The sequence below is a fragment of the Telopea speciosissima genome, chromosome 7 (assembly GCF_018873765.1).
Source record: "Telopea speciosissima isolate NSW1024214 ecotype Mountain lineage chromosome 7, Tspe_v1, whole genome shotgun sequence".
In the NCBI taxonomy this organism is placed as follows: domain Eukaryota; kingdom Viridiplantae; phylum Streptophyta; class Magnoliopsida; order Proteales; family Proteaceae; genus Telopea; species Telopea speciosissima.
Window position 1 is genome coordinate 59998878 of NC_057922.1, and position 71641 is coordinate 60070518.

At 39.1% G+C, this 71641-nt stretch overlaps 4 protein-coding genes, 1 long non-coding RNA gene and 1 other non-coding gene across 6 annotated transcripts; 5 read left to right on the forward strand and 1 right to left on the reverse strand.

Moving 5' to 3' along the window:
• The first annotated feature begins 2397 nt into the window (after nt 1-2397).
• On the forward strand, nt 2398-7616 carry LOC122667787 (CXXC motif containing zinc binding protein-like). The gene is made up of 4 exons (XM_043864215.1): nt 2398-2516; nt 2753-2860; nt 3365-3532; nt 7209-7616. The coding sequence occupies exons 1-4, from the start codon at nt 2415-2417 to the stop codon at nt 7329-7331; spliced, it is 501 nt and encodes a 166-aa protein (XP_043720150.1). The 5' UTR covers nt 2398-2414; the 3' UTR covers nt 7332-7616.
• A 229-nt stretch (nt 7617-7845) lies between these two features.
• On the forward strand, nt 7846-40382 carry LOC122667789. The gene is made up of 3 exons (XR_006333856.1): nt 7846-7892; nt 14628-14637; nt 40227-40382. It is a non-coding gene; the product is annotated as an uncharacterized LOC122667789 (long non-coding RNA).
• On the reverse strand, nt 8743-26363 carry LOC122667786 (uncharacterized RNA methyltransferase CT0009). Its single transcript, XM_043864214.1, has 10 exons — nt 25927-26363; nt 25541-25783; nt 23670-23831; nt 22141-22250; nt 12300-12408; nt 10897-11052; nt 10592-10707; nt 10331-10497; nt 9150-9280; nt 8743-9053 (listed from the first exon to the last, which is right to left on the reverse strand). Exons 1-10 carry the CDS (start codon nt 26308-26310, stop codon nt 8946-8948), a joined length of 1686 nt encoding a protein of 561 aa, XP_043720149.1. The 5' UTR covers nt 26311-26363; the 3' UTR covers nt 8743-8945.
• LOC122667788 (40S ribosomal protein S30) lies at nt 38755-39768 on the forward strand. Its single transcript, XM_043864216.1, has 3 exons — nt 38755-38848; nt 38957-39094; nt 39601-39768. Exons 1-3 carry the CDS (start codon nt 38845-38847, stop codon nt 39645-39647), a joined length of 189 nt encoding a protein of 62 aa, XP_043720151.1. The 5' UTR covers nt 38755-38844; the 3' UTR covers nt 39648-39768.
• On the forward strand, nt 40266-40379 carry LOC122670164. Its single transcript, XR_006334141.1, has one exon. It is a non-coding gene; the product is annotated as a small nucleolar RNA snoR100 (small nucleolar RNA).
• Nucleotides 40383-48479: 8097 nt separating the features above from the next.
• Nucleotides 48480-58616, forward strand: LOC122669714 (glycosyltransferase BC10-like). The gene is made up of 2 exons (XM_043866552.1): nt 48480-49137; nt 57444-58616. The coding sequence occupies exons 1-2, from the start codon at nt 48613-48615 to the stop codon at nt 58080-58082; spliced, it is 1164 nt and encodes a 387-aa protein (XP_043722487.1). The 5' UTR covers nt 48480-48612; the 3' UTR covers nt 58083-58616.
• Nucleotides 58617-71641: the final 13025 nt, after the last annotated feature.

The following is a 71641-nucleotide window of genomic DNA, read 5'->3' on the forward strand; positions in this document are numbered from 1 at the left end:
TTCCTCTTACTTTCTTTTCTCTTTTCACGCTTCTCATCTCTTTTGTCTTCTTTTTTTCGTTCCTCTTACTTTCAGTTAGTTTTTCCTACTTTGTATTGCAAGGAACCATGTAGCCGACCCCATTCAGTGGGGATACGGCTAATTTTGAGTTTTGGCTATTAGCTACATTAGCACACCACTCTCTTTCAGTTAGTTGTTCACCAACCCTTGATTGAGTTAGAGCCCCCAACAATCATCTGATTTGGCAATGGAAATAGTTTACTTCATTTTCTTCACTTAGAAGCATCAAGATGGGTGGAATTTTCACCTTTCATAAGGGGCGGTGCAGTCATTTTGCCGCCAGTGTCTAGACTTGGGCAGTTCACTCCCCTTTCTCTTCAAAAAAATGATTTTTTTTTTTAAAAGAGGTCTACATGACCAAAAGTACAATCAACAAACTCATGAGGAGAACACAACCAACTCACGAAGGAACATACCCCTAAAGACACCCTCTAAAAAAGTCTCAAAAGATATACCTTTTTGAAAACACATTTATATCCTGTATCATTTTTATACCTCGGATGTTTTAAAAATTTTATTATCGTCTAATGCGTTTTAATTGTCATAGAAACCATCACCTGTTTTATTAGGATCAGATCCCTCTACGGCGCAGGCAGGCTGCCTCAACGGCCCTGCTGCGCAGACAGGCCACACACAATGACTGCCTTATCCCTGCCCAAGGGCCTTGCCCGAGTGGGGGTAAGTCAGCCATTGCGTGCAGCCCTGTGTCTACGTAGCACAGCGCAGTTGGGGCAGCGAGCAGTAGAGGATTCGGATCTGGATCCGTTTTATTACCGTTTCTTATAGGGGTGTCAATTGGTCCGGTTCTATAGCGGTTTCGGCTCTAAGATATCAAGACCAGATCCGGACAAATAAGCTCACCGGTTCCAAATCTGAGATCCAGGACCATTAAGTAATGGGTGGTCCGGTTCCGGTTCCTAAACGGGTCCAAACATTATTATAATGTAAAACCCAAAACAAGGACAATAGGAGTTGCTCTAGAAAAACGATAGACGTTCCAATGTGTCAATGTATATATTATCATCTCATGCAGCCAGATATGTTAGACTTGAACTAATTTTAATGTCTAAAACTTTCACATAATTCCTCATATTTAGACTTAGTTTATGTAGAGAAAGAGAGAGAGAGAGAGTTTCGAAATAGAAAACTATTATAATAATTCGTCATCTGTCATCACCAATTTGGTGGTTCGCGAATAAAGATTTTTATTGAAATAATAATCTATATTGCAGTTGTTAGGTATGAGTGAAGATAATACCAAAAACACAGCTTTTGAAGTTATTTTTCTTTTGTATAATATCCTTCGTCAAATTTTATTTGATGATAATCCAGTCTTGGTCATTTCTTCCGGTTCTAACGGTTCTTGGGACTAGACCAGATCCGGACCAATAAGCTATTGGGTGGATAGGTTCTGATTCCTAGCGGAACGGTTCCGATCCAAAATTGACACCCCTAGTTTCCCAAACTTACCAACTATGATGATGCTCTAGAGTAGGGGTGCAAGTTTGGCCATGTCGGCCTGACCCCGTCTTGGCCTACCCTGAGCCTGAACAGGGTCTAGGCTGAGATATTTGGCCTTGAAGGCGGGTCAGGGCTGAAATTTCTGACCCTGAGCCAAGGTCGGGTCAGGTCAGGGTTGAGGCCTCGGTCTTGGCCTGGCCTAGCCCGGCCCGGTCCAACCCGACCCTATTTTAAGTTATACTATAAAATATATATTGATGTAATATATATAAACTTTAAAAGTCACCCACATTTTGTTATATAATATATTATATATGAAGATAAAAAGTGATATAATACGTTTTATTATAGTGTTATTTTATGTAAAATTAATAATTTTTTTTCCAACTCGTGAATTTCCTTCCCCTCCCCATGATCAAGGCCAATTAGAGTCAGCTCGACCAGACCCTCAGGGTGGGTCAAGGTTGGATTTTTCAGGTCCTGAGTCAAGGTCAGGTCGGGCTTGGGCCGAGCTAACGGGACTTAGGGTTGGGCTAGGATCGGATGCATTTTGTATTCCATTTTCAGTGGGACCCATTAAATAGATGCCCCGTTACTCCAAGGAAGACACTTGGAAATGTAATATCTACTTGTACAGGACTTTTTTCCTTTTTTTTTGAGAGAGAAGGTACAGGTTTTATTCGTCTGTACTCGTTAATAAAACAAAAAACCGCAGCAGAGATTCCAGACTTTCTCAGAGAAGCGACGGACGGAGAGAGAAAAGGGGTAATATATCACATAGGTGCCAAAGGCATTGGCGATCGATACCATCCGATCGTCTGCTAAGACCAGAGGAATAAATATTGAGTTTTTAAATCTGAAATCAGCTCCGGAAAGGAAAAAAGGAAACGAAAATGGTGAACTACATGTTGATGATAACTGCTGAGCTCGATAATCTCACCAATCTTCAGCCACAGGGTGGCTGCGATGATCCCAACTTCACTTACTACTTCAAGGTCTTCTTGCAATCCCTCAACCCTTCCTTATTCAGAATCGGATCACAATTCACAATTTGTGTTCTTAATATATCTAGGTTTTACTGATTTTACTATAATCTTGTCTACTTTTTTTTTTTTTGGTTGAATTCCTCCGTGTGTTCGTTCTTTCGATTTGTTCTGTCTCCGTACTTGAAACTTTTCTTTTCCTGATCTGGTCGTGACTACTGAAATGTTGTTTTTTGTTTTCCCTATAGATGAAATGCAATAACTGTGGAGAGCTTAGTAAGAAGGAAACTTGTGTGAGTTTGGATGAAACTGTTCCTTCCCCCCATGGCAGGGGTACCCTTAATCTCATTCAGAAGGTCTCTCTCTCTCTCTCTCTCTCTCTCTCTCTTTCTCTCTCTCTCTCTCTATTTGTTAGAAATATTGTAATCGTGACATTCCTGCTTTCTTCCTGCGACCGATAATCATTACCCTCATGGATAGTTTGAGCCTTAGTGGAACATTTTAATCTGTCATTCCTCATTATAAACTCAGAATATCGATACATGTGTCATATGTCCTTAGAAGGATAGAAAGATAGATGCAATCGGTAGTTAGGTAAATAGATAGACAAACATGCTAATAGATACATATGAAAACTGGAGAACACTATAGTATGCTTAACAACTTTAAGATTTTATCCTGTAGGTACTCCCTTTTTTCCTCCTAACATAGAACAAGAAGGTTAAGTTTTAGTTGATATTTAAGTTACCGTTCCTGTAGGAAAAACTGACACTTGGAGTATATGGATTCCAGTTTCCTGAGTCAGATTATTAACTATACTCAGACATTCAGATTTACATTCATGTTTGTCCTTTTTACAGTGCAAGCTTTGTGGGAGGGAAGGAACTGTGCAGATGATCCCTAGCCGTGGTCTCCCACTGACCTTCGAAACTAGTCAATCTGGAAAATACACTCCGTTGATGGTATTTGATTGCAGGGGCCTTGAGCCTGTGGGTTTTGTTTTTGGAGATGGATGGAAAGCGGAATCTGTAAGTTCCTATTTTTTCCTTTTCTAATCCCCATTACTCCTGACACATACTTGTGTGCACCAATTGCTATTCATTTGCATTATTTTCAACTAGGAAATTAGCAGTCATGCATTTCAATTTGTTGTGTTTCCAAGAATGCAAGTACTTAATTCTTCTCTCTTAGCATCGTCACATGGTAAATTGTGATTTATCTTCCATTTGGCCGCTTTCTTGATTTATGAAGCGACAATATAAGTTGACTTTTCTGCATTTATCCTGAGTTTGAGAAAGGTGTAGTGATTACTTTTAGCAATTTCTTAAGTGGGTTTCCCTCCTGTGCTTGTTTCCTCTATTTTTGTTGGGAATGCTTTACCCTTTATATTATTTCCTGACAATTTACATTATCATATCACTTTTGGTGTAATTTTCTGAATATTACTGTGTCCAAATTATGGAAATCATTGGGGACTATCAGTTCTTGTAATTTCTATACGTAGATCAAACATTTGTTCACAAGACTCTTATATAAATTGTGCAAAATAAAGAAGCCACATCTATAACATTGGTCTCATAAATTACCTTTTAGCCGGAACTATGTTGGATACCTTGAAAATCTTAGATTTCAATGTCATCGAACCAGGTGTTCTTCAAGTTATGATATCACTCTTGGTGTTATTTTCTTACTTTTTTGAGTCTAAACTATAGAAATCATCGAAAACCATCACTTCTTGTATTTTCTGCACCAAAATCAAATACTTGTTCTTGTCATAAACATATGACTCATGAGGTAAACATATCAACATCGGTTCTCACACAATATTTGTAAAATTGAAATTTGTAAGATACCTTGAAATCATATGTTTCAATGCACTCCAATCTGATGTAGTTCTGTGTAGAACCCATTAGATTTCGATATTCTAGCCTTTTAAGAAAATTAAGGATGATAGTTTGCTTCAAAATGCCAACCCCTGCTTTTTGTTTGTAAGTAAAATGTGATTGTTAATTGTTATTGTTAAAGTTTATAATTGGAAGTGTCTTTATGTGTAGTCTACTGGAGGGTAGTTAAGGTCTATAGTCTTTTCTTAATAGAGAAGTCTTGTGTTAGTGGAATTCTTTTTGTATGGTGTAACTGTCCTATTTTATCAATATAAATAAAGGGAGAGGGATAGGCACACTGCCCACATGCGGTAAGCTAGCGGGCGGCACCAATGGGAACGTAGGACAGGGCATCATACAGGGGACAGGGGGTCATTTCAAAGGGGGAGAGAGAGAGAGAGAGAGAATAGGCGCTAGCTCGGGGTACACGAGTGGTGTGCCCGGCCTTTTGCCATAAATAAATATTGTGGCTGATGGTAAGGTGATTTTAATTCCCAACTGTAAGCCGCCTTCTCCCTACTCGACCTCTCTCTTTTCCTTTCTCTCGGTTCTCTTCTTCTTCTTCATTGATTCTGATTGTTTTATCTGATTTTGTCACGTGGAATCAGATCTATGATGAAGAAGAAGAAGATAAAAAAATTTATACCCTAGTTTATCCAATATAAGCCTCGTGCACTGGGTACACCCTTTTTAGTTAATTCAATATGAAAAAGAACTGGGTTTCTACTGTTTTGATGGTGCCTTACTGTTCTGCTCTGTGATATATAAGCTGCTGCCTTTTGAAGAATGTGTTGTTTTTAACTACACATGAAGTGTTCTTGGTGGATATAATATTTCCTCACACTGCACGAGGAGTTCTCTACTGATATGAAGATTTCTGTTGATATGAAGCTTCACATGCATGGAGTTTCAATTGCTGCTCTTCATATGAATCTGTTTTGATCCCTTTTTGGCATTATATCGAACCTTACACACTTGCGGCATCTCTGTTTTCTGGTTTTTTTTTCTTTTCTAGTAATGTTATCTCTGGTAATACAATAAGCTGGTGGAGATTAACAATTATTAATACGTTCACTATCCTGTATAGTGTCCATAATTTCAACACACACTTAATTCCGAGGATTTGTCATTCTACTAATTGTTTTAGGAGGCATTTGGGGCTTGTATGGAAGGGGAACACATCACTGCATGGAATGGCATAAACACACTTTGATTCCACCTGGCATTACAGCATGCCTTAAGATTTTCCCTGGCCCGGAAATAATATTAGGCAGCATAACCAAGTGTCTGTCCTCTTGTCTGCATCTCTCCCTTCTTCTTGCTTTAGCATTACCATAGGTTCATGGCGAGTTTGTTTCTGGAGACTCTACTATGATGCATTGGTTATTTTCATTTTTTGTATACTAGTTGGGGATGAGTTCAGAAGATATGAATTGCTTTTTGGCAGATTATGGAAGAACTTTCCATCTTGGTTGAAAGAAATCCTTTTTTGACCTGGAAATCATTAGATCGTAGTTTGTCTTGCATGGAAATGTGTGCACATGGTTATAGTTGCTATATTGACTACCTTTCTTATAGGAAAAAGAAAAAGAAGTTCAAGATGTGATCAAACGCATGGTCCAAAGGGGGAAAGAAGAATTTGAATGGCTGAGATTAGTCTATAGTTAAGTCAGCTTAGCATAGGAACATCGACACCCAAAATGAGAGCAGGCTGAGCAGCACATCTGAAGTTGTTGGAATTTCCTTTACTGGGACATTTTTTTTAGAAAAAAAAAAAGACTGAAAGCCAGAGATTTTTTAACTGGTTATAGATCATCATTTGTGCCTTGGCAAATAAAAGGATAGGAACTATCTTACTATCTGACCTTAGACATGAACATAGAAATTGGTTGTTTGTTGGGTTATATGAATAGAACCTGGATGATTCAAAGTGTAAAATGGGAGGTTAAAGATCTCTGTTTGACGTTGTCTATTATTAACTCTCTTCAGCTGAATCCAGCAAAATGACAAGTAGAGATGAGGAACAACTTTGGACTTTGTCTTGTGTCAGAAAATTGATAACACATTTATCTTACATTCTTACCTCAAGTTCGAAGAATAAGACCTCTCTGTCTTAAGATATCTTTTTTTAAAAACAAAGAGCATCTCAATGCACGAGGCTCCCACTACTGCAGGGTCTGGGAGGGGCAAATGTACGCAGCCTTACCCCCCTGCTTTGCAGGAGAGGCTGTTTCCAAGTTTTGAACCTGCGACCAACAGGTTGCAACTTGCAATACCGCAACTTAACCATTGCGCCAAGGCTCACCCACCATATGTCTTGAGATATCTTGTGATAGAAAAACCTGTATTGATAGGAGAGTTCGGCTCCCATTCTCGTATGAGAATGGGTCTCGTACGCTCAGAGGCGCACACATGGAATCCACTCAAGTGGATCCCACATGGTGGATTCCATATGTGCACCTCTGAAGTGGCCCACCTCTTGATAAGAGGGGCTACTATCAAAAATATTTTTCATTTTAATTTTGGTAAAATTGACTTTGCAATTGATGAGTTCCATGGGCCATGGGTAAGTTTTATTATTAGAACAAGCTGAGTCTTCCTCAATTCCTACTGCTGCTGTGTCTACTGCTTCTACTCATACTATTGTTAGTACAATAAAAGTGGTGGGTGTTACATTTTTAACCTCATGGTGGGTCTTACATTTTTAACCTCAGTTTGAATGATTTTTCTATTGCATGTTGAGCAAGTGGTGCTTATTATGTTTTAATTTCATGTTAAAGTTGTCTCAATATACACTTACACATGAATCTCATTTCCTTAGACAAATGGGACTAAATTCAACGAGATTGACTTGTCACAAGGGGAGTATGCAGACTATGATGAGGATGGACAGTGCCCAGTTATGGTATCCAACCTGCAGGCTAATTTTGTTGTGGTGAAGTAGAATGCAGTACTCTCATATAAACATAAGGGACACAGAAAGGATGGGGGTGAATTACATCTAGACTTTCTAGGAAGGATATATGTGTTGTGAATGTGAAGGCTAATCTTTTCTTACCATGCAGAAACATTCTGACTGTATTTTAACAAATTTGAACTAAAGTAAATAGACATACTATGTCTAGGAGTTGTTTGCTACGTGTTTGACAAGAGATACTCTTTCTTGACTGGCAAGTGACAGCCTTACAGCAGATAATGCAATACAAAGCATAGTTTAACTTTGTGTGAATTTATTTTTCTCAAGTGTTTTCTCATGTTCAGGTTATTTCCAGTTTGAATTAAGAAATGCCTTCGCCTTGTTACTTAAGGTCTTACAGTGATGGGGTTGTGTTCCTCTACAGGTTCTACAGGTTCTTAATGAGCTGAAATATGCTAACATACACAACCCCTCGCCCCCCCCCCCCAACTCCCCCACAACACACACACACAAAAACATATGGAAAGCATGCCCATTGGCTATGCACTAGGAGTTTACCTTTTTATAGGTATTAAATGAATGAGAAAAGTTTCTGTTAGCAATGGCATAGGATTTGCCAACGTTCTCTATCTCTCTCTTCCTGACACTCTTCTCCCCCTCCCCCTCCCCCTCCCCCTCCATTGACGAGCCATGTCTTGCGCTCCCCAATGCCTAGCTCCCCCCACCGATGTGCACACAGAACCTTTGTTCTCACGAGATACCCTATTGGTGATTTGGTGTGGCCATGTTGGGGCTTTGCCCTCTTCTGCCTTACTGTTGTTTGATCATGCATTACTTTCGTACATCTTGGTTCATGTAAATCTCTCAAAACTTGGAAATCCAAAATATTGTCGTTAATATACCCCAAGGGGTACCTCAGTTGGAAAGACCAACACCTCATAATTAAGACCAACTTCTCCCATGATTTCAAAAATCAGAATCAGATTGATTTGTATTGGAATCGGCACTGACTGGACGATTCACACCGATTCCTGATAGTTTCGGGAATTGGCACTGGACGATTGGATTATCGATTATGGGATTTGAAACCCTGTGCCCACCTCGTCTGTGCATTTTTTGTACCTTGCAAGTTGGTGATCAGGAGACATTACCAACGCTGATCAAGTTTGACAAGCCAACTCCACCCAAAAAAATTGAAATAAAAAAAAAGATTCTCTTTAATCTCTTATAAAACAGATCCATCATATGATATGGAGAGTATGTACTAGTGACAAATGAATCTTAATGGACAATTAGGTACAAAGGATACATTAATCGGGGCAAAGATATCACACCTCCCACCTGACATCTCTATTATTTAGCCCCAAAAGAATTAAATCTCTCTGTTAATACACAGGCGGGACAGCAGTTACAACTCACACCTTCTATCAGGAATTGATTCAGGCTGGATGTATCAAGTTCTTTTATAATGAAAAATTAAGGCACAAGCTCCGAATGTTACTCCTATGTTTTCTTCCCATGGATAATGTATCGGTCTATCTCTCACCCTCTTGAAGAACTTGATATTCTCCCAAGCTCTGATGCTACAGAGTGGAAACTGAAGTTTTCAAACTTGTGCATCAGAAAAGATAACAAACAAGTTCAATCAAGCTCTAGCAAGCAAACACACTCAATATGAGGGGTGTGAGGAAACATGTCCACTGGATGTAATCTTTTTAACCGGTAGCACCCTTCTATATTTTGCTCCACCTGCACAGAATTTTAGTTGGGTCAAATACCTAAAAGACAGTTTAGGTTCTTACCAAAAAGACATTAATAATGACCTCTAACAATGCTGATACATACCACACCATGACATAGGTAATCAAGGTCACGTGCACAGGTAGCAGGATTGCAAGAGACATAAATAACACGTCGTGCTCGCAGCTTCAGTAGAAACTTAATCAACTTCATGTGCATACCTGGACGATTAGGATCTGCAGGAAATTTAAATTTAAGCAATGCCAATTATGGGGTGGGGGGGGGGAACAATTCATCCAGCTGTATCCAGCCGCTTTTTCAAGCGAAGGATCAAAGATAAGACTGATTTTTCATTTAAATGCATAAAATGGGAATATACTAATTTAGGTTAATTTCAAGAGACTTTTGTAGTGGAAGTACTTTTTCTACATGCCAATGAATATCCCAGTAACATGACAAAATGTAGCCAGTCAAGATAAAAGGGATACGGCAAAACGTTAATTCGCAATATTCAACATCCGTGATTTTCTTTCCAGATGCCCGTACAGATGAGAATATTCCAGTTCATTTCAAGAAATATCCAAATATTTGAAACTACAATATATAAGAAGGGAGAACGAGAGAGTAGAGAAAGAACTATATCAAAACCATAAATAAAAAGAGTCCATGAACTGCAGTCAAATAAATAAGGCAAACAATCATTTTCCAAAGCAGAAATGGAATGCTTTGTCCAGCCTAGTCTTTGACAGGTCCTTGGGGCCTGACGATTTAATTGGACTGAGAAATCCTGTCTTGACCAAGACTGGGTTTATCTCATATCAGCTAACTATATATGTCTTGTAAATAATGGGAGAACCTGGAGGGTGGGCCGGTGCGGGCATGTTTCAATCATAAAATTGTAGATAAAAAAATGGTAGTTTTGACCCAGCCAAGTCTGAGAACCTTTACAACCGAAGTCCCTCCCCTCACCACCCCCCCCCCCACCCCCACCCCCACCCCCACCCCCACCCCCATTTTTTGGTTTTTTCTTTATTTTGAGTTTTTAATTTCCCTTCCTGTATAAGCACTCCCCCAGAAAGGAAGGTCCTATTCAATCTCTTTTCATTCATTTTGATGGTCTATTCAATCTCTTTTCCTTCATTTTGATTCCGTTTTTTGTCCCAATAGCGTAAAGCAACTAGTCTAGTAAATGCCTTTTCAGATGACACCACAGAAGGAAGCTATATCACATAAATGAAAAGATGAAGATGATTCATGAGGAAAAGCACATCCAGAAGTAAGGCTACCTGAAATGACAATGCAAGGCTTAGGAAACGCATCACCAAAACTATGATCAATTTTATTGAGATCCCCTTGGACAAATGTAGCATTATGGATATCATTCAGTTCAGCATTTCGGCGAGCATCTGATATTGCTTGAGCAACTACTTCATACCCATAAACATGTTTGACTCTGATAAGAAGAAAACAACATAGGTATGACTCATGATGTACATATTGGTAGACTATGTGCTTCAAAACTGACATGGAGAGGGAGAGAGAGAGACCTTTTAGCAAGTGTAAGACCAATTGTGCCAGTTCCACAAAAGAGGTCCAGGACAATTTCTGAGCCATCCCCTCGTATACCAGCACAATCTTCTATAAGCTTATAAAGAACCTCTGCCTGAAATAAGCATGCATCTACGTTTTACAAACTTGAAACATATGGTTAAGCATATATGGTTGGACTTGGGACACATTGTTTTTTATATTGCATAAAGATGAAATATGTGGACATGGATGGATCAAACTATATAAAACATACAAGCCAACAAACGAGAGTAACTGGTTCAATTCAGTTTGCATCACATACCTGATGTGTATTTGTCTGGAAAAAAGAGTTTGCTGAAATTTGAAATGTAAGTCCTCTTAAAATCTCTGTGATGGTGGATTTCCCATAGAGGGTATATTCCTCCTCTCCAACAGATGTGTTGCCCACAGAGGTATTCACGTTATTTATGATGCTAACCTATATAAATCATCAAAATAAAATTTAGGGGAAATCCAATTATGGTTCTAAGACCATTCAACAACTGAATACATTTAACAGAGATATCTAACAGAAGATGAATGTATGATTCGCCATTAAGTTAACCCATGCGAGTTAAATTATCAGAATCAATCATATAGTCATCATCATATATTCCATATCACAACTATGTAGGGTAGCGTATATGAATTCAATTCCACAATTCAAGACTGTCCAGGACTCTATGTTTTACAGATGCAGAAGCTTTCGTTCTGTTAGAATTGAGCATAGGTGACAATATTACAAAGTTGATAAAATCCTATATTTCTCCCCCCCCCCCAAAAAAACAAAACACAAAAGCATATGCAACACTTTCAAATCTATTCGAGTTAAGTGCAATCCATAGTAAAGAAATTCCAAAACTAAGCCCTTTATTGATATTTGTTATTGTCTAATCAAAGGATGTTATATGATGGAAGACAAGGGTGTCAAAAGGACAAGGTAAAAAAAGATGGGTTAAACTAGTGAGTAAAGACACAAGTACTTGTGAATCGACAAAGATATGGCACTAATACAGTAGAATGAAAGAACAGGACTGGTGTAGCTAACCAAGTGACTGGGATAAGGCCTATTCACATACTGACACAACACAGACGCAAACAGTGAGCTGTGAATGTTAAACTCTCAGAAAAATTTGACATTATGTCTATGTATACTTGTCATGGTGATTTGTGTAATCAATTTTGAATTAGAAAATTCCATTAATGTCTACAAAAGAAACTTCACTATATTTGTCCAGTTCAACATCTTCAAAGTTTTCGTTTTTTAATAGAGGACTATTAAGGATTCAACTGCTTACCACCACAAAGCTAAAAAGTCCATAGAGAAAAAAATTATGTCTTTGACAGGAAGACTCTAGAATCTAACAGCCAATGCTGAGCTGTTCAACTTTCTGTGAATGAGGGGGAAAAAATCAATTTTTAGCAACAGTCTACCTATTATACATCAAGACTAGTAGAATAGAGGTGCCAATAAAGATTGTAGATTGTTTCACATTCAGTTATTTCCTTTATGAGATAACACTGGTTGAGTGGTTGCTGTACTCACAAGAAGAAATTGACAATTGTGTATGAAAACCCAAAAAAGATGCCACTAATATTGATATTGAATGTGAGTTGCTGGAGATTGGGAAGCCAGGGAGAAGAATTCCAGACATTAAATTAAAATATAGGACACAGGATACAAACCACTTCAGGGATAGCTGAGATCTTCTCAATGAGAGGCTCAAGTAGCTCTGGCTTGTAGGAAGAAGTCACAAAATTAACCATAAGCTCACGTGAACCAGTCTTTGCATCTCTGAAACAGAGATAATTCACTGTAAAGGTCAATAAAATTTTCAAAATCCCGCGGAGCAGAATATCAATTTAAGAAGCTCCAGTATTAGAAAGAAATCAGAAATTCTCCCTGAAAATATTAGAAACTGAAAACCAACCAAAGGAATAACAGAAGTGAAGATATCCACTAGAAAGACAAGAGAGATGCAGAAAACATGAAAAAGAATGATGGACGCCTCATGGAAGCATGCACGCAAACACTAATGATGACATAAAAGACAATGAATTCAAGAAGACATCACTGTTAACCACATCAAGGAATGGCAATGGGGCAGTTAAAACAGGTAACTGACCTGCTCCAAACCTTATGGTTTGGGACTCTGGGTAAGGGTTGGAAGTGGTATTTGAAAATCCTGGGTTACACACCCTGGCTACCCTATAACTTTAGGAGACCAATTCACATCTGTCGAGGCAGGTCAGGTATGGTGTTGGAATATTTTAAGAGGGTTGGGTATCATAGTGGTGATGACCGTCCGAAACCCTCCTTGTTGACATCCCTAAGCACATCAGTATGCTATGAAATGGAAGCTCATCAGAAGTCTCTTTCATTTTGTTGTAAATATTCAAGTTTTCCATCTAAAACAAAAACGATAGAAGCAGCTATCTAACATTAATAACACCAAGAGGAAAATTTGACAAAATTGCTCGCTTGATTGCAAGGAAGAGGGTCCAAGAATGTTCTGCAAGGACAAACAGCTTTGAATCAGTTTTCATCATTCCCAATTCACATTTTCCTGCCCATATTCTAAGGGAGTGCGTTATGTGCCTAATGGGGCCCACTCTAGTGTATGGGCACTAGATTGGGCTAGCCTAGTATGGGATAGGTTAAAGGGCTTGATTTAACGTGTTCCATCAGCTCTAGAGCTTTTGGTGCATCGGTCAAGTACCTAACATTCAAACTCACGTTCCTGATGGCGGTTGTCAAACTCTTATTCATTCGCTTCTGAGTCTCCATCAGAATGCTGCCTAACTCCTCGAGTTTTTTATCCCTATCCATGAGTTGCTGCTCCTAGGCCGCTACCAAAGCTGAAACCGGCACATAGGTAAGTAGTGTTGGTGGAGGTTGGCCATATACCACTTCAAAAGGTGTGGTTTTAATGGCAGAATGCCAGCTGGTATTATAGCAATACTCAGCCCACGCCAACCACTTTCCTCACTCCTTGGGGTGAGAACTTGTAAAACACCTGAGATACATTTCCATAATTCGATTAACCACCTCGTTTGTCCATCGGTTTGAGGATGGTAGGCATGAACTGACATTGAAGCTGATCCAATTGAGTTGGACAAGCTCCTTCCAAAACTTGCTGGTGAAGGTGGGATCACGGTCACTCACTATTGATTTAGGCAGGCCATGAAGTTTGAATATATTGTCAAAGAAGAGCTCTGCGACTCCTGCAGCTGTGTACTGGTGGGATCAGTGGAAAATGGGAATATTTGGAAAGCCTATCTACTACCACGAAAATAACTGTCTTCCCCTTAGAATTAGGAAGCCCCTCCACAAAATCCATAGAGATATCCTCCCAAACCCGTTCAGGAATTGATTGAGGTTGCAACAACCCGGCTGGAGTCTGTAACTCTGCCTTGTGACATTGACAAGTGTTACACTACACAATTTTTTTTCAAAATAGATCTTCTCATACCTGGCTAATAAAATGTAGCTGTTATCCTCTGGAATGTCTTCTGGTAACCCTCGTGTGTGCTGTTATGGTATTGCTCCATGATGGAATCAATTAAGGGAGAATTTGTAGGGATATAAATTCTCTCCTTAAAGAAAATAACCCCATTCCTCTCTTCCCACGGTCCCAAAGCTTCACCTTCCCTAATTTTGTGGATGAGTTGTTGCATTTCCATATTAGACCCATTCTCATCCTGATACGTGCATGCGCTTGCATGCTATCGTATGAGTCTTATTGTGTGTGGGTAGTTATATAGTTATCATATTTCTGTTTTGTGTTAGTGCTGTGTCTTAGCTATTCCCATAATCACATGTGTGAACGTCTTATTGGGAGGATATTGTTTATGGGAAGTTACTTATAAGTGGTGTATGTTGTTGGGTAGGGATAAGTAAGAGAGATTATAGGTGAGTAGTGGGGTGTAACTGTCGTTGTATTGTTGGATAAGTATCCTTGTGCGAGTTAATGAAGTTATGAAGAATCCTAGCTAATCTGCTCTACTGAGTAGGGAGACAGTGGTTTCCTCAATCGAACCACAACCCATAACAAACTCTTTCGTTTTCACCATTATTTGAATCCTCACCCTTCCCAAACTCTATCTTACCAGCGTAGGTAAGGAAGGCTCTGCCACGTACATACCAGCCTGGTATCAGGGCCTGGTGATGGATCAGCGTGTCGAACGATTGGAGGGAGAAGTAAATTCACTTAATGAAGGACAACAACAGATATAATCTAAGCTGGAGAGTCAACAGCAACTGTTGGCAAAGATTGGCAAGATGTTCGAACGGCTGTCTCCGCACCAACCGATCCAGACCGAAGGGGAAATGGGGGGAAATTCCCGAGCTCCAACTCAGAATCTCGGAATACCGAGAACCCTTTCGCAACCCCCCCCCCTCCTCACATGTCACTAATCTCAACAGTCCTACCTTCCAAAAATGGTCAAGCTGGACTTTCCATGTTACAATGGAGAGGAAGATACGTCAAGCTGGGCATGTAGAGTCGAGCAATTTTTCGAGTTCCACCAGACACCCGATGATAAGCGGGTTACCTTGGCATCCTTCCACCTGGAAGGAGATGCACAAATGTGGTACCAGCTGTACAAGCAAAGTGGAGGAGACGGTACTTGGAGGGCTTTTTACAACGGACTTCATGCTCGGTTTGGTCCTACACCATTCCAAGACTTTTTCGGTGAATTGTCCAAATTGCAGCAAACCAGTTCGGTGCGGAAGTATCAAGCTAAGTTTGAAGGAATATTGTCTAAGGTGAGATACATTCCTCCGAATCAACAGATTAGTTGTTTTGTTAGCGGCCTTCAAGACACTATCAAGGTGGATGTATTGGCCGCACAACCAGCAACTCTTGCTAATGCAATTGGGTTAGCAAGACTGTTTGAGGCTAAAAATATGTCACAGTGGCATTCCGCCCCACCCATCGAGCAGCGTAAGTTCACACCAACCAACAAAGATTCCTCAAGTGGAGTTTCATCTTTGCCTATTAAATGTTTGACGCCATCGAAATGCAAGAGCGAAGGGCCAAGGGCCTCTGTTATAATTGCAACGAACGCTGTGTACCCGGTCACCGGTGTAAGAAGCTGTTCTTGATCGAGGGATGAGATGCAGATGAGGAAAAAGAACCCACTCCAGAGGACGAAGCTGATGTGGTCGAGGATATGGGAAACATACCTGAAATTTCCCTACATGCAATGTGTGGAATTAGGGCGCCGGAGACAATGTGTGTCGCAGGGAGATTGGGACATGTGGCAGTCACGGTTTTGATAGACTCGGGCAGCACCCATAATTTCCTGAGTTTGAAGTTGGCAAAGAAGGTGGGGCTCTCTCCTACAAACAAGCAGCCATTCGAGGTCATGGTTGCCTCGGGTGAAAGAATATCCAGCCCAGGTATGTGTACTAACGTGTGTTTAGTTAGTCAAGAAGTTTCTATTGTTCAAGATCTCGTCTTGCCTCGCCATTTTGGGCAGGTCGAGATTTCCGAAATTTACCGAAATTTCGCCGAAATATGGTATTTTTTCTGCCATATTTCGGCAGTCCATCTCGGTGGGTTTTTGGCCATATTAAGGCCTGATACTACATATACACCCTTATTTAAGCAGCTAAATAAACACATGTAAACCTTCACATTGCAAAAAAATGAACTCAAAGTGGTGTTTTGGGTTTGCACCCTTGATTGACAATATACGGTCGGACCTTGATGTATAAATAGTTAAATACACATTGTTTAAGTAATATACCGATATTTCACGAAATATACCGAAATTTGAACTTTTTTCATTTCGTATGGTCATCTCGTCTCGGCAGTGTCGAGATATCCGAAATATACCAAAATATCGGCGATATATCGTGAGATTTTGAACCATGGTTGGCATTGGGCGGTTATGAGGTAATATTAGGCGCCCACTGGTTGCGAACTTTGGGACCTATTACTTGGGACTTCACCAACCTCATTATGACGTATGAATTAAATTGCAACCCAATCACCCTCAAAGGGAAAACCGTTGCAGAAGATAAGGTGGTGGCTGATCCTAGGCGTGAAACAAGGAAGAGCAAGCAGAGGCTTCTACTACAGCTTTGCTCCATCACACCTTCCATGCAACAAGTAGAGGGACCCACTTCTGGGCCGCTCCAACAGCTCCTTAACAACTTCAATGACGTGTTCGCTAAATCACAAGGCTTACCTCCCCACCGGCCGCATGATCACTGAATACCTCTCAAAGCAGGTTCTCAGCTGGTTTGTGCCAAGGTGTACCGTCACAGCGTCACCCCTATTTTCAGAAGAGGGAGATCAAAAGGTTGGTGTCTGAAATGCTTTCTACCGGCATCATACGACCTAGTATCAACCCTTATTCCTTCCCAGTCATATTGGTGAAGAAGCATGACAACTCTTGGCGCATGTGCGTGGACTGCAGGGCCTTGAATAAAATTACTATCAAGGATAAATTTCCAATTACTTTGATAGATGAGTTACTCAACGAACTCCATGGAGCACGATTCTTCTCCAAGCTTGACCTTTGATCAGGGTATCACCAAATTAAAGTGGTGCCAGAAGATACCGAGAAAACAGCTTTCAAAACCCATCATGGTCATTACGAATTCCTTGTAATGCCCTTCGGCCTCACCAACGCACCTTCCACATTTCAAGCATTGATGAATCAGGTATTCAGAGAACACTTAAGAAAATTTATCTTAGTGTTTTTTGACAACATTTTGATATATAGCCCAACCTGGGAAGAGCACTTGAAGCATTTGGAGACGACACTACTTATTTTGAGGACACATCAACTGTTCGTCAAACGAGCGAAGTGCCAGTTCGGGCAGACTAGTGTTCACTACCTAAGCCACATCATCACTGCTGACGGGGTGGGGTGGCCTTGGATCCCGATAAAATTTCTGCTATGGTAAGTTCACCTAAGCCTAAAACAGTGAGAGCTATGTGGGGATTTCTTGGCCTAACGGGATATTACCGGAAGTTTATTCAAAGCTAAGGTAAAATCCCCGGTCCTCTCACAAATATGCTTAAGAAGAATATGTTCGAGTGGACGCCAGTGGCAGAAGAAGCCTTTCAGAGGTTGAAGAACGACATTACTTGTGCACCAGTCCTAGCGTTACCTGATTTTTCATCACCCTTTATCATTAAATGTGATGCCAGTGGATCAGGTATCGGTGTCGTGCTTCTACAAAAACATCCAATAGCCTCCCTAAGTCATGCATTGCAGGGCCGTAATTTACTTCTCTCCTCCTATGAGAAGGAGATTTTAGCTCTCGTAATGGCCGTTCAGAAGTAGCATTCGTACTTGATCAGACGGCAGTTTGTGGTTAAGACTGATCAAAGGATTCTAAGGTACTTGTGGGATCAAAAAATAACCACCCCGACCCAACCACGATGGTTATACAAGTTAATGCATTATGATTTTGTGGTTGAATACAAAAAGGGGATCTAAAACATGGTGGCCGATGCCTTATCCAGGAGAAAGGAAGAAAAAAGCAATTTTCAAATCACCGCATTATCATTTCCCTTATCTAATTAGGTGGAGGCAATCAAGGATGTGTTAGGTACTTGACCAATACGCCAAAAGCTCCAGAGCTTATGGAATGCGTTAAATCAAAACCTTTAACCTATCCCATACTAGACTGGCCCAATCTAGCACCCATACACTAGAGTGGGCCCCATTAGGCACATAACAGACCACCACGCTTCCGCAGTTGTCGTCCTCGATAGCTCTCACTCTAGGCAGCTTTCACTCTGGCGATAGGTGGCCCTTTCCAAGCGACTCCACTTTGCTCCAGGGTTTTTGTTTGGCGGAAGGTAGCCCTTTCTAAACGGCTTTCACTCTACTCCAGGTAGCCTTCTCCTAGGTAGCCCTTTTCGTGACTCGAACCTGTGATGTGGTGCCTGGCTCTGATACCAAATGTTTGGTACTTGACCGATACGCCAAAAGCTCCAGAGTTGATGGGACGCGTTAAATCAAGCCCTTTAACCTATCCCATACTAGGCTGGCCCAATCTAGCGCCGATACACTAGAGTGGGCCCCATTAGGCACATAACAGAGTGATGAGCCAATTTATTGATTATCTTTTAAAAGGATTAGCCTTCTCTGATCCTATAAATGTTTCTATAGTCTAAGTCCACTCTGCTTGTACCCTGTTAAAGAGCAACTTCGACCAATTATGATGTAGTAGCACTATCATGGCTAGACCAGCATGACCTTCTCTGGAAATCCAGACAAAGGCAAACCTGACCCAAACCAGGTTTTTGGTCCAATAAGGGTCGGTAGAGATTTCTTTTAGTTATGTGGGGTTACTCTTATAATTTGAGTTTATTTTTTTATAGGAGTTAGATACTTAGGAGGGTCTTTATTCAGTTTCCTTGTTTGAATTAGTTTTTCAGTTTCTTAGTTGTGTAGGTTTCTATTTTGAGATAAGATTTCTTCTTATTTATACATTTATACCCAAAGGCGGAGGATGAATTCTTTGGAATGAAGTTTGATTGAAGTTGTTGCCAAGGACTGGCCGAGCAGTTCCCCTTTCCCTTCTTCTTCCCCCTCCCCATCAATCCAGTTTTCCTTCCTTTTTTTTTTTAAGCTCTTAACTCCCACTCTCCTTTATTTCTTCTACTTTATAGTGTTATTCTGTTCTCCCTATTTTCTGTTCTCTTCTTCTTTCTTTCCTCTCCTTTCTCCTTGCTCTATTCATCTGTAACATGGGTTCAGCAGAGAGAGGACTTGATCTCTCTCATAATGTAGCCTTCCACCTTCAAAGTTGAGGAATAGAATCACACCATCACAGGGCAACTCATTAATCCAGTTTCCCTTCCTTTTTTTTTTAAGCTCTAAACTTCCACTCTCCTTTATTTCTTCTACTTTATAGTGTTATTCTGTTCTCCCTATTTTCTGTTCTCTTCTTCTTTCTTTCCTCTCCTTTCTCCTTGCTCTATTCATCTGTAACCTGGGTTCAGCAGAGAGAGGACTTGATCTCTCTCACAATGTAGCCTTCCACCTTCAAGGTTGAGGAATAGAATCACACCATCACAGTGCAACTCAAATCCCATATAAGCCCTCCTTCTGTGATATTCCATTATAGAGTCAAATCTGGTTGATGCAGATAAATCAGCAAAAGTAGGCTTATTTTAGTGGAAATAAGCCTTGGGTTGGGTTGTATACATGTTGGGCCTTTGATCCCATGCGTTTTCAATGTAATTGATGCAGATCCAAGCATCCGCAAATAAAACAGCCCTAACATTAGGCCTTAGTTATTTTTAATCTTAGTTTATTTTCTGTTTTCCGTACTTAGTTTTTTAGCTAAGAGTTTTTTTTTTATGTTTTAAGTTGAACCAAACTGGTTCAACCTTTGGTTCAACTTTGGATCAGTTTAAGTTATGTTTTCTATTTTTATTGGTCCTTAGAGGATCTACTTAGCTTGTATTAGGGTTTGGGCCTTTGGCCATCTTATTAATAGCTAAGAGAATCATGGGAGGCTGCCAACTTTTGGTTGTTGTTAAAAACTGAATCAGCTTTTGCTGTTGTGGCTGCTGTCATGCTCCCTTTGTGAGTGTTCCTTGAGAGTTACTTCAAGAAGGCCTTGTGGATCTCAAGGTGAAGGAATCGGTGGACTCCGATTGACTCTTTGCATCTGTTCAGATCGAGAGGTCTTGTTCAAGCTCATCTTAAAGCTGCTGTCATGCACTCTTTGCAAATCAGTAAGTGTTTACAGTTTTTCTGCAATTTCTTTCTTAAGATTTAACTTCTGTCCATCACTTTCAGCCATCAGAATCCTTTCATCGCTCAACCACAGCTCCTTCATATCAACCCTTCCACTCGATCCTAAGTTCTGTCCCATTTCCTTCCCCAAAATTCACCACCTTCTCCTTCCCAAAATTCACCACCTTCTCCTTCCCCAAAATCACCACCTTCTCCAACCGCAAAACCCTAGTTTCCACTCAGGCATTTCCAACCACCCAAACATCACCCAACCTTGGCCGAGTGCTGTTCTCAGCCTTTGGGAAACTCGATCCAAACCTTGCATCAAACCCTCCATTAAAAGCCCTAAAATCTTCATGTTTTTCCTCAAAACCTAAAATCCAAAACCCTAATTTTCTGATTTTTAATTTCTTATCCAAATCATTCCAAATCTGGTTTATTAGCCTCCCCTACACATGCCCTGCTTTATTACATAAAAATCAACCCCCAATTCCCCAATCCTAACCCTAGTCTTGACAAATTTTCCCAAATCAGCCCCTCCAAACCAGTAGCTTAGCAGATCAAGTTTTACATGGCTCCTAGTAGACCCCTTGTCTATCTAGGACTACATTAGTAATAGGCTACTTTAATGGGCCTATAATATGGGTATAGGCTAGGCATACGGGATTAGTTAAGTTAGTGTCTTTATTTCTATGTTATTTCACTTTCCTAGTCAATTTAGGTTAGTAGGTTACCTTATTAGTTAAAGATTGGGTTAGGCCTTTTCTTTTCAATGTTTGAGTTTATTTTCAAGTTTTCTATATAAGGTTGTAAGGGGGGGGGGGGGCAAGCATTGTACACGAATTTTAGAAAAAAAAAATCAGAGCTGCTGCTGCAAATGCTGCAATTTGTCTTCCTTGTGAAGAACTCCTTGTATTTGATCGAGTAAGAAGGTTGTAAGGGGGGGCAAGCATTGTACACAAATTTTAGAAAAAGAAATCAGAGCTGCTGCTGTGAATGCTGCAACTTGTCTTCCTTGCGAAGAACTCCTTGTGTTTGATAGAATAAGAAGGAATCGGTGTTTGATCCGATTAACACCTTGCAGTGTGAAGCCTGAGTGGATTCTTCTTGTGCTCTTGTTCACCTACTACTGCTGGTTTCTTGTTCTTGTTTCTATTTTCAGATTACAGCCATTAACAAGTAAGTTGAAGTTCTTAAATTTTCTGCAACTAGAACCAAGCCTCTTCTAGAAGATCACAAACTAGGAGTATTTCTAGATTAAGCAAACCAGCCACCCGATTGATTTAAAATTCTTAACACACCTTCGTCAACCCTAAAATAGAAATTGATTCAAATTTGACCTAGTTCTGATGGTCAGATTTGAAGATATATTTGTTATTCCCATTCTGCCCCTACCCCCATTAGCACACTGCTAAACCTTCCCTACACCTTAACGCAATTCTGATTTCATGCCATATTAAGTTACTGATTTCTATGAACAAGTGCCTAGTGCACTTGGTAGCTTGTGGTGTGTAAAAGCCCATTGCTACCAGGAGGTCTTGGGTTCAAGCCTCCTGGTTCACACCTTCTCCCCTCTGCCCTAGAATAGAATAGAGTAGGACCTATAAAAAAAACAAGTTGCTGATTTCAGATTACAATACTACTGAAACCAGTGACCTAATTTCCCTATCTAAACTTTAGATCCAGCACCCAAATTACCTAAAAGCCTTCATATCCTCATCAAACGTTCACCACAGAGATCTATATAAAGCTTAAAATGCTCAAAAGCAAAGTATTTACAATTATTAAGTATTCATATCAATATGTGTACCTGCCAGTTCTTAGCATTAAATGCTTAAGAAATCCAATATGAGTGCGAACATCATATGGAGAAAGGCCCAACTGTGGATCTCTCCAACAATTTTGCATAACTGCAAGAACCTATAATAAGGAATGCAATTCAAATCAGGAACCAAAACAAATGTATCTAATGGATTTATGGGAGGGAGAAAAAAATAGCTCAGAGGAAAGAGAGGTAAGAAGATGACAATTCAGCAAAAGAAATTATCATATCCATCATAATAACAACAAAAAATTCAAACCATTTGTTGGATCTAAGTGGCAAAGCATGGAGACCAGTGGTAAAAGTAATTATAGTGGAATGGGATATCATGTTCTCATCAAAAGGAACAGCCCAGATGAAAAGATAAAGAAAGGATCATTATAACATATTGACTAAAATGCTTGCTCATGAACTAGTTTGCTCAATGTGGAAGCAAGAAAGGTACAGGTCCTAAAAAGGGGGGGGGGGGGCAATTTTCAAGAGGGACCTAGCTGAGCACCTCTCTACCCCACGAGCCCCACTTTTCTGTAGGATGTGAACAACCATGCTAATTGGCAGAAGAATGATTTCCACTAGATTTATACTTTTGGAGATTTTTAAATCTCTATGTATGAGGTAAGTAAGTTATGTTTGGAAATTTTGGACACTATTTTGGCTAAAATAATGAAAACATAACTTTTTACAATAAGATTTATTCATTTTGGGAGACTTAATCAAAAGTAGAGTTGGTTGTGCAGAACTCTACATACACCCATTGTGATTGATTTTTCAATAATGACTTCTAAAGTGTTTAGCCTGCTCTCTGTTTTGATGCTGAATCCAAGTTTGAATGAGTGATATTTTTAGAAACTCCGAGTGTGATTCCTATAGAACTACAAGTGTGATTCTCTTATAGACTATCTATACCTTTTTTTTTTCCCTCTGTCTCCCTCTCCTCTATAAATGTGTTCTCTTTTACTCCCACTCTCGCACAAAGACTGTCTTGTTTGAAAAAAAACCCGCATTTTCGGAGCGTGTAATTAATGCATTAACAACCGGCTAATTCCAACCCTTTTACCAATATTACCCCATTGTTTTAGTCTTAACTTCTTACCATTAAATATGATAAGTGCTCATAAATGAAGATCTAGATGACCAAATAAGGGGCATTATAAGACATTCAGAAAAAGCTTCAGATATGGGCTTTTACAATGGATGAACATTTTAGACAGTGAAAAACCTCAAACAAAACTATCTTTGTAAGATGGAGGAAGTATTTTATTTGTAGACCTTTTGCCCTCCCCACATCCAACACCCTACTTGCATCCACAATCTCACCATAAAATTCTATTAACCTCCATCAAAACCTTTGATCGAATGCCTGATGGATAGAGCATACATTCATTACGCAATTTATTTTTTGAGATCAAAAGAGGAATAGCAGTATATAGAGCCCAAAAAAAATATGCATAAGCAACACAGCAACAAATTTGCATAAGCTATTTAAGAATCCATGGTTGATTGGAGAAACAGCATACCACATTGGCTGCCTCACTTTGTAGAAGGCACTTCTCAACATTGAGGACCTTATCAAAAAACCCTGGGGCGTGAAGCCCCAAAGCAAAATTATTTGCACCAGCTTGTTCTCCCTTCATTTCATCCTTAGGTAGCCACTGCTGTGTACTAAATGAAAATTCCATCTGCACAACTATTTAAATATGAGTTAAACTATATGTCTATTACCATGAGAGAGAGAGAGAGAGAGAAACCGAATTAGGCAAACATGTATCCATGGACAGAGTTTTGGGTGGATGTATTCTATTTAAGGTCAAATAGATTTACAGCAAACATTTGCAGGCTGTGTCCTTGCCAAATAACAGTCCCAACCCCCCACCCCCCCCCACCCCCCCCAAAAAAAAAAAAGGGTGGGGAAAAATGTCCCTGTTGATTGTAGGACTTGAACAATTCAATGGAAACCACATATTATTGGGGTAAGACAAGGAGACAACATGGGTATATCCCACTAATAGAATTCAAAATTAGAAAAACGTTTGGGCCAATCGGGGGATCCATTTTCCAGTGTTCAAGTAACATTGATGCATACCAGCAATAATTACTCCTCCACTTTCATCATTGTATCATAGTCTTATGGTTTATGCATTGGTCAAAATAGCATGCCATTCACTAGTCCACTCCTCTATAAAGGCAGTTAATCAGTATAGTTCAGAAGCTGCACATGATTTGATTATTTATTTGAAATTTTTAATTCCTTCATCCACTCATAGCAGAGAAATTGCTTCTAGGAAGCACTAATTCCAAGTGTTTGGAACATTAATTCTATATGCCATGTGTGAAGAATCATTTTTACCCTCTCTTGTTTCCTTGACCTTGAATTAGCATTAAACCCTTCAAAATGATGCCTAGTTCTTTTCTATACTTATTGCACCCCCGATCAAGGCTCCCGCAAAATTTGAACTCTTACTCATCCCCCTCCCCCTCCTCTATACTCCCTCTGTAATAACCTAAGAACCATTCAATGAATTTCTACTCTCTAGGAAATGTGGGCCCCGCATAAGGTGTGGGACCATATTTTGTGGAAACCTAACAAAAGATTATCAGGTTTTTTACACAGTGAGCTCAGGGTTACAAAAAAATGGGTTAGAGTTTCTGAACTGAGGCTCACGAACTCTCACCTAATGGCTGTCAGAGAGTACACATTGCTTCAAATCATATAAAATAAATAAATAAAAAATGATGGGCACAAATCCCATGGGTGCAATTTTGCCATCCATAAGTGGGTGGGGGCAAAATTTTATGGAGAAGCAGGCCCCACTCTCCCTTACCTGTACGCAAAGTTTGAGCCCAATCTGGCTCTGCCTCATGTTAAAAAAAAACAGTGAAAAAATTATGAAAGAAACAAATCTATGAATAGTTCTGGACTGTTGAAAATACAAGGGAAAAAGTGTAATACAAGGTTGGTTGGATATACAATTAAAGTATGACCCCAAATTTGACATCTGACCATTGAATGGTTTCATCTTCCCATTCAATGACATGAATTTGTCCAATTGACATGCTGCCTAGCAAAAATAGGGGTGCATGAATTGCCCTCCCCATCTACTCCACCGAACTTGCATCCGGTTTTGCCATAATTAAATAAACCGGTTACACATCTCACAGGTGAAAACCAACAAACATCTTCTCAGCATTCTAATTCTTATGATACAACCAAGCAATGTCTTTCTGCTTCAAAGCATGTTATCAGCAACTGCAGAAAACTTTTCCAATGACAGAAAAAGACCACAATGCAACTAAGGCACAAAGGCAAGTGCTTCTGACGGACCGAATGCAGTGAAACTCCAAATGTTAAACATTGAGCAAACAGACCAAAAGGTTTTAAACTGCTAACCTTGTTTCGGTAATGAAATTGAATATCGCACGAAACAATGGGCTTCATGGCCATAGCGAAATCTGGGTCTTCATTAGAAAATCTGCCAACATGAGTCATCAACTCATGGACTTGTTGTTCCTTGGCTCTAAGCTGCGCCTCGTACAACAGGTTCTGTGTTTTGCAACCGCCACAATGCGAGGCGTATTCACAAGGGGCATCCACTAAGTCCCAGTGTGGAGAAATTGTCTTTATCTTCTGCACCTGTGAATTCATTCATTACTGATTCATTATTCATCGGAAGATGAACTCAAGATTGAACCGTGAGAAAAGACTAATGGGGAGCAATCGAGCAGAGGAAAGTAATCCCCATTTACACGGAAATCAAAAACCATAAAATGATATACCTCACCATAGCTGCCCTTCTTGCGAGTCACACGGCCGAGAAATCGTTCGCCGGGGAGAGCCCGATCGCACATAAGGACGAACCCGGAGTCAGCTACCTTGCAGACTCCCTTAGCTTTGAAGGCTAGGGTTTCGCAGACCAACTCCAATGTCTGGCCTCTCTTCGGAAAGAACGACTGAGACCGGTGAGGTGTAGCAGTACTAGTACTAGTAGTGGTGGCGGTAGTAGTAGACTCTTGAGCTTCTGAATCGTCAAAAGAAGAAGAAGGATATGGGGAAGGTGAGGAGCAAGAAGCAGCCGCAGATGAATAGGAACGAGAACGGACCTTCTGAAGCCATGGCCGCGAGTTTAGGCGTCGAAAGCCGCAGCAGTTTACGGTTGCCATTCCCTGCTGCTCCTTCTCCCGTTACAGTTTAGAGGCTACGGAGGGTGTCAGAGTTGGAAGCGCCCAAATGCCTGATGCAGTCATGATACATCCTGACTTCCTGAGGGGTAGTGGCAGTTTAGTCATTTTATTTTTCAATAGCCCTATTTTCTCAAAGTCCTCTGTACTTACCATGTATTTACATAAACTCTCCCCTTACTCTCTCAATATTTTAAAAGAAGAATGTTCTTGTGCAGCAGCAGGCTGAGCCCAGGCACACACATGGGCCTGCCACTCAAGGGACTGGGGCATAGAAAACAGCGCCCATATTTTAAAATACTTAAATTACCCTTCTGTTTTCATGATTCAAATCACTTTCTCACTTTCTCACTTTCTCACTTTCTCACTTTCTCGTTGAATTGGTTTTTAAATATTTGAATCAAACCAAAAACCAGGTACTTTAATTCTTTTCTCTTCTCTCTCTCTCTCTCTCTCTCTCTCTCTCTCATTTTTATTTAATTCTTTTCTCTCAATTTATTCAATTCATCTTCATCTTCATCTTCATCTTCATCTTCATCTTCTTCCTCTTTCTTCTTCTTGTTCGTACATATACCGACGCCCTCCCATGCAACCCGTCTCTCCTAGAAACACATCCCGACCCATGCGAAGTTAAAAGAGTTCAGGGCGAAAGGGGGTTTTGCAGGGACAAGAATAGGCAGAAGGGGTTGTAGAAGAAGATTTCAGTGGAGGGGGTAGGAGGTTGTTAGGGGTTGGGCTAGAGATACGACAGAGGGAGGGGAGTATAGCAAAGGTAGTTTGGAATGGCAGAATCACCGACATCTCTGTGATGAACGGTTGATAAATACGGTTGCTAAGCGGGAAGTTTCAAGCAAGGTTTAATATTTCGCGATATCTCGGTATCTCGGGCCTACCAAGATATCCGAGATACCCGAAATATCGCGAAATATGATCAAAATATTGTATTTTTTCTGTAATATTTTGGGGGTCCATCTCGAGGGGTATTTGGTCATATCTAGGCCTGAAACTTCATGGACAGCCTTATTTAAGCTTAATAAACACATTTAAACCATAAAATTGTAAAAATATGAATTCAAATTGGTGTTTTGGGCTTGCACCCTTGATTGACATACGATCGCCGACCCTAATGTATAAATAGTTAAATACATATAGATTAAGCAATTAATATTTAATAATAGTATTTAACTTCATCACATATCAAGTTAAAGCCAATACACATTGATGAGTACCATGATTCTCATAAACTCCATAATATTCAATAACTCGCTTAAAGCCTTAAGGGCAATACACTAAGTGTCAAAGTCAGTAAGTCACAACTCACAAGTCCATAGATCATTAAAATCACAACTTAAGTTACAAATTACAAGTGCTAAACTACTAATAGTAGTTGCTGTGCCTCCCCGGATCAATCCCACTCATGCCTCGCTGGAGTCGACGTCCATTGCTCTCTGTTTGAAGGACATATGTGGACCACGATATAGAATCGGAGAAGAAACGAGTGTAGTCATCCACAAGTGTCACGTAAATGGAATCATCAACATATTGTAGGTAACCTATCCTAGGATATAAGCTAGGGTTACCAATCGATCCGGTCTGTGAAGAAGATGATCCACTGTGATATGATGTTGGCACCGGCACAAGAGACGATGGCATTGGTTGTATGTATGGCTTGTGAGGTTGGTAGCTAGGTCCGCTAGGGTATGCAAAGATGTTATCTACAAAAGATGATCCAGTATGTCCCTGGGACTGGGACTGGTAGTCATAGTCCCCTACCCCACTAAACTGCCCATATGATGATGATCCATATCCATATCCACCGTAAGGTTGTGATGCACCATAATTCGATGCCAATGGAGTGGTATGTGGGTCAAAAGATGGGGCATGCCAATGTCAGTCGGTCCTCCCTCCCTATCACCCATACTCATACCACCAACAGAGCTAGATAGGTTATCAATGTCCATGTGATCAGGTTGCAACTGTGTTTGTCGACCCCTACGCTTCCTGTTGTATATATGTAGGGGGCCTCTTGAGGGTGGGGGTGCGGGGGCACGTGCTCCGTGGTCCATATCTTGTATGGCATGATCAAACTGTGTCTCTAGAGTGAATAGGAGTAGCTCTACAGGTGTCGTATCCTGGACCTCCTGGCGTACCACATAACGCTCTCGCATGCTGTCAAATTCTTCACCAGCATCACCACCACCAACATCACCACCACCAGCATTACCACCACCAGCATCACCATCACCACCACCAGCATCACCATCATCACCATCATCATCATTTGAGGACTTAGACCAGTCTTCATCAGCAGCAACATTGCCACCAGTGGGCTGGAATGGTATGGGTGAGGCTTCCCTTGCATGTATCTGACCCTTGTTAGCCATATACTCGTCCACATCAACACCAATCTCAGAAGCTATCATAGGGTCGGGCCTACCTCCCTCAACATCCAACACTGGCTCACCTCTATCCCTCACCCAATCCACAATAGGATCCTCATCGTCTGAGTCAACTTTAAAGATGTCAGCTAGATCAATGGTGCCCCTCTGTCCCTCATGTCTCATGCGTATGTGTTGCAGTTTCAGCCTCAAGTTGTAGTGCATATACACCATGTCAGATAAACGTTGAGACCCCAATCTGTTGCGCCTCTTGGAGTGGATGAGTGCAAAGGTACTCCAGTTCCTCTCACAACCAGATGCAGAACATGTTTGGGCAAGGACTTTAATTGCTATTCTTCTTAAGTTTTCAGTCGATTCCCCATACAACACCCACCATTCAGCTGCATTACAAGTTTACAACAAAAAAGACATGTGTCAAATGTTGTTTCAACTTTCAAATTTCAATACATATGTAATTTAAAACTTAAAAGAATTGCCAGCATCACCACGTGCTCTGCCTTGTATCGCAGCCTCAGTTCCAAAACTTCTCAATGCATCCCAAAATACCTTGATCTACACCCATGTAAAAAATTAGTAAGTACTTCTTCACTACTTATTTGAAAGCATCAATAAGTTGAGTTTCTAAATGAACTCACCTCATTGTTGCAAATTGCTTGTAGTGCACCATCGGGCTCCAACTTCTTCTCTACTTGTTTTACAGCATCAATAAGTTGAGTTTTCAACCCAAGCCTATTGTTATATTGATACTTAGGGTTCAGGTAGTATGCTGAAATATAACATAGAATAAAGATATTGTCAAATGCATAGGTAATTAGTAAATAATAATACTATGAATTAGTAAACATAAAACAAATTTACTCACCAGTCTTATGCAGTGGATGCATAAGTTGATTCTCCAAGCGAGCATTTATGATATCTAAGAAGTGTTTGCTACTGTGAGGAACCACACTATAGACACTATCTTTCATCAAGTCTATTGCAACATATAGGACTGGCATGGTTGGGCCCTTCAGAGTGGAGTCAGCAACATGTAGAACTTTAACTACTGACTCCAAAACTTTCACCACTTTGCTTAGTTTGGTCCAGAAGTCCTCAGATGACATCGTTGCTTGTGCTTCCCTCCCATTTGCAATCTTGGAACCATTCCATTCAAACCACTCCTCAGAAGCAAACATGCTTCTCAGCCCGGCCTTCTTTGTCTCAATGCTTTTGAGGGCAATGTAGTTGGTGGCAAATCTTGTGTGATGCCAGGCCTAACCAAGTCACCCCCACATTTTTCTCTCAATAGATTGAGTGCATAGGAGTGGTTGTATACAAAGTTGGTGACTTGTCTTGCACTTTCAACCACAGTCTTCACCAACTTTAACTTTCTCATATCTTTTAGCATTAAGTCAATGCAATGGGCTGCACAAGGAGTCCAGAAGAGCCGGTACTTACTATTGTTCATCATCTTCTCACCGGCCAGCTTGAAGTTACTTCCATTGTCCGTTACAATCTGGACAAGATTCTCAATACCCACATCTTTTTCCACTACTTCCTTTAACAATCTGTAAATATATTTTGCATCATTTAATATAAGTATTGACCTAACACAACAAAACAAAAAATTAGTAAACATAATATACATGTAATGCATTTCAAAACATATAAAAATAACTTTCATATTTTTTTCATTATTTTTTAAACTTAAAACTCATATTTTTCCTTATTTATTTCTTCTTTTTTTTTTTTTTTTATATATTTTTCTTAATTTTTAAAAATTAAAATAATTATTTAAGAACAGAAAAATAAATCCGACACCGTGAAGCCGTAGATCGGCCATTGGTGTCTAACATATATTTAATTCATTACCATCTAAGTAATATTACCCCTAATTATTTCCTATTTTAATTGTAGGAAAATTAATTTTTAAAACCAGAAAATTAAAAAAAAAATACATATGGAAAAAAAATTTCGACACCGTGAGGCTATAGATCGACCTCCGGTGTCTAACATATATTAATATCATCACCATCCAACAAAATTTGTGCATAGTCTTTTCAAAAAAATAGTTTTAGAGAAATATAATTTACCTTAAATAGTGGAAAAAGGCTTGGATGATGAGCTTAGATGACCCTCCGATGAGTTTACCGGCGAAAATCCGACAACAATGTGCTTGAACAATGGCTAGAGTGTTGGATGAGAGCTTGGAAGAGTGGAAGAATAGGCAAAAGACTGAAATTCCTTAGCAAATGCAGCTCTCGATCGAAATATGGATCGAAATCTGCGAAATATTGTATTAAAGCCCCCCTTCACGTGACACTTTAAGCCAAAATACCATATTTCGTCGATATCTCGTGAGATATCGAGATATCGACGAAATATGGTATTTTTTCATTTCGACCTGATTTCGCATCTCAGTAAGCTCGAGATATATGAAATTAAGCAATATTTCGGCGAAATATCGTAAGATTTTGAACCATGGTTTCAAGTAGAATACCAATATCGTCGATATCGACGAAATATGGTATTTTTTCATTTCGACTTGATTTCGCATCTCGGTAAGCTCTAGATATACGAAATTAAGCAATATTTTGGTGAAATATCGCGAGATTTTGAACCATGGTTTCAAGTCGAATACCAAGAGGTGCTTCCGTTTACTGTTGAAGCACGACTTTACACAGCATTGTCACAACCCCTTATTGTTGAAGCATGACTTTACAAAGTTGAGTCCTATTTCAGCTTGACTTGCACCCCCAGTTACTCACATGAACTCTGTTAAGATGAAAAACTCAGGTCAAGTGATGAGTGTGCCATACCAATCATTGTGAAACCAATAATAGTTTGTTTGAAGTGGGTAATTTTTTTTTTTGGGGGGTAATTTACACATACCACCCCTGAGGTTTGACGAAAGGATAATTTTACCCCCCAGTTTTGAAAAATTCTACGTACCCCCCTGAGGTTTGCAAACAGTAACAAATAAGCCCATTCCATCAGTTCATGACTAACAGTATTAAAAATAAGAGGTGAACTGACAAAATTACCTTTGCAAAAAAAGAAAAAAAAAACTCTACAACTCATCTTCCCCAAATCGATTGGGGAAGATGAGTTACAGGTTTCAAAACCCTTTCAACGCTTAAGGAATTTAGGGTTTCAAACTGGGAAAAAATCCCAAATCAAAACCTTTTTGCACACCTGAGATACTCCAGGCGAGAGAAATATTATCACTTTTGATTACAGAACCGGACGACGATGTATCAGAATCGAAGAAGAAGAAGAGGAGGGAACGAACCTACTTGAATGACTTCTCAGATTCTTCTTCTCACCTCCACTTCATGGGTTTTTTTTTTGGGTTTTTTTCCCCCTGTCTAATCCAAATCTAGTGGGTTTAAAAGTTTTAGTTTTGATTTTTGTGTGTTTAGTTCATGAAGTGGAATATGCATTTGGGGCAGACCTAAAGTGATTACCACCGATTTCAATTTCAAAAATTTGTAGTCCAAAGACCACTTGATTTCTAGAGTTGTGGTGTTTTGGATCGTTCCAGCAGACCTAGGTGACACCAGATCTGGAGATTTCAAGCTGTTTGAGACGGTTCCAGAGGCTGCAATTCGATTTCCCCTCATCTTCCTCAAATCTTTCAGGGTTTTGAAAAGGGGAAGATGAGTTGGGCTTTCTTCTTAGGAATCATGAGGAGCATATCCTAGAATTTTCAACAGAAAATAGATTATTTTAGAGCACGCTGAGGAATGGTTCTCAAACTTTGTGAAATACAAGTGCCTTTGTGCTCACACTCCGATGGAGAATGAGCAGATTCTTCAACTTATGATGATTAAGTGAGACAACCTTCCAGAGAGGAAACTGGCACAGTGCAGAAATGTTCTACAGTGCTCTAATTCCCCTTCAAAATATCATAAAAGGTAGAGGGCCGCTTCCTAGAATCTGCAGATAGCTCCTGAAAATGGAAGGACATGTTGTATCTTAAAAGTGTGCTCTTCAATTGCAAGAAAGAAGTGATGGAACATCCAATTGCAGAACAGACGAAGAACCGGAGAATGAGACCTAAATTAATTGATTATTGAATGACATATGGGTTTTTGCTCTTTCTTTGATTGAGCCCATCTCAGACTCTGGAATCTGAATTCTGGATTGAATCGACCATACCTATTGTTTGTTTCTCCTGCTATTTTCCAATTTCTTTTTATTTTTTACTTCAATGGAGTTCTTGTGTATCGAATGACCTTGATTGGGATGAATCAAATTGTTTCTGAATATGGGAATGTGATCACTTTATGCTTTGTGAGTATTTGGATACTTACAACTCATCTTCCCCAATTGATTTGGGGAAGATGAGCTGCAGGTTTTTTTTTTTTTTTTTCCGTTTCTTGCAAGGGCAATTTCAACAATTCACATCGTATTTTTAACGGTGTTAGTCATAAACTGACGGAATGGGCTTATTTGTTACCGTTTGCAAACCTCAAGGGGGTACACAGAATTTTCCAAAACTGGGGGGTAAAATTATCCTTTCATCAAACCTCAGGGGTGGTATGTGTAAATTACCATTTTTTTTTTCGAGGTAAAGGATAAGTTTATTAAAAAGCAGAACGTGTTATAGCAAATGAATCCAGAGTACACAAGTCTTGGATCCAAGGATTGGAATTGGGGCCATACAGTCTCACACGTACAAAATAAGGCATTCCGGACTAAGGAGTCAACGACGCTATTATTCTCCCCAGAAGTGTGGGCGATCAAGAAGTCCACAAAGTATGAAGTAAGCTGCCGGATATCCTCAACAACTGGGGTGACATCAATTGGACTGGGCTTCTGCAGGTTCTGGATTAGAATGACCAGCTCGAGACTATAGGACTGCACATGGATTTTTTCTATGCATTCCCCTAATGTGTGGAGTAGAGCATTTCACAGAGCCAGGGCTTCCCCGATAAGAATCGACTGAAACTGTGCAGGTTTGGAGACAGCAAGAAGGCAAGATCCATGGTGGTCATGAATAATGAAGCCTAATCCGCCACAGGTTGAGCCTGGCTTAAGAGATGCATCACAGTTTAGTTTGGAGAACCCAGTTGAAGGACGAGTCCAACCTCCACTCTCATGCCTTCTGACCAGTGCAGGAGTAGGGGGCTTAGGCTAGGATGAAGCTTGGGTGAACTCACCGTACGCTCTAGTGGCTGCTGAAATAACCTCGTCAGGAGACCAGACTTTCTTCTGAAAGATCAATTCATTACGAGCAATCCAAATGAACCAGGCGATGAATGAGGCAAGGCTTGTGACTTCCTTGGTGGCTTTCCTGTTACCCGATAGAATGGAATCCCAGGAGTTGATCCAATGGTGAAAATGAGGTGCACCCAACTGAGGGGTAATATAAGAGAGAGAGAGGAGCCAAACCACACGGCTCTCGCAAAGGGACACTCTTGTAGAACGTGGTCAATCGATTCTACCGAGGCACCACACTTTTGGCACATAGTATCGATGGGGACCTTCCTTTGATGAAGCGCTTCAACTGTTGCAAGCCCGCTGGCATAGGCTCTCCAAAAAAAAGGTTTTAATTTTGGGGAGTGATGGGCATTTCTAGATGATCTTCCAAACTTTATCATTAACCTGGTCCCAAGTGTGATTCCTAGATGAGGATGCTCACTTGTTCCTACGCTGGGTGCTTTGATCAGTAAGCACATGGTAGGCAGACTTCATGGAATATACTCCATTCTTCGCTGCTGCCCAGAACTCAGAGTCTTCATGGGGGAAGATGTTGAGATGTAACTTTAGATTTTCCTCTCTATCAAAAGGTTGGAAGTAAGCATGCAACAAGTCCATTCTCCAAACTCTGTTGTTCTAGTCAATGAGATTGGAAACATAATGCAAGGTGCAACTTGAAGTGGGTAATTTAACTCAAGAATTGTTGTGGTTGCTAGGCTTATTGCTCTGAGTAAATCAAACCTACGGGGGGTTATGTTTGTTGGCAGTCATGAGATCATCTACATGGTTTTTCCCACGGGAAACCAATACATGAATTTATAGTATAACAAAAATTTATTACACCGATCTTTTTTATCATCCCATAAGAATTAGGGTAAAAACAAGAAGAGAAAAGAACCTCTCTTTCCATCTCATGGAAAAAGGAAACCATCCTATAATCAAATGCGCAGCGGAAAGAGATCGATTCGGATTTTCTTTCGCATCCCATGAATAACAAATAATTAAAACCTTAATGTATGATAATAAAAGCATCAAGATTTGCTAACCTGGAGAGCCTCAAGTGTTGCTCCTCCTCTAGATAATGGTTCTTCCTCTAAAGAGCACACCAAGAAAGATGTTCTTGAACTTCCTTGATGCAACCAAGTTTCCTCAAGTCAATGCAACAATTTTCTCCAAGAAAATATCCAATCTTTCCAAGAACTAGGGTTTCACAAAACCCAATGTGAGCAAGAGAATCAAGAGAAGAGAAAGGAGAGAGAAAATATTCGGCCAAGGGGGAGGGAGAAAATTCAGCCAAGACTCCCCCCTGTTTCTTAAATAGTTGAGAGCCCCTCTTGAATTCCTTGTGAGTAGGGGTGTCAAACGGTCTGGTTTGGCCAATTTTGGTTCGTTTTTCCGGTTTCGGTGTGGAAATAGCTGAATCAAATACTGGACCTATAATGTTTTTTTCGGTTTCGGGGTGGTTTCGGTTTTGGTTCGGGTTGGTCTCAGTTTGAGTTCGGTTTGTAATAACAGGTGTGAGGCGGTTTGGATCGGTTTTTAAACCAATCCGAAACAGTTACCAGCCTAATTTTAGACCGAATTTTATATGCCATATGGGTTAGGGCCCAAGGGGCCTTATCAAATGGGTTGGGTTCAGTACTTCCATTTTACGTTTTTACCTTTTCAAATGGACTAAGCTCCATCTTTTATCTTTTCAACAAAAAAAAAAAGGGTTGTTTTTATCCAAACAACTAAACAAATTTGAAAGAATGCATTACTGCAATAGTGTAGGGCTGTCATTCAGTTTCTATTGGGTCGGGTTTCAGTTACTGTTCGGTTCGGTCTTGACGATCGGGCCTAGCGGGGAACCATCGGTGTAGACCGAACCGCCCCTAAACCGAGGGGTCTACAATTCCTGAATCCGACACCTACCCATTAAGGGCTCGGCTCGGTTCGGGCCTTAATGGGCCGGGTTGGGTTGGTTGGCTCAGTTCATGTTTTGACACCCCTACTTGTGAGAGTCTGACTCTCTTTCTCCTCAAGTTGACTTGAATCCCAAAATTTTTCTAGTGTGCTTCTAATTAGTGAAGAAGCAAAATCTAAAAGGAAAGTAAATAATTAGTTAATTTAATTATTAATGAATAATTAATAATTAAATAATTAAATAATTACATCACATCCATAAAAATTAAATAAATCAATTATTAATACAAACCCCAAAAATACCATTGCATAATAACAACTTATTATGCACCAACCCTCCACTAATCAACATCATCATTATAGAATCCAGGACATGTATACATATATTGCCAAACCCTGGGGGTGGGCGAAATGACCACCCTGCCCCCTGAATGGCAACCCATGTGTCTGGGCGCAGACTGTGCTGCGGCACAGAGAACATCAACTCGTTAGTTAAACCATGAACTTTGTTTCTGATATTCTGATTAGTTAATTTCTTTTTGGGCTGATGTTCTCTGTGGCTCAGACACATGGGCCTGCCATTCAGGGGGCAGGGTGGTCATGTTGCCCATCCCCATGTGTCTGGACACAACCTGCACCCCCGTAAGGGTGTCAATTTGGGACCAGAACAGGGAACCGTCTAGTTAAAACTCGGTACCGGACCATCCCATTAATAAACAGGATGGTACTGGGATCTGATTTTGGTACCGAATAATAAATGGGACGGGACTCCCAATGGAACCAATACTGAAATACCGGTTAGGTACAAGATGGGACCAGAACTATCAATACCCTTTCAAAGGGTATATTTCATGTTCTTTCATTCAAGTTTTATGATTGGAGTTTGATGTATTTGGGTGACATTTTCTCTTATGAAGGTTTTAGCTGATAGATCTTCAGCCTCTATTTGTATAAATTTGTTTTGTGATAGCACTAAAATTGTATATGGACTTGTTTATTTCATCCTTATTAATTCTTAGTCATCGTTTTGAGAAGCTTATGTGTGATCTGAAAAAGTAAAACCATGAAAGTCAATTCATAATGATTTCATATTCTAAATTACTTTCAAAAGTAAGGAATGCCTTAGATCTCATAAAGGTGAAAAGATCCACAACACTAATAATTAAACCATCTTATTAGAAATCATTAAAGTTCTTCTCCTTTTTCGTACCAGGCTTAGAACCGTTTAAGAACCAATACCGTCACGTTCCATTGATAATCGAAATCGGGACCTAGGTTTGGTTCCATTAACTAAAAGGGACGGTACTAGGACTGGCACCTTTGGTACTGATACCGATACAAACCCATCCCAAATACCGGGAACCATCCCATTTGACACCCTTACAACCCCAACACAACATTTGGCCTTTTTTTTTAGGGTTTATGACAAATGCCCCCTAAAAATGCCTATTTGTCCAAATGCCCCCTACAATTTTTTTAATTGCAAACTCCCTCTACTTTCAAAATATTATAGCACTTTGGTCCCTACCGTTAATTTGGGACATTAGATGTTAGTTTTAAGGAATCCGATGACTAAAATGTCCTTCTGATAATAACCCACCAAAATTAAAGAATAAAATGACCAAATTGCCCTCATCTTCCCTAAATTGATTAGGGTTGAAACGGAAATTTTTTTCCCAAATTGGTTAGGGTTTGAACCCATCTAGAAAGCAAGAGATCAGAATTGGAAATGATAAATCATGGACTGATTTTGAACCTATTAAATCTGATGATAATGATGGCTGGAGAAGTCATGAATATGCCCTGAGGAATCTGTTATTTGAAGTTCTATTGCTGCTATTTTTGAATCCAAGGAATTGTCACTCTCTTGATCAGATGCAGCCCATGTTTCAGTATTATAATACCCTGCCATACATCTTTCTTCGATGGAGAAATTGGACTGATCCAATGGCTGGAAGTTGTTACATGCTGTGAGCTACTTATTTCAATTTTACCTTCTAATTTCGAAGACCTGTCATATCTTGATATTCAGCGACCAGAAGAGGCTGAGTTTCTTAGGAGTTCAAACATCCCAAAGGCACTACGACAGGAAGCTCTACTTCATCCAATGTGCCAGTTGCTAATTATGATGTCCGGTCATATCTCAGCACCCAACCATCCGATGAGGCTTTAGTTTTGACGTTTTAATCAACTTCTAAAGACCTATTTTGACATTAGTTCTTTTTTGTATGGTTAAAAACTGGTCTTACACCAAGCATTGCTTTGTTGTTCTGTGAGATTCATTCAGACCTATTCTACTGTGGGATTCAGTAGAAAAACCTAGTGAGATTCTGGGATTGGAGCTAGGTGGGATTCCTGCCCTGCTGTTCAGGTCGGAAGCTTGAACATATCCTTTTCTCCTCTTTTCTTTCTCTTCCATTAACTGAGGTTAGTTTTCTGTTTAACAAACCTGCGACTGGTGAGTTTATCCTTCCCTGGTTCTGTTTGTTGATTAATCATAATTCTGTGGAAAGACTCTTGGGGAAGATGGTTCAAACCCTAACCAATTTAGGGATAAAATTTTCAGTTTCAACCTTAATTGATTTGGGGAAGATGAGGGTATTTTGATCATTTTATTCTTTAATTTTGGTGGATTATTATCATAAGAGCATTTTGGTCATTAGATTCTTTAAAACTAACATTTAACCTCCCAAATTAATGGTAGGGATCAAAGTGCTATAATGTTTTGAAAGTAAATAAAAATTTGTAATTAGAAAAGTTGTAAGGATTTAGGGGGCATTTGTCAAAAACCCTTTTTTTTTCTTCATAATAACCCCCGCCCTCTCAAAAATAAGAAAAAAAAAAAAAGCGGAGTTTACGTGGGTGGGCCCAGCAATTCCAACCCTACACTGATATAAACGAAAAACCCTAACCCTAGAGGTTCTGCAATTGCATACCCAACACCGATATAAAAGCAAAGCCCTAACCCTGTACTTCTCCTTTCCTGGAAAAGTCGCAGCAGTTGCGGTTGCAAAGAGTGTAATCAGCTATGGGTAAGCTCGACCGTGTAGCTCCGATCATGGTTTCTCTTCCTCTTGAGCGGAGATTGAGGATGAACTGTATGTGGGAAATAATTTGATGGTTTGTATCACTGGTTGCAGGTAAGGTTCACGGATCTCTGGCTCGTGCCGGTAAGGTGAGAGGACAAACGCCGAAGGTGGCGAAGCAGGACAAGAAGAAGAAGCCCAGGGGAAGGGCTCACAAGAGGATGCAGTACAACAGGCGTTTCGTCACCACTGGTATGCCTCCTCATTCTCTTCTCTAGATTGATAAAATAGAACTTTTTGTTTCTGGTGGATTCACGATTTCCATTCCCCTTAGGAGATATGCTTAGATGGTAAACTAATTGATGCTGTAGAATACTTTGTCGATCTGATCTTGTCGGATATGAACCTTATATTTTATCAGAAAGTGGAGAAGCCGAGAGGGTAGGGAATCATTGAGTAATAAATTCATATAATTAAGCTTTCTTGCTTGTGATCAGTAAGCCCTTCATCTATTTCTTTGTTAGTGGATCCCCTGGGGAAAAGTAAAAGAAACATCTGGGTTGTTATTTGGGAGCTTGAATTTATTTCATGCTTATGTTTTATTAACATTGTTGATAATCTCTGAGCTAGTATATTGTCAAATTTCTTTTTTGAAGTTTCTTGAATTTTTGTACATCTTAACATTGTTTTTGGGAGAGGTCTGTTAAAACCGATACATCATCAAATTCTGAGTTACTGCATGGTTTCCCTGTTTGCAGTTGTTGGATTTGGGAAGAAGAGAGGTCCTAACTCATCGGAGAAGTGATCACGCCGTGTTTGAAGTTCTTACAAGTAGGAGAATGTTCTTCAATTTTGAGTGAAATGAGGCCTTCAGCCATATATTTTGTTATTGGATACTGGTTATTTCATTAGCTTGTGATGTTCTGTTGGCAAACTTTGTCGTCTATGTAATGTAGGATTCAAAAGAAGCATTGCTTAAGATTCCTGATAAGTCTTTTGTGATTCCTAGTTTGGAGCTAAGTTTGGATCGTCTCACTCTAATACTGCCTAATGCATAGATGTCTGACTACTTAATTCTCCAAATACTCCTGTGAATTGGTCGGTTGTCAAGGATGACCTTGTCATGTGGGTTTTGTAACCAAAAGCATGATCCATCTTAATAATATTTCAACTGAATTCTGCCCAGCAACATATTTTTTTTGGTCTTCTGGAGCTTATAGTCTGTTTCTCCTTGCTTTCTTCTTCCATAGGGTTCTCAAGTCCTGTTGCAGTTTTTTTCTTCGATTTTAACTTTTTTTTTTTCTGTTTTCTGTAGTTTTTTTTAGTGTTTTGATCATGGATGCATAATAAGTTGTTGTGCAGCTGTGTGTGTGTGTGTGTGGAGAGAGATCTGTGTACAATAAGCCGATGCTCTGGATTAGAGTAATGAAGGAAGCATGGTACTGTGCACAGAGATGGAACAAACAGGGTCCTCATGTCTGCTTGCTTTGATGCCCTTGTGGTTATGATTTTGCGGGCCTGGATCCGACCTACATTTTAAGTTTTGTTTTTTAGAGGGCCTGGTTCCTACATGCGACCTAGTGGTTGCAGGTTCAAGTCTGGAAACAGCCTCTCCGTGAAGTGGGAAGGCTGCATGCATTATGACACCCTCTCCAGATCTCGAGGTAGTGAGAGCCTCGTGGTTGCGGGTTCAAGTCTGGAAACAGCCTCTCCGTGATGTGGGAAGGCTGCATACATTATGACACCCTCTCCAGATCTCGAGGTAGTGAGAGCCTCGTGCACTGGGTACTCCCTTAAGCCCTGGTCCTTACATATGCCTGTGGTAGGAACTTGTGTAGGAACCTTTCTTACATGTCCATTTTAAAAGTCAAAAACTGCCACATGGTAGATCAAATGGGGCCCAAATTTTGTTAGCAAAATAGCATGTCAATTCTTAGCCCCATTTGAGGTTTCCATGTGGCAAAACATAGATTTGAAAAAAATCCAGGGTCATGGGAGGTATATATGGAATGCAGGCTATTATGTGATAGTATTTTGTTGAATTAGACTTTGACACATGGCTGGTCAAGACCATTTACTCTTACCCCCAAGATGGTAGCTCAGTTGGGAAAGACCCACCTCACAATTTAAGCGGTCATGAGTTCTACTCTCCTTGTGACAACTTGTCCAAAAAAAAAGATCATGACCTCTCCATCCAGTGGTCAAAATAGCCACATTTGCTGTTCATGTGGCAAAATAAAGTCATGGGAATGGATATTACATCTTTGATCTTGAGTCTTGCTCTGGCTACATTAAAACCTTATGTTATGTTGAGTGTTCAGTAAATTCCCTCTGATTTTCTAAGGAATGGTCTCCGTTGTTGTCACAGCGTTGAGAAATGCACATTGCCAATGTCCTTTTTATTTATTTATTGGGGGGGGGGGGTTGTTGTGGTAGGGTGGGGTGATGAGAGATGGTCTCATGATAATACTCATCAGAGGTTTCAGCATGCTTGAATTGCATTTAGAGGGTCACTTGCCGAATGCATGATCCTGTGGCACTGGCTTGTTTTAGTACCAAAGCTATGTATGAGCAAATGTCTGATGTTTAGATAGTCCTGAATTCCATCCCTGTGCATTATCCATTTAGAAAATATTGATATAGCATGGCAGAGACTTGAGGCTGGCTTCTTCAAATCCAAGCCTTGTTGAGTTGATTCAGACAAGCGTACCAAACTGATTATATCTATGTAGTACCTTCAAACATCTCTAGACTGGTGTTCAAGTTGTGCCTCTTTAAATACAAATGCTTTGTTGACTTTGAAATTTAGACAGGCTAACCATCAAGCAGGTTACTTCTGTATTGTGCCCTTGAGTATTTCTAGATACTGGTGTCCCAAGTTTTGCCACGAGATGTGGTAACTTCAAGCAAATGATTTGCGGGAAATTTTTTAGATTGGTTGCCTCTAATTTCAGGTTCAGATTGAATCATATTGCAGAAACTTCATACATTATTATGAATAAGTGGAGTTTCAAATCAACCTCAAACAGGACAAATCCATTGGTCAAGACCAAGCTGCAAGCCATCTGAAATAGCTTGAGCTTCTAACCCTTTAGTGTGTATAATGGAACAGAATCTGACAAGTATCAATGAGAACAAACTTCTTGTCGCTGATTATAGGTTTAGATGCCTGATCATGTTGCAGAAATGAGGTGAGATCAAACAATGAGACTTTAGAATTACCCTATACCTATAGTATCCTTCAGCTTCCCCTTTCGAAGATGCCTAACGAAGGTCCTATGATTCTGCAAGTAACGGAGAACCAAATCCAATTTGGCTAGAGATTGCATGTATTGGAGCAACATAGGAATCTATTGGAAGGAAACCCCAACCACCTCTTTGCAACAAGTTATATAGTCAGTTGTCTATGATACTTGACTGTTGTCGAACTAAACCCATTATGGACGACATAATCAGCAAATTTTCTCGGCAATCCAAATAACTTCTGGAGGAATAAGTCTCCTCTTGCTGCAAACAAGCATATTCCCTAAATTTATTGTTTGCAACCTAATCTGTAAAAATTTTTGTGCGAGCAGAATATCTTCTGGATGAATAATACTTTCTTTTTTATTTTTTATTTTATTTTTTGGGTAGAAAGATAATCTATTGAACTGAACGAATTATACTCATGGAATCTGAAACAATATTTCCAGAAAATTAGGGATTGGCACTGTCCTATTCTTAATAGACAAGTCCCTTCTGGCTAGGAAATCTGCAATTGAATTAGCAGCTCTTGGAATGTGCTAAAAGATACAATTATCCAAATATGATTCAAGATACTGGATATCTGAAATGATTGAACTGATGTGTAGAACAAAAGCATGAGGTTGAAGTTTTAAAGTAAGAGGCCACAGGTTGTCATCCTCGATAATCAGTGTATAAAACACCTCAAACCCTCCCTTGGAATGTGCTAAAAGATACAATTATCCAAATATGATTCAAGATACTGGATATCTGAAATGATTGAACTGATGTGTAGAACAAAAGCATGAGGTTGAAGTTTTAAAGTAAGAGGCCACAGGTTGTCATCCTCAATAATCAGTGTATAAAACACCTCAAACCCTCCCTGAGGGCCATCGCTTCCTTCTCCCACCAATACATCATTGAAACATTCCTTGATTTCCATAATTGCTAGCTGATGAAAGTCTTTAAAGGAATACGTAGTTGGGAGAGCAAGGGGGGGGGGGGGGGGAATAAAAGAGTTGTTGGGGCTGTGAACATGGTGAAGATAGGAGGCTCGAACTAAAGACTTCTTGGGTGCCTGCACGGCTGCACCGAACCGGTCAAGCTTCAACCAAATGTGGTAGTGGTTGTCTTTAGGTTTCATTCTTTGTTGAGAGAAGAATTGACATGAAAACCTGAATCAGATCTTCTATGCTTTGTATTCCTAAATGGTTAAAAGGGTGTTGGTTGTTGGGTGTTGGGTGTTGGAGGCTAACCATATTGCTTGTGCGTATGTGCATGGACTATTGTCTCTGCTTAGGGGATCCGTAATGGAAAATTGATTTTAAAAAACTAGTCCGTTCAAAAGCTAATTGGATGTGGATATGGAAATTTCAATTTTAGACTTCACTATTGTCTGAACTGTGTAGGTTTGAATAAAAAAATCGGTCTACCTTTAACAAATAGTGATAATGAAGAGTGCAGACGCGCCAGAGTCTTCAGGACTCAGCGTAGAGGAAGCTTGCGCTTCTGACTTCTATCAAGTTTTGTGGATTACCCTCCTCCTTCGATTGCTCCAAGGACTTTCGAAAGAAAAGACTACATTGCAATAGATTTAGAAAAGGAGAAATCACAGAGAGATGATAGTGAAATAAGTCTTCTATTGATTTCTGACAAGAGTACATTCGACGAAAGGTACTACTATTATAGAGGACTACAGAAGAACTTGATATGGAAAGGAAGGAAAGAATGATTACAAGGATCCGAGGGAGAAGGAGAGTTACACTAATAAATGTAAATTGCAAGAAATAAAAGATAAATAAGTTGCAGGTTTGTTTGTTGATCAAGAGATCTTTTCTTCTTCTGAAATTTTGGTTTTATGAACATTCTTGGTAGCTTCAGGTTGTTCCTAGCATCTTTTCTAGCAACTTCAATTCCTCATTTGAATTTTGATTTGAACATCCCCAGTGGTTAAGTAACTACCCACAAACTCCCACCTTCCTGCTTTTTTTCAAATCCAAAAGGGACCCTTGCATGACACGTGCACTGCCCGGTCTTAAAGTTTACGTGGTATAATCATGGTGTAGAACCTCTATCTTTGACCCAAAAACTCTTAACAAAAGGGGTCTTGGCCTTGGAATAGTTTTATGCTTTATGCTCCCAACCCTTAAATCTATTGTATGGAGAAAAATTGGAAATGGTCTTAAAACTCGTTCCTGGTATGACCCCTGGATACCTACTGTACCGGGGAAGTGTTTACCATTTTCTATGCCTCATGCTCCTTCCTCTCCATCTGTTGGGAATCTTATCTTATCTTCTAATTGGAATCCAGATTTACTCCATTATCTTTTCCCAGTGTGTTTATTAATGAAATTCTAAAGATTTCTATTTCAGATTGTGATGATCAATGGAGATGTTCTCTTTCTAGTACAAAAATATTTTCAACACAAGAAGCTGCAAAATTCTTTTCAAATAAACATTACAGCCCTATCTTTGCTAAATGGTGGCATTTTTTCTGGCCACTCAAATTACATCCGAAATTTAAAAATTATCTTTTGGCATGTCTTTATCTCGAAATGGATGGCGGTCAATTCTACTTGTGTTTTATGTGGTTCATGTGATGAGTCCATGTGGCACCTTTTTCTATCATGTCATCGGACTAAGCTTGTATGGGCTCTAGCCCTCTTGGATTGAGAACAGAGCTTCTTTCTAGCCCTTCTCTAGCACGACTGTGTGTCTCCCTTTACTTTTCCAAAGTGTTGGATAAACAATCTTCTCAATGGTTTATCTCAGTTTTTATTATCACATGTTATTATACTTGGGTCGTTCAGAACAATGTGGTTCGTGGATCCTCTATAGCTGATCCGCATTTTATTCTGCGGTCTGTAATTAAATGGTTATGTGACTTGAACGTTAATCCTCCATCCCTTCGTTCTATTATCCCCCTGTTAACTCAGTTAATATTATTTATTTATTCTGCGGTCTGTAATTAAGTCGGTTAACCTTTTGGGATTGGTGTGTGGTTTGTGTGATTACACTTTCATAAAAAAAAAACTCAGCTAATATTATGGACTACAATTAATCTCTCTCAGCTTGTAGCTAATATTAATTTTCATTGCCCTGTTTTAATCTGTGCAGACATTCCTAGCCCACAACTAAGCTTATCGGGTTGGGCCTTTTGCTTTTTGATAGATGGTTGTCCTATTCTAACATCTGCAGGTCATCACTTTATTAGAGATCAGACAGAGGCAGAGTTTATCGGGATAGTGGAAGGATGGAAGGCAACAAAGAGATCAGGAACCTTACCAAACGAAGTCTAGTGCACCATTAAAGAAATAGATCTCTACCTAAATACCTCAGACAATGTCAATATTCCATGAAATTGTTTATCTATTTTTTTTTTTAAAGATTTAGCAGACTTAACATCTAACTTCTCCTTAGCTAAGTTTAAACTCTGTTATGCTGATAATTTAGTTAGATTATTAAGACATCTTACTTTCCAAGCCTATGAAAACAATGGTGATCATTCTCCTATCTCTCATATTGTACCTACTTCTAGTTTTTAATATAATAGTTTTTTCATTAAAAAAAACAAAGACACATGATTGTAGGGTTTAATATCTTAGTATGGTTTAGGTTCGATTTGATTTATACAGGTTACATTATTTTGGATCAATTCAAACAAATATATTTTTTAATATCAAATTAAAATTGAACCGAACCAAATAAAATTTTACTTTACAAAATCAAAACCAAACAAATTTTTTTTTTCATTTCTAAATTGACACCCTTGATGGGGTTGTGATTATTCAAATTACAGTCTCTGTTATTGAAACCGAAAATTTCTCCGGATTGAATGCTTGTGATAAAGAATTCCATCCTTAGTCCTTACTCATCTAATCTAATCAGAGAAATGGCCTAAGATTATGTCAGTCTTTTGCGATTCCCAGACTATCTTTACTCCTTACGGTTGGTCTGGTCCGTCTTTTCTTGTTCCACTCCAATTTCGAGGATTGATTCTCCGGTTGATCTTTTGGACTTTTTTTTTAGCCAAAACCGTCCAAGACTTTGACCGCTTTGCCTCAACTGGTATTTCAGAAGCCCTTATTAATGTTTAATAGCCATAAAAATCTATTTCATCTTTGAATGTGTTTGACACACAAAATTGAATATTTTTATTTTAAAAAAAAAAAGATTCTTATTTCAAGGTGGGGACCATTATTTACCCAAAAAAAAAAAAGGTGGGGACCTTTGGAACAGTGTTTAAAAACCCGGAATTGAGATCGGGATACTGATATCCAGTTAATCGATTCTGGTCTGGATCAGATCGAAATCGGTCCAAAATCAATAGGAATCAGCTTAAAAACACCTTAACCCTAGTTTTCATACAAAATAGACCCATGTCAAAACGGCCAGAATTGAGTTCAGCCACAGTCGGAGTTGGCCGATATCTGATCTGATTTTTAAATCTCTGGTGAGACCCACTTGCCCAATGCTCTCCCAAGATTCTATAGCTTAGGTGGGTCAAAGATGAAAAACCTAATTCCAACTAAGGGTGTTAAATGGTTCGGTTCGGTGCAAGATGTTATAGGTAAAATCAAAATCGTACGGTTAGTAAATGGTTTCAATGGCTTTGGTTTACACAGTCTCACTTTTAAATGACTTTAAATTATTTTATTAGATGTTTGATGCTTCTTTCTCTTTTAAATTTTTTTTTATTGAAATATATAACATTGAATTGAATTGATTATTATTATATCGGATGTCTCCGAAGAGATATTGTTATATGTTTTCTTTTAATGATTGCGAGGTTGTTATTGCTTAAATATTTTTCTACCCAAAAAAAAAAAATTGCTTATATATTTTAATTTTTTTATTCAAAAAATTTAAATGTCTTTATTTATTCTTACCATAGTTTGTTTATTATAATCATAAATGACTTAACTTACTAATGTATATATTTAAAGAGCAAGGATTCCCTCCAATGCCGGTGTACAATTTCATGCATTGTAGGAGGGGTATTATGGGAAAACAATAAAAATAGGTGGTATATGAGATATTTTATAGGGGTGGTGCTATAGTAATTTGAGACATATGGGGTGTGGTTGCATGTAATTTTGAAATTAAGCTGGTGGTGTAAGGGTGTTGTTAATTTTAGATCAAAATCGGAACCAGATCGCGAGAAACTGGAACCAATCCACCAAATAGCTTATTGATCTGGTTCCGGATCTATCAATTAGAAACCGTTGGAACCAAAACAAATTCACATCCTAACTCAAGGTCATGAGAGCTAAGGTTAAACCCTTTATTTTTTTTTAGTTTTTCAATTTTGGTTGGTACCACTTGTCTCATATGCTATTTTATCAAATATTTAACTGTAAATTTAAAGGTCCATTTGGGGATGCTAACTTAAGATCATACCTTAATCCTAACTTATGAGGGTGGTGGTGTTTCTACTTATTAATTAATACAAAACAAGAGGTAATATAGACTATAATATTATTTTATGTTTTTGGTAATATGTGTTAGGGAATTTTTATTTTTAAATTTTGATTAGACTGGTTGGAACTGTGTAGGAATCGGAATTGGTCTACCCATTACTTAATGGTCCTGGATCTCAAGTTTAGAACCGATTAGCTTATTGATCCAGGTTTGGTCATGACCCCTTAGAATTAGAATCATTAAAAAACCGGATCAATAACCCAGAACCGGACCAATTGGCACCCTAACCCAACCCAACCCAACCCAACCCAACATATAACAGAGACTGTAAACCATAAGGATTGAGGTGCGGTTGGATTACTTAACACTGGTTAAGAACTATTTTTTTTGGTAAAGAACTATTAAGAGCTGTTACTTCCTTAGCTTACCTTCCCTTCCATAACACTCCATATTCAGAATCCAAAACTATGGCATGCCGTTCCTATGATATCCATCTCCAATTCTGTGTCTCTGCGTCTCAAAAACATCAAACACAGAATCCATAGCTTGTGAGTCTTCCTAGATTGATCATCTCTATCCAGTATCCACTTTTTTTATGTTCGTTAGTCAGTTCAGTTTAGCGGCTTTAGCTTAGATTATCAGAAAACCCAAAAAGGGGAAAAAAAATATACTCCCTTCATCGATGCTTTTGCTCCCTAGTCTCTTGGAAATATACAATCATTCATACTTCTTTTCTTCATAAACTTCCGTTCTGTGACCCACCATCTCTGCAACTCTGTCTTCGTTTCCATTTTTTTTAATTAGTATTCAATTCAATTCAATTCAATACAAGTTTCTGTAATTTAATTATGATATGAGTTTCCTCGGATCGTGCTGCGGCGTTTTCTGAGGCGAATTGATTGTTCATGGAAGAAACTCAAATACCCATATGTTAAAAATCCCTCCAATTTCCCTTTCTCCCTTGTAGCTAAGATGATATCTTGGAACCTGCTACTAGTTGGATGGATAACGGCAGAGCCCAGCGAGCTTCTGCGAGGTGTGTGATTGTTGAATTTGTTGCGTTCGTTAAACCCAGAAGAGAAAATACTCAGAAAGTGAGAAGTTTCACAGAATATCAATCCTAAACCATGGCGATGCAATCAAGGGCTTTAACAATAGAGGACGGCAAGGAACCTTCTGCCTTACCCAAGACAATCCAATCGAGGGTTTTTCCAGTAAGGATCTTGCAGTTCTTTGGGTTGTTTCTCATTCTGGGTCTTGGATTTTCTATCATTAGTATGTTTATGATCCGTTACTGGGGAGTTCAGAACGTTGTTAGCACAGCAAGGTCTGAGTTCCAACCCTGCTTGGAAGAGCCTGGTAGTTTAGTGCGTTGGATCAGGCCTCAATCTAATCTGATGCACACTATGACTGATAAGGAACTGTTCTGGCGAGCGTCACTCGTTCCTCAAATAAACGAGTATCCATTTACGAGAGTTCCTAAGATTGCTTTCATGTTCCTGACGAGGGGGCCCTTGCCGCTTTCACCTCTTTGGGAGAGGTTCCTCGAGGGTCACGAAGGGTTCTATTCAATCTATGTTCATTCTCTGCCATCTTACGAGGCCAAGTTCCCGTCCACCTCCATTTTCTATCGGAGACAGATTCCTAGCCAGGTATCACTTCCATGTTTTCTCTGTCCATTTTAGCAGTTAAATATGTGTTTTAGTAGTGAGAATGCAGGCCTTTATGAAGTTTATCTACCAATGGTGGCATTAGTTATTATGCTTGTTTTTTGGACAAGGGATCTATAGATCTCGAACCCCTTTCTAGTCTCTGCTCAATTATTGTGCTTTACATGCTGAATTAAACTTTGGAGATAGCAGTTTCCTTTACTTGAACGTCTAGATTCTCACATGGTCACATGGAACCTGCCCCTGTTGTTGATTAATACTTCTAGTTCTTTCTATGGCATAGGATTTCGAAGCCAATCTTAAGATAAGATATCTCTGATGTGATACATACTTGTAGTACTTCCATTTCTCCCTCTTTGATGACAGCTTCTCTGTAAGCATTTATTTTCATGCAGCTAATCAGCAGACCATAGGTTTGAAAACATGAAAACCTAGGTTAAGGTCATCCACATAATAACCTTTTCAATGGTGAAAAGGTTGGGACCAGTGCATTGGTTACAACTTGGGCTAACCCCTCTAAATAAAGAATTACTCCATGGTTCTATCAAACATGGAATGATAAGTGTTCACTCTACCTGTAAAGTTAAGTATAGAACTTCACAGAAACTCATCATGATTTTCATGTTATTGATCACTATTTGTAAGGATTGAAGCGACAATTATCATGGCATTTACCTATTTCCCTCTCTATCAATGGTAGTGGACTTCCATTACTAGTGCACATATAAGATCATCTCCAAATCAAAGAATCCCTTCTATGGGGATCAACTTCTTGTGGCTGTGGATTCTTATAAAAAGGTCATTAGAGGAGATTTGAATTTAGTGAACTAGATTTTGAACACTTTTTCTGCTAAAGCCTTAAGGTATGCAGTCACTTGCCTAGGCATGCCAATTCAAATAATAGCGTAACTAACAGGGCCCCTAGGCGTAGGAGATATGGCAACCGCTGTTTCTGAGAAAACAATTGGTGCAATAAACTGTGCACTGCATTTGGGGTTTAATTTTGCACAAATATGTTCTACACTATGTGGTTGTGTGGAAAGCTGGAAAATAATTATGTTTCTAAACTATGTTACCTACAGACTTCAGAATACAAATTGACATACCTGAGTCGTATCCTTGCCAAATCAGGGTACTTGTCTATAGCATATATTACTTGATCTGATTTTTTCTTTTCCTTTTCATAGAGCTGCCAATGAAGTGCCTGACATTTGGGTAATGCTTAGGCTCCAGGGGGAGGGGTTTCAAAATGCCTGGGCTCATTTTTTTGAGTCATGAAGTATTTTGGAGCCCATTTCTTGGGGAACCTCACTTGTGATTGGCAATTTTTTCCAGCAACCCTTAGAAATACAAGTTATCTAGACCTTTAGTCCTTTTTGATTGCTCTAAAGCACATATTTTGCTGGAACTGGATAATGAATAAGTAGGAATTGTTTCCAAGTGAGGAAGCAGTTGCAGAAATGGAATAAAAAAAAGGGGAGGTAAGGGTTGTGACTATAACAATTGAAAATTATTATTTTTCCATATTTTTGTTATATATATATATTTTTTTTTCTGAGACCAAACAGTTGAATATTTTTATTTTCTAGTAGTCTTCTCATATTTTCTTGTTTTTTTTCCGAGACCTGGGACTTTTTTTGGGGACAAGTGATGAAATTATAAGGAACAAAGAGCCCCAATTTATTTTTCATGGCTTATGATTACAGGCTATAGAAAAGGAAGGGCATATTCCTTAATAATGGGCTTCTAGCTTGATCTAATTTCTGCAGCCAAAAAGTCTTGAAACCTCCTACAGACTGAACTCCCTAAAGAGAACCATATCTTTAGCTCCCTTCATGACTGTGTATGCTGGCTCTAGATGGCCCTAAAATCCCTTGCTCCTCTCATGCTGAAGGATCGATAGAGAGCCGCTGCAGTTTGGAACCAAACATTCCGTGCTAGAAGATTCAGGGATCTTTATCACCTCCAGTTTGCTGACCGGCCCAGTTCCCCAGTTCCTCTAACAAAGGGGGGCTGAAATGACCTCTCTACCCATGCCCAAACACCCTACCCGGGTGGGGTCCACCATCCCCCTATTAGAGGAACTGGGGAACTGGGCCGGTCAGCAAACTGGAGGTGATAATTTTCCGAAGATTCAGAACTCAATCTACCATTTCTTGTGCCAGCTTTCAAAGGATGGTAAACCAAACCTTTGAGGTGAAAGGGCAGTGGATGAGGTGGTGATTAACAATTTCTTCTTTTCTTAAGCACATGTAGGAAGCAGTGGTGAATAACTACCTGCCCCTCAGAAGCATAGTTGTCATGGCGTCCTGGCGCTGGAGAGGGCTGCATGGCGACCTACGCCATGGCGACCCTCTTTGATTTCTTCTTCCTGACTCTCTTTCCCTCTTCGATTTCTTCTTCCTGTCTTCGATTTCTTCTTCCCTCTTCGATTTCTTCTTTCCCTCTTCAATTTCTTTCGATTTCTTCTTCGATTTCTTCTTCCTGTCTTCTTTCCCTCTTCGATTTCTTCTTCCTGTCTTCTTTCCCTCTTCGATTTCTTTCGATTTCTTCTTTCCCTCTTCGATTTCTGAATTTTCTTCTTAAAACTTGAGAAACAATAGAGAAAAAATAAAACATGGCTTGAGTATACATCTATTAACACATTAAAAATAGAGAAAATAAAAAATAAAACATGGTCGACATGCTCGCCATGGCAACGCCATGGCGGGCGACATGTCGATATATCGACGTGACACCCCTCCACCGACTTGGATCGCCGTGACGCCGTGACAACTATGCTCAGAAGCAACTGTTTAAGTGCACTCAAGGTTGCTAAACAAAATAAAAATTGCTCTTTCATGGGGATACCTCTAGCGCAGACTTGTTTTTGGATCCCTTTGACATGATACTTATAGCAAACTAACTTCAGTTACTTGAATCGCTGATCATAGAGTTTTACTGGTTTGGATTGACCTGCTTGATGGGGATGTATCAGATAGAAGCATGCTTTTGCTTCTCACTGGCAGTATATATCATTGGTATATCTGAAGTCAGAGTGGTTAGCTAGGTACTAGGTATAACTTATAATTAAGAAAACTTGGCAAAGGTGGTCTCAAATTATTTGCTTCACTGTCAGAATATTATGACTGATTCTTGTTTCTCACAAATATAACATGACTCTAGATAGGTGTCGTGCCAATTTTCCATGGACATGGATGCAGGAAAAATCCCCAAGGCTACTCTAGTTTGGTGCAATGATCATTTGAAGATGCTGACAGGTTCTTTGCCTCTGTGGGTTCAACAATCATTGGAAGTGTCAACAATATGGATTAGGTGCCTATGTTTCCTGCCACAGATGGATCTAGTTGGGGGGGGGGGGGGATTTGCACCTCTTCAATTTTATGTTTTTGGTTTTGTGCCTATAGTATTTTATTTACAGTGGATCGAAGAAGGGAAAAAAACACAATCCCATCTCAATTTCTTTTATTCTTAAAAAACAAAAATCCACCAGAACTATATATGCATATTTATTTGATGCATTCTGAGTATTTGATCTTGTGTTTCGTGGAAAATTATATTTTTTATTGGCCTTTCTAGAGGGCATAGGGATGATATTTTCTGTTCAAGCACCCCATCAGATAGGATACATTTTGTGTTGGTTGCATTCTGATTTCTTAATTCACTTGAATTGTGGTCCCCATTTACTATTTAGGAAGCTTTTCTATTATAATTCCATCTTTAGAAGTTTCAGTTCCACAGATAGATTTAAATAAAAGATCTGGTGCTATTTGCTGTAGCATTTTCAGCTAAATTTGCCATAAACAAATGATGTTGTGCCCCAAAATATTAAGTTCCTCTAGGTTAAGGTTTCAATGAGCTATTGGGGGGGGGGGGGGGGGGCTGGTATCTTATAACATGTCCTATGTGTGGATCCAGCCATTGTGGAGACTCAGTAATGTAGTACTTAATTTGAATGATCAAAACAGTAGCCAAACAAGATCTTTTCACAGAAATAATTCCATATTTGGGGAGATTATCAATAACATAAAATCAGATAGTTGAATGGTCCTATAACTCCAATCGAGTTCAGTATAAGTTTAGAGGAATAGTTGCTGAAAATTTGAACTCAATCGGGTGGTTAAATCAGCAACTAATAAAGTAATCCTAGTACTAGTAGGAGTAGGGGTAAAACAGTAATTTAACAATGGAAACAGAATTCGAGTACCAGGGTTTGTAATGGGCAATTGATCCAATAATGTTAGACATAAACAATAGCTTAAGCATCAGAATCGATTCAGGTAGACAGGTCTAAACAGTAGCTATAATGGAGGGAAGGGAGGGAATAGGAAAACAGAAAGGTTGAGGGCAAGTACTCCTTTAACACATCCTTGATCTCCTTCCAGGTAGTTGGTTCTTGTCGACAACGATATAACTTATCTTCATGAGTGTGCCACCACTCCCTTGTTGTCCCCACTTGTTTGGTACGGGTCAGCTTCATCTTCCGCTCTTCTATCAGGTTGAACCAATCAAAATAATCATCGAGGGCACACAACCAATCAATAGCTGTGGGTCGTGTTTCCCGTTGTACTCCTTTAACTCCAGCTTCACCTTGTGCCTATCATCAGGTCGCTTTTGGTTCATGTTGCAATCATATGGTACTATATTGTAGTCCTCCTAGTAGGTTGGATTATTGATGGTCCTTTGTGCTGGTGGTGTAAGGTTTCTCTGTGGCAGCCTTCTTTGGTACGGATTGATGGTCTGGGAAGTAACTGGTGCAGGATGATGTTCACCCCTGTGATCCTTTGGGTTGGGTTATTGTTGTGACGAGATGTTACCACGATGTGTTACGCATTGACATCTTGTGACATGTTGTGACGAGATGTTACCACGATGTGTTACGCATTGACATCTTGTGACACAACATCCAGCCATGCATTCAACTGTTGCCCCATAGAATTCACTGTATCCAATTTTTTTTTTGATCATATCAAACAATTGTTGTATTGGCAGTTGCTCTCCCGTAGGGGTAATAATTGAACTGGCCATAGCTCTGATACCGAATTGGTTGGGGGGGGGGGGGGAAGGGTAGGTAGAATGAATCCTAAAACCCTCCCAGACAGGATCCCCAAAACACCCAAGCCCGAAAGTCAACTGAAAACTCAACCTTCTCAGATGAAGGTCAAACTTTAGGATTCATTCACAAACAAGTAACTGGAAGGTCCTTCAAAATCAGAATGATCCAATGGTCAGATTAAAAGTAACTTGCGAATTATAAAATCTAAGAAGGAATTTCAGCAGATAGAGATTAAAAAAGAGCATCCCAGTGCACGAGGTTCCAGCTACTGCAGGGTCTGGGAGGGGCAAATGTAAGGAGCTTTAATCCCCGCTTCGCGGAGAGGCTGTTTCCAGGTTTTGAACCCGCAACCAGATAGAGATTCTTAGATTAAATCAAATCAGGAGATCAGATTAGTTTCAAACTGAAATCGAGTTTTACCCTTCGTAGATGCAACCAAATCCCAAAATCTGGAACAATTTGAATGGCCATTTTTAAAGTAATTAGAAGATCTCAGACCTGGTTCCAGAAATAGACAGAATTTAGGAGATTTCAGATAGCAGCAGATCTGGAAGCCAGATCAGACCCAATCTCTGGTCATGTGCTTCTCTTAAGAGGGGCTTTCAATCCCCAAAAGATGGCTTAGATCTGATTAACCGATTAGTCTCATGTGCACACACAAATTAGACTGAAAATAGAAGGAAAACAGGGGTACCGCAGGAATTCAAATCAGTGATTAATGAGGTTTGTGATATCAGGGAGTGAATGAGTGATCACCAATATGATTAACCAGAACTAATGATGAAATTTTAAGCAACCAATGATTAAAACCGAAGGACAAAAATACTAATCGATGGGGTTATTAAAACAGTACCTTGATTGCTTAAACAGAATAAAGGAAGAATGATAGATAATAGATAGATAAGGGCTTACACTAACATGATCAGCTTCTCACCCAAGACTGAATCGCTCAGTTCCATTGAATAACTAGAAACTTTTATTAATCTTCAATCGTTCTCTGCCCTTGGCTCATAAGAAGCTTTATATAAAAAAGGGTAAGAGATTGCTGTCTGGTCGTGTAGTGCTTGCACCAGCATGATGGCCAATGATAGCGCACTCCGGGGCATCAACATAGATGTGATTTTTTATTACATGGGAGGTAGGTGGCACTTTTGCGTGCTCCTGTGTCTGGGCGAAGGAGTCACACGACCAGGTAGTGTTTCTTTTCCCATATAAGAACTAGAAACAGAATCCTAATCTGAATTGGAAAGTAAAAGCCTATTACTACTAGCAACATAAATTATATAGAAATCCTAATCCTAAAAGGAAAATATACCCATACGCAGGTGAGAGTTCAGCTTAAAAAAATTACTTGAATTAGATAGAAGACTACTAACTAACTAAGCCAGTAACTAAGTCCATGATTGGGCTTGGACTAAGTCCACGAATAGGACCGACTTAGCCACCATTGAGCTGGGATTTGTTCTTCTCCTTGTTCCTGCATCAGTGACTTTGTAAATTCAGTGAGAAACTTGAACACTAGAACTAGAACCAGGTTTTGTAAGACACCAATATGGTTGTGTTTGGAAAGGAGGAAGGTTAGGATTAATAACAGCCTAATATGGTTGCATTTGTTATTAGAAAAATCCAAATGTTTTACCATCCCCTCACCCAAGGAAAACCTTGGCTCCGCCCCTGTGTGGAACTACTAATGCATGAGGAGAATTAGAGATGATTTATTGGCCTTTTCTTTCATTGCTTTCCCCCTTATCTTTTTCTTTCTTGCAGGGGTAGTTCTGCCTCTTGTTGACATTTAGAGATCCTTTGCCATGTGCTTTTTTGTATGGCATTAATGGATCAATTATTATTATGGAACCCGTCCTAGAGAGTTATTTGCTTCTCTGCAATCTTGGAAGTCGAGAATGTGTTAGGTTACTCCAATATAGGTAGGAGTGTTAGAAAAACAATGCAGCAGAATGGCGATTTTGCAGAAGAAATGCAGAGGAAAGAGAAATCACAGACACACGAGACAAGTTTTTATGTGGTTCACCCCCAAGAAGGAAAGCTACATCCATGGCCGAGCGATAGTACGAATCCATTATTTCTGTGAAGCAAATACAAACCCTCTCTGACATCTCTTAGAGAGATAACAACAATATATAAGAAAACCTTAACCCCAGAAAGTACAAAACTGCCCCCAGAAACCCACCCGGTTCTATCCTGAACCAACATAAGGCGAAATACATATCAAATCGAAGCTCTTGACGAGCTCTTCAGGTGCCAGCACATGCGGTGCTGATGTATGCACTTTTTGGCCATTCTGGCACGGCCTGCCAAAGAATCACCACAGCACTTTCTGGATTAGAACTGAGATCAGGCTTCACCAATAACAAGGAGTTGAATATATTCAATTACTAATCAGGTGTCAGGATCTTTGTTAGAGCAGCGGTGTGTTATGATGGAACTTGGACATGGATGGTGCTTAGATGTGCGTGTGTTAGTGAATGCATTCGTCTGTCCGTCTGCTCATGGGCACAATGCAGTTCTACATGGTCATAGTTATTCAAATTTAGTTCTCATACCATTGAGGACAGTTTCCTTTTGCTTTTCTATTGACATCTGTTCAGGTCTATTGTTCAAAGTTAATTGAATTGTGCTATCATAATCACTGGAAGAATGAAATGGTTGACCTTCTTGTGTCTGGCCATGATAACATATGAGAAACCGACAACGTTGCAGCTTTTTCAACTTTCTGTCTAACCCTAGCTTCCAAAAATACCTTTTCATCATTTCATGTGGGAGAATGGAAATTTCATCTTCCCATTGGTGAAAGTCTATTTTGGGAGTCAATATCTCCAATCATTGGTTATAAATTCTTCTGATTTGCCAAAATTTTTGCCCTTTCCCTTGATGGATTTTGCTTACTCCCCTCCCCCCCCCCCCCCCCCCCAAAAATACCCTTTCAAAATATAAATCAGTAAAAATTAAATGTAGGACTGATATTTATCATTATGAACTCCCAAAAATCTCTTTATGGAGCCAGCCTGTTGAAATAGGCTTTAGTGTTGTTGGAAACAAGGTGAGCATCAACCAAGTTGTCATTACTGTGGTATCAGATTCCATGATTGTTATGTTGTTTATTTAAGTGTCACTGACTAGTATCTTCCTTGAGATTGATTTTAGTTCTGCATGTTCATGCTTTTTGGGTAACTTCCTTTCTGTTTTCAAAATGTAATGGTTTCTTTCTTTGCAGGTGTCTGAGTGGGGCAAGATGAGTATGTGTGATGCTGAGAGAAGACTTCTAGCAAATGCATTGCTTGACATCTCCAATGAAAGGTTCGTACTTGTGTCAGAGTCTTGCATTCCTCTCTTCAACTTCAGCATTGTCTACCACCAACTATTGAGATCCAAGTATAGTTTTGTTGGTGCATTTGATGATCCTGGGCCCTATGGTAGAGGACGCTACAATGAGAACATGGCACCTGAGGTTATTATCACACAGTGGCGCAAAGGGTCCCAGTGGTTTGAGATTAACCGTAAGCTTGCAATTCATGTAGTGGGAGATACCATATTTTACCCAAAGTTTGAGGAGTTCTGTAAACCAGCATGTTATGTAGATGAGCACTATTTTCCTACGATGCTGACCATTCAGGCACCACATCACTTAGCAAACAGGAGCCTCACTTGGGTGGACTGGTCAAGGGGTGGTGCTCATCCTGCTACTTTTGGGAAAGCTGATATCACAGAGGATTTCCTGAAGAGAATTCTTGAAGGACAGAACTGTCTTTATAATGACCAGCCCTCTTCTGTCTGTTTCCTTTTTGCCAGGAAGTTTGCTCCAAGTGCTTTGGAGCCTTTGTTACAGCAGGCACCAAAGTTTTTTGGGTATTGACGTTTGATCATTGAGCTTTATTTCTCAATGGGAAAAGAGGTTCTGGTTGTAAAAAATGGGATCTGGTAGAGCAAATGATTCTTATGCCTTGCATGTTGGAGGTCTTCTCCAAAATGCTTTATGGTGTATTACCATGATATTGAAGAAGAGACTAGTTATCACATGCTTTAATGTATGATACTTTTTGTCACGAACGGCTAGTAGACTAAGGCCGCGTGACAAATTGCTCTCCTTTAACTTCGTTTCAGAAAGATACAAGTAACCGCTGTATAAGCAATTTTCTGATGTACAGACTTCTAGCTTTCGGGTATTAGTATTCAACATCCATTCTTGTATCATAATTTATAGTATTCATTTTTGTTCTCTTTTTCAATTTCTACTTGTAATGTAATATTGTTACATTTTCGTCCCGTTTTTGCAATGGTATAATGGGTAATTTTTAGTTGACTGAACATTTGGAGTATTTGCAATGTTGCAATTGTGTTCTTGTATCCTGTTCTTCATCAATCAAGCTTTTTTTTCAGGTTTATTCAAGGAGGTTGTTTCTTCTGTTTGCCATTTCCCATGTTTGGGATGTCATTTTTTTTCAGAGCTTCCAGATCAGATAGACGGTCTCCGCTGCACCACTGTTCATTCCTTTGTCAGCTGCACCTCCAAAACCTAGAACCGTAAATAAATTCACCAGTTACCATCAATTTGCCACTTGGCTGGCAAATATTGGCGTAAATTTACTGCATTGAACTGGTAAACATGGGGGAAGTAGATTTCAAGTCTAGAATGAATTTGATAATATTTTGAACATCATAAGCTCTTCTTTTCCTCCTTTATAAAATCTTCTTTTCAAGGGAAAGCATAGCTTTAGGACATTGTTTCAATATGATGTTATATCTAAGGTTTTAAAAACTTGGATCCTGGACTGGATCAGCCACGGAGGATATTCTGATCTGATCCCGATTTGGATCGGCTAATCTTACCTGATCCAGACTGTTCCGCCGGGTGAAACATGTCGGATATAGCAGGAAAAACTGTTGTATATTGGTATCAAAAATGAAAAAGTTTGAATACTGTAAAGTAATATCCAACATCCATCTGCAAGTACAAGCTGCTTCTTGTAATTGAAGCTGTAGTTTAGAGGAGGATAAGAAATGGTCTTCAAATAATTGAAGATTTCAGAAGCATTAGAGATTGCCTTGCCTTGTTCAACACTGAGTTTGCTTGTATAAAGTTGATTAATCAGATGATGATATTGATAATGATTAACAATAATATGTTTGAAATTGCTTTCACAAGAAACTATTAGGAACTTGTATATTCTCCTGAAGGGTCACAACTGCTTCTACTTTTGAGAGCTGGAATTTGAAGACACTATAGATGCAAATTAGAGAGAGAGAGAGAGAGAGAGAATCAGGTATGCTAAGCTCGGTTGGTTTTTTTATTAGTCTTTTAAATAGGGCCATAAATGAATAACTGAAAAGCTGAATTCGATCTGCATCCCTATCCGTTTAGGGACATCCGTATTCGTTTAGAGATACCCAGAAAAATCCGAATACTCTGATAAAAATCTATCCAATAAAAAATCTGAATATTTAATAATAAAAAAATAATTAAAAAATGACCTTGAGGGTTTTTGAAGATTCTATAGGTTCTAGAATATGAGGAAAAGAGAGTCATGATCTAAGAGATATGGATTGAGAGTGAATTGTATCCGCTAAGGGGAGGAAGGTCTGGGTTACATAAAGTAGAGGTGTAAACGAATGGTCGAAAATCTGAATTCGATCTGTATCTGAATTCATTCGAATCCGTTTAGAGGTATCCGTATTCGGCTAGAGAATATCCAGATCCCCGATCACATCCGATCCGTAGCTATTTACACGCCTACTTTTAAACAGTTTTGTCTCTAAAGTTAGGAAACCTTCAGCTAAGACTGAGTCTAGTAGCCAACCATAAGCCTAAAAATAATCTCTTAAATCATGGATTGTAGCTGTTTTGCAGGTAATCATGGGCCTGGAAGTGCTTAGCTGGGTTGGCTATTAATTACCATGTGCAGCTATAATTATTTATGCATATGTCCATGATTGCTATGATTATCCATTACATTAACAAAATGAGAAACTTAGAAATATTTTTAAATCATGGAATGAAGATGTTCTCCAGTTTCCAAATTTGCAGAAATTGGCTTGTTATAATTAAGCCACGAAAAACCCCGGTCCAATCAAGGATTCCAAGTTAAGGATTTGGGTTGTTCCAAAATATCTTTGGTTTTGGACTGATGATTTTAGATCACTAAAACAGTAAAACATATCAGCTTTTGGATTGAGTGATCCAGAACCCGGTTCAATCTTTTTCATTTTTGAGGGAGAATAAGGTCAGCCTAACCAACCAACGGTCCAACTCCTAGGTTTTCCGGTTCTTTTGGGTGGACCGGATTGGTTCAATTATTGCATAACACAATATTAAGTAGTGGTTTTTTTGTCTTGTTGATTCAGAGGTAATGGATGAAGAGTGAAGACAAAAAGCCAACCTTGTTTGGCTAGGTTGGCTATTTTGAGAGAGAGAGAGAGAGAGAGAGAGAGAGAGAGAGGCCATGTGGGGTTCCATTATTAGTTATAATTAAGAAGAGTATAAAGGGATTGTGATTAGTAAGCATAGATTAGAAGACATCCCTTCCTCTTCAATTTGTCCTGAAGGAAGGAGGAACTAGGGAGGGAGAGCCCACCTCAACCTGTAAAGAAAAGGTTGGAGTTTATGTGTCTTCTTCTATTCTAATTATTTCTAAATTCTATAGTTGAAAAGTATGTTTTGAATGAAGGAAAAAAGGAAAAGTTTTGTTTTTTTTTATAAAAAAGTGATTTTGGAAAGGTCAGATATCTAAGGAACTTCTTTATTGTGAAAATTTCTGTATGAGTGTTGTTGTCTCCAACAGCCACATGGTTTCTTTGTCAAAGCTGAATAGACTTCCAACCCTAAACCCTTGAATAATTATCACCTTTAATTCGTGGGCATCTCCAATTCCTTTAATAGGGGGAGTGGACCCCACCTTAGATAGCATTTTTGGGTAGGGGGTAGGGTGGTCATTTCTGCCCCCATGTGAGGAATTGAAGGAATTGAAGAGAGCAGCGAATTGGAGGGGATAACGATTCTAAACCCTTACCCCTTTCAAGTCATTATTCATTCATCCATTGTTAAGGTCCATTCTACTAATTAAATTAACGGGAAGGGAAAACTTGGAACTTATTGACAGAGAATTCCAAGTTCGAACTTCCAATTTCCTTTCCGTTATATTGATCAAAATACCCTCCACTTCTTCTTGCAATTTCGTTTGGTATGCATTCTAGGTCAATATTGCATTAATTGAAATCATATCAAATGCAATCATAATTTAAAAAAAAAAATCTACAAGTAGATTCTAAATAAATGCTTTTAAAATTAAGAGTATAGTGTATAGTTCATTCTTTTTAATCACGATTTAGAATTGAGATCTTCAAGGGGTGGAGTCTAACGTTGAGGTTGAGAAGATGAGATAATCGCTAAATGAATAATGAGTTCTTACCAAAAAAAAAAAAGAATAATGAGTTCAAATATTTAAGATCGTGGATGGAAGACTAAGACCATGCTTGGAAACCAAGAGAAAAAAAAAGAGAGATTGAAGAGAGAATGACACATAAATCAATTATTATTTCATTGTGCTTGGCGCGTTGGTCAAGTCCTCACTTGCTAAACGATTGGCCACAGGTTCAAGTCCTGGAAACAACTTCTCTGGAAACAGAGGTAAGGCTGCGTATATTTGACCCTCCCCAGACCTTGCTAAACATGAGAGCCTTGTGCACTGGATACGACATTTTCATGAGTTTTATCTTATTCTATTTTTTCTTTTTTAGGCTTCCAACATTGCCTAAGAATACATTATTGACCTAGAACACATTTCAAGAATGCATACCAAATCCATATATATATATATATAGAGAGAGAGAGAGAGAGAGAGAGAGAGAGAGAGAGAAAACAGAAATGTGAGTGGTACTCAATGTAAAGTGGGCCCCACCCAGCTCAATCAGTGCCAATTTTCCATTCGACGAGAATCCGTAGAAAGGATTCTGAATCTGCACCCCTGGAGCATCGAATCGGAGGAGCCGGCACCAACTGCCTCCAACGTGAGATACATAACGAACCAGTTATTGACTGAAATGCCCATCCATCTACTCATTTACTATTGTATTTTTAAGGGTATTTCTACCATTGACTGGGTTCCCATTAATATTTTTATTTTTGGTATTAATTTACACCCAGACGTCTTAGGTTTCTAACAAACTGAAATAACTCTCCTCTCTTTTCTTAAATAGGTTACGACTTTATTAAACAAGTTTTTACTATTTTAAGAGATTCTCTTTGATTTGTGGTTGGTTTCATATTGATTACAAGTAAAAATAAATTAAGAGAAGATAAATTAATTTAAAAAAAAGATAATTAAAACTATAATAATATGATTGTGGGTGACCCCAGTTGACTCGGCCTAGGTAGGAAACTTTGACCCATAATAAAAATCCTTAAAGACGGGAAATGATGCTGGTTAACTTGATAGATGGTGAACAACTGTTAACTTGGTTGGTTGGAGGTTTATCGGTTGAAGTGCATGTCCCCGAGGAGGTCAAGGGGTCGACTCTCTTGATCACATTTGTGCCATAAATGGCACCCTTTCTCCCTCCACCTTGGTCTTTGTAGATTCGATTGGCTTGTCTTAGCCTTTCCTTTGGAGTTTGTAGTTGGTCTATGGGCCCCTTAGATTGGGATAGATAAAAAAAAAAGAAAAAAAAAATAGAAACTTGAAAGGTGGGGTGGACTTCATACAATAGAGGGGAGACCGATGACTCTTGATTATTACCACCGTGGATGAACCGTTGAATTTTTCAAATTTTCAAATAGTTCTTTTCCTCTATCAAATTTTTCTATTCAAATTCAAATAATTTGGTTAAGACTATTCATATTCAAATTCAAATAATCTGGTTAAAACCTGAAGTAATATTTTATTGAATGCAATAGCGTCAAAATTTTTTGAAGTGATTATACATCAAATTATTTTGTTCATAAACAATTTTTGATGAACCGATGAATTTTTCAAATTTTCAAATAATTCTTTTCCTCTATCATATTTTTCTATTCAAATTCAAATAATTTAGTTAAGACTATTAGTATTCAAATTCAAATAATTTGGTTAAAACCTGAAGTAATATTTTACTGAATGTGATAGCATCAAAATTTTTTGAAGTGATTATATACATCAAATTATTTCGTTCATAAACAATTTTTTATGAATCGATGAATTTTTCAAATTTTCAAATAATTCTTTTCCTCTATCATATTTTTCTATTCAAATTCAAATAATTTAGTTAAGACTATTCATATTCAAATTCAAATAATTTGGTTAAAATCTGAATACGTTAACATCAAATCTTTTTTGAAGTGATTATATACATCAAATTATTTTGTTCATAAACATTTTTTTTTCACTACTAGAATAATTGTGGCAATATTTTCTAGTCAACACATACTAGCTTACCCAATTGTGCCGCGTGATGACCTCTTACCATTGGTTTTGGACAAAGTCTTATACACAAATTTTTCCATATTTCTCTCTTCAACCATGGGATATGACCCTTTGATTGAACCCATGAAAGGTATTTTGAACCTTCTATAGTAGGGGTAGGAGTTAATGATCACTAATATATGATTCCAAGTATAACATCATATGACCGTGGATGAAGAGATTCGCTTTCACTGTGGGTGGCGAAAAACTCACCTTGATTTTTTTTTTAATGTAAAAAGAACACTATCTCGTAGCGTGATTCCTATGCCCAAACACAAAAGCACAAAAAATTATCGTTTCAGCTAGGGCTGCAACAAGGTCGGCTTGGGCCGGGCTTTATAGAACCCTAGCCCAATCCTAAGTCCCCTTAGCTGGGCCCAAGCCCTACCCGACCCTGACTCAGGGCCAGAAAAATCCAACCCTGACCCGCCCTCAGGGTCGGGTCTGGCCGACCCTAATTGGCCCTAATCATGGGGAGGGGGAAAGAAATGCATTGGCTGGAATGGGCTGGGAAGAACATTATTAGTTTTACATAAAATAACAATATAATAAATTATATTATAACACTAATTGTCTTCATATATAATATATCATATAAACAAATGTGAGTGAAATTTAAAGTTTATAATGTATAAATTATATCAATATATATTTTATAGTATAACTTAAATCAGGGTTAGGTTGGGCCGGGCCAAGCTTAGTTCGAGGCCTCAACCCTAACCCGACCCGACCCTAACTTAGGACCACAAATTTCCAGCCCTGACCCGCCCTCAGGGCCAAATATCTCAGCCCAGATCCTGTTCGGGCTCAGGGCGGGCCAGGGCGGGTTCGGGCCGACAGGGCCAAACTTGCACCCCTAGTTTCAGCCTCCAATGAAGTAAAATCTCATCCAAGTAGATGCCTGGCCGGCACATGCTCTCATTAGCCCCTATATTTGTGCAGGGGCTACACGACTAGACAACGATCTCTTGCCCTCTATTTTATTATTGGGAAATGGTTCTTTGAGCCACTCAGGGAGGGTATGCTAGCACCCTCTCTTTCTATTTCTCTTCTTCACATGAAATGACCTTACTACCCTTTTTATGTGCAAAACCGTTCCATTGCATGTCATTGATGCACTCCTGTAATGGAATTAGTTCACCGTTTCAGATCGGACATCAGCCAATTTAGGACATTTTTGCCCTCAAAGATACCGATACCAATATTTTTTTAACCATTTTACACTCTATCCATACTGTACTACCAATCATATATCAATATCAGTGTATACCCATTCCCATACAAATGGAATCAATACCGATTCCTAAAATCCTGGCTCCTCTACGCTGCTTGCTTAGGGAACACTCTCCATTTATTATTTAGCCAACACTCTTCATTTAGGGAAAAATAACTTTGTCCTAGATTATGGTCTACGCTAGCACTCTCATGCGTTTATCTCTCTCTTCTCTATATGAAAAGGTACCTTTGCCCCATTGTCTTAAGGAGAACAGAGATAAGACATGGGAATGTTGGCGTAGGCCACTCCCGAACGAAAAAGGATTCTATCCAATTGTTGCGGCAGCTGGAGCGTCCAACCCAACTAAACGACAACAAAAATAGGGATTGGATGGTCATTTCACAAGTGGATCCCACCTGGGCCCCATGTGAAATGACCACCCAACCCCTGTTTTTGGGGTGGTTCCCGAGCACTGGACCATTCAACTCCCGTCACGGCTGGACAGGACTGGAGTTAGGTCCCTCCTTAACAGAAAACTACTTCCCCTCCAGAGGGAAGAGGCTAAAACCACTAAACCACTTATTAGAAGAAAATAAAACCAAACAAAAGTTGTTTAACCTTTTGGGATTGGTGTGTGGTATGTGTCATTACACTTTCATCAAAAACAAATAAAAAAACCAAACAAAAGTGGATGGAGGGTAATAATAATAACAAATATCCAAGGGTATTTTCGTAATAACAATGACTACTAATTGTTGTTACTTAAATACCCCTAAATATTTTTTTGTTTAGGGTGCCGTTTGATATGGTTGGTTGACATAGGAACATCACCCGCAGGTGATCCATATAAATTCAAATAACCGTCCTAAATAGAATATAGAAATGCCCTTAATAAAGTAAAAGGAAAGTCATCGGATGTTCCAACTTCCCCATGTTCCATAGTGGGCCCCAGAAATAGCCAGCTGTCGTCATTCTGTGTTGACCAGGCTGTCAATTCAGGCAGCTGCCCCTTCTGCCCGAGGTTCATTCTTCATTTCTTCTTCATTTCTTGTTTTCGTCTGCCCCTATTACTACCTTTTTATCTCCTCAGCTCAATCGGTCTCGCTCAGGAATCCATCGGCGAAACTTTTCTTCTTCTTCTTCTCGTTCTCAACCCCTCTCTCTCTCTCTCAAGCAAAAACCAAAACAGCTGAAAAGGAGACATGGAAGGTTTCAGCCGAAAAGCTTCGTTCGTGGCTCTTATGGCAGTCGTCCTCACCGTCTTCTCCTTCATTGGAGATGCTATCGCTGCTGATTCTCCGGCTCCAAGTCCTACTTCTGGTGCCGGATTCGGTGCTGTCTTCCCCTCGGTCACTGCTGCTTTCTTTGTCTCTTTCCTCGCATTCATGCTTGGATCGTTCTACCGATAAACGATTTGAAGATCTCGTACGTCTCTGAATCTATTTTCTACTATTCCATCTAAACTACTCGGAGACTAACGGATTTTCTTCTTGTTTTTTTTTACTTTGAGATTTATACGATTCAATTCCTTGTGCTTCGACTGTTTCAGGTATTTTAGTAGGTAAATTTGTTTTTCTACCTAGCTGCAAATTTTCGAATCGTTCATCTGCTGTGGACCGGAGAATGTTGAATTGTTGATATCAATCTTTCGTGAAATACACCATCTGGTTCTTCCGTTCTTCTGTAGCTTCGCCATCTGATCAATGCTTGGGGTTTTATATGGTTACAGTATTACAGAGTCGGTGGTAGGGAATAAGATTTCATAGGTGGATGAAAATGGATTTCTTTACTCTTTAAAAGTTGTGATCCATTCTGTTCAATAACTGCTGTTACGTAGTAGATCTTACAGATGGATTTCATCGCCATGTATTGAGATTTGAGAGAGCCTTTTGATACTGATATAATAGATTTATTCTTCCTTTAACTATTCCTAAATCTTCTGTCTTTTTTTATTTGTTCTTTGGTTGTAATTTGTTGCTTAGTGATTACGCATTTTCTTTCTTTTCCATACGAACATTCGTTGTGATTTGCTGCAGTTAATTAGTTGATGATTCGATAAGAAATCTGTTGTAAGAACTAGCAAGATTGTTCTCATGGTGTTCAATCTTTTAAGCGGTTTTCAATTTTTAAGAGGGATTAACTGGAGATAATAATAACGTAGAACTACAACAATTTGTTCTCAGTTTTCTCCGTAGAGGTAAAAGTTTTGTTCCTTATTACCTTTATACCATCAACTTTACCTTTTCTTTCTCCGTTTCGTCACCAATTACCCAACTCAACGTGGCCACCAGTTGGGCTGAAATTCTTTGAATGTTTATAATGTAAGGGTATTTATGTAATATTTTTTTATATGTTCTAATATAATTTTACTTGTATTAATACTCAGGCTATGAGGGGTAATCTAGTAATTAGTCCATCTGACCTAAACCATAGTTTCCTATAAATACTTGCTGGAGACAGCAGTCTGGGTATTCCAAACTAGATACTCAGGGTGTAATGTTTTAAGCAACCTTGTGTTTAAACCCTAAACCTTAACATATAATACTGTATCAGTCAATCTGTATCAAATAGATATCAGTATTGATCAAAGCTGATACCGATATGAATCGATCAATTTGGCTGATCCGATATCGATACCTAAAACTATGGTAACGAATTATGGAAACGAGAAATTAGCCTGATTGATACTTAATAGTACACATGATGTAGCCCGTAAGTTCATACAGCTACGGGTTTTAGTAGTCCGGATGAAATAAAAACCCCTAACATCACAACAATCTTCACAACACCCAGTTTGCTATTCGAAAAATAATTTTTTCCCTATCTTCTATGGACACTCTATTTAATTGAAAAAATTTAGCTGTTACACTTATAGAAGGAATGTTCCTTCCACAAGGCAAGCAGCAAATTAAGGAAATGGAATAATTTACTTCCTCTTTGGGTTGTTAATTACTCTGAATACTGCAAATTGGTGAAATTGCAATGCCCTAAGACTTATTGGAATTAGAATCATAACACTGAATTTTTATCCTGTCAATTACACTGCCCGTACTTGACCGTCAAGTACATCTAATAGAGGGAGGTGGCCCCCACCTCGGGCAGTGTGTTCGGGTAGGGGGTAGAATAGTCATTTCTGCCTCCTCTGTTAGATGTACTTGAGTCAAATACGAACAGTGTAATTGAGAGGATAAAGATCCCATAACACTCCCTTTCTAATTCTTGTGATGCCTAGCAAAACCGTTTCGAAAAAAGGCATAACAAAACTTTTTTCATCTTTTTTCTCAGGTCCCACCAAACAACCTATTAAAAGATTTTTTGTCTTCATATTTTCTCTCAGTTCCTACAAAACAACCTATTAAAAGAACTCCTTCGTACATTTTTTTTTTTCATTTATATGTAACATTTCCATACCTCTAAACAAACGAGGCCCTAGGATTCTTTGTGGATTTTTTGGGTTTTTTTTTTTGGTTGGAGTGGGGGGCTGGGGTTGGGTTTGTGTTGTGGTTTGCTGGGCGTGGGGAGAGAGTGCTCATTCTCGGTGAATGACACGAGACCTTGAAACAGTTTGGATTAGGGCTGCAATACGGTTGGGTTGGGCCTAGCCTTTTAAAATCTCAGTCCAACCCTAAGTTCCCTTAGCTGGGCCCAAGCCTAGCTCAGCCTTGATTCAGGGCCAAAAAAATCCAACCCTGACCCGAGTTGTTGGCCCTGATCATGGGAGGGAAGGGAGATGCATGAGATGGCCAGACTGGGAAGAAGAAAAAGAAGAAAGAAGAAGGAAAAGAAAAAAAAAAAAAAAAAGAAGAAGAAATAACATGAAGAAAAGACAGGTTCGATTGGGCCGGGCCGGACTCAGCCTAAGGCCTCAACCCTGATCTGGCTTGGCCTGACTCAGAGCCAGAAATTCCCAACCCTGACTAGCCATCAGGACCAAGATATCTCAACCCAAGCCCTGTTTGGGCTCAGGGGAGGCTCGGGGCATCATAGCCAAACTTGCACCCCTAGTTTGGATTAACTTGCATGTTTTGGGCTCCACTTGTAACATCGATATCCTAAACATTTGTGGTACTGACTTTAGATTTTTTTCGTTCCGTAAAATACTATTATCACAAGGGTAAATAAATATTTTTTTCAAACCTCACAATGCATCTATTCTCCCATGTGAATAAGGGATGTATCTATTCGAATCATTGGATAGAAAAAATATATTCTAATTCAGACACATTAGATTCATAATATAATTCAGTCAATACTTTTCTTGTATTGGCATGCATCTCATGTATGTCCATGCATTAATGCATATAAATCAATACTCTAGATATTACTGTGCACTCTCCCAAACTCTGAAGAAAACTACCAAGACCCCAATTTCTACTCTGTGATTTTTTTTTTCTTCTTCTAGGTAGGCCTCAAGAAGATTTAAACTTAAGATCTCTTAGTCATGAGGTGTTGGTCTTTGCCATCTAAACTACCCTTGGGGTTCTATTCCAAAGTGAATTGAAGCTCGCCGAGGTAGAAGAAAGAGAACAGGAGAATACAGGTAGTGAATCATCCAATAGGAGTTGACTATTTATTGAGCAAAAGAGGATGTGAGAAGGCAAACACAAGAATCTGCACACTGGTTTTGTGCTCTGCTAAACCTATTGGAAATCAAAGTATTTCCTTGTAATCGACATGCGTCATATGAGAGGAGACTTAATTTGTATATGAGCAATGAAATTATACACAACCAGGAAGCTCTATAACTCTAATTTCTTTTGAGAGAGTTCAATCCCAACCTGGACCTGGGATTAAAATCCTCTGCAGTGCGGGCAATCTGATGGTGTACTACAGTGCAGCCCTGAGAACTTGACACGTGGAAGAAGCTTCATCCAATGCACCGCCAGTTAAGATTATGCAGAGGATTTTTTTTCCCCTCAACCTGTTTTCAGATTGAAAAAGAACTCTTCCATACCAAAGGGAGTTGATACAGACATTGGTTGTGGTCATGTTAAGGATCCAAAAAATAATTTTCGGAGAAAACGATCTATCAATATTTTTAGGGTAGGGGATCACCGCGTTGCCCGAATAGAATGGAATCTGCCCCGTCAAATGAAAAGGAGTATGGGAGAGGGTGTTGCACGGTTCGTATACATGTTGTTCACATGTTAAGAAGAGTGAATTTTGTTTGTGTGAGAGAGAGAAAGAGGGCCGGCATACACCATAATTTTCCCATATTATATTCTTAGTTTTTACTCATTGGACAAAAAATAAAGAAGGCTGTGAAGGAAAATCCAAGATGAGAAAATCTTTTCATCTTGGTTGTGTTTTTACATGTTGCTCCATAATTTTCTTTTTGGAGACAGTTTTTGGTCACGAAAGATTGAGAAAAAAATTTCATTTATCATATGATGTTATCCCATGATTGGACTCCTGATCCAATGCTCCATGTAATAGCTTGAGAGGTTCTCTCTTCACCATCGGTGAAAGGAAAACCCAGTCCTTTCTTTTTTGCTTCAAAAGTTTTGTTATGGTTTTAGAACCCATTTTTTTTTATCCTCACCCTAGAGATTCCATGGTTTTATGATGTTTCCTGCTTGGCCTATGGATTCCATCATTGTTAAAACTTTTTTTTTTTTAAAAAAAATAGCCAATCTATTCAAAAGAGTGAGATACACTTCCGTCAACAAGACAGAGATCAGATAGATACCAAGTTGTCCTACTCGCTAAGGACAAAGCTCTCCTAGCAAGAACATCAACAATACCATTACGAGCTCTTGGAATAAATTGAAAACAACAAGAGTCAAAACAAATCTGAAGAAACATAATATCTTTAACAATTGGCCGAATTGCTAGAGGACAGAAAGAAGAACCCAATTGCAAGGTCAAGATTACTTCTTCAAGAGATCAAAACAAAGATAATTTGCTTTCTGAATTCAAATATTGCAATGTACATTATACAAACTTTGTTTGAGTCCTTTAACTCGTAAGCTCTCATTTTTTGAATCCTTAACTCCTAGGCTCTTATTGATCAAAATGAAACCAAGTTCCTTCGTAAAATAAGGTCTCTAATATCCCCAAAATTTTAAACAACTAAAGTAAACATATTCTCTATATCACTGAGATTTTCTCGGATATCATAGGGATATCTATGTGCAAGCTTTTGAAGTAAAACATAGGGAATGCGTTTTGTAGGTTAATACATTACAAATTATTTTATGGATCACATCTATATCAAAGTGAAAAATCTCCCCACCTCTATGGCACTATCTGTTTCATGAACTAAATCACTCTTGAAGAGGCATTCAATCACTGTTGAGGTCTAGCTTCATTAGATCATCATTTCCATGAATGGTGGTTTTTATTCTTACATTGGATCTGTCATCTTTTAATTTTCATGTTTTAGATTTTTTTTTATAATGATTACCTAGACATATTAAAACACACAAATATTCAACTGGTATGTGTGATTCCCACAAGTGGTCCCTTACACACACATGCCCACATGTGCGAGAGAGAGAGAGAGAGAGAGAGAATCTCTTCACTCATAGGTTCTGGTGTTTTGATGAGACTCTTGAAATAATGAAAAAGGGCATTTTAGACCATCAATAGATATAGAAAAATGATGAGGTGACAGTGGTGAGTGATAAAGAACTAAGAATAAAAAGTGTCTAAAAAGACATTTTTTCCTAAGGTCAAGAGAACTTGACAATGATGCCCCCCATCATGAATGGACAGAAAAATAAAAATTATTTTTCTAACAACTGATTGCCCGCCTAGAATTTA

Excerpts from the sequence above, each read along its gene's own strand:
- LOC122667787 (XM_043864215.1), top strand. The coding sequence starts at position 2,415 with ATGGTGAACTACATGTTGATGATAACTGCTGAGCTCGATAATCTCACC. Across the intron at positions 2,861-3,364 it reads CCCTTAATCTCATTCAGAAG|TGCAAGCTTTGTGGGAGGGA; the intron begins GTCTCTCTCTCT and ends TCCTTTTTACAG. Across the intron at positions 3,533-7,208 it reads ATGGATGGAAAGCGGAATCT|ACAAATGGGACTAAATTCAA; the intron begins GTAAGTTCCTAT and ends TCATTTCCTTAG.
- LOC122667786 (XM_043864214.1), bottom strand. The coding sequence starts at position 26,310 with ATGGCAACCGTAAACTGCTGCGGCTTTCGACGCCTAAACTCGCGGCCA. Across the intron at positions 22,251-23,669 it reads AAAGTGAGGCAGCCAATGTG|GTTCTTGCAGTTATGCAAAA; the intron begins GTATGCTGTTTC and ends TCCTTATTATAG. Across the intron at positions 12,409-22,140 it reads TTAATGCTAAGAACTGGCAG|AGATGCAAAGACTGGTTCAC; the intron begins GTACACATATTG and ends TCTCTGTTTCAG.
- LOC122667788 (XM_043864216.1), top strand. Across the intron at positions 39,095-39,600 it reads CAGGCGTTTCGTCACCACTG|TTGTTGGATTTGGGAAGAAG; the intron begins GTATGCCTCCTC and ends CCCTGTTTGCAG.
- LOC122669714 (XM_043866552.1), top strand. The coding sequence starts at position 48,613 with ATGGCGATGCAATCAAGGGCTTTAACAATAGAGGACGGCAAGGAACCT. Across the intron at positions 49,138-57,443 it reads GGAGACAGATTCCTAGCCAG|GTGTCTGAGTGGGGCAAGAT; the intron begins GTATCACTTCCA and ends CTTTCTTTGCAG.